Genomic DNA, 60948 nt, shown 5'->3' on the forward strand with positions numbered 1-60948 from the left:
TTGATAATTTTCTATTGTGAATCACAATTTCTCTTACTTTTTACTTTGTTTTCACTGGTAAACCAATTAAATTTTTACCATTAAGTAAAGAAAGGCTTTTTTCTGTAAACTTAATCGTTTTCTCTTTTTGATTTATAATTTTGTTTATTTCACTACCTTTTGAATGTTAATTTTCGCACTCATATTTAAGCTATAGCGGGACAAAAACGAAAAGTTAATTATAAAGATTCAGCTTTTTTTGTGGCTAGAAAAAAATATAATGGTGACATTAATTTTTGAAGAAATGAAAATTACACGAGTTTAAGGGAAGACATATTAATTTATTGTGAATAGCAATAAGCAAACAGAATTTAAATTGAAAGTTCCAAATGGAACAGTTTAATAAATGCGTACAATTTTGTCAGTAAAACTAAAATATTTGATACTATCGGATTTGGAGGGGGGGGGGAATAAGTTATTCACCATAGACGGCTAGTTCAGGATTATAAGCTATTGCAGATTTTGCGAACTACGTCCCATTGGAAATTCGTTACCATAAGATCCATCAAAAGAGCAGTAATCTTCAAGATTGTTGAATGCATTTCTATAATTCTAATACTGATCTAACTGACTTTACTTTTAAGATTACATAACTCTGCCAATCTATTATTTAGTAAGAATCCGCTTCCGCGAAAGAGGTTACATGAATTTCATTTAATCCAATGTTGCACTGAACGATTTTAGTGCTGAATACTATACTTATATTAACGTCCCGTTAATATAAGTAAAGCAACATTAGAGCTATTTTAGGATCGACCTCGTAATTTTGAACCCCGGTCAGATGACGAGGACAACATCTGAGTTTTAGTGTTGAAAGTTCCAATGAAAGAAAGCAATAAATTATGCGGTGTATCATTTTCTTCGCAAATAATTTCGAAAATTATCCAATTAAGTTATGAATCAAATGACAATCGTTGCATTCACTTATTTCAATAATTTTTTTTCACTGAGAGATATCACTAGTTTTAATTTATTTTGATCATTTCACTCATTCTCCGTCTATTAGAAATATGTGCATAAAATAATATGCGTTACACAATGTAGTTACTGTTCTTAAAATATACGTTTTATCATTTTGAGAACTTCTTATTTGTACTTCTCATTAAGTTGTCTCCCCCATTCTCCAAGTAGACACCCCCCAAACTTTCTCACATACTCTTTAATAAAGGTAAATTTGTGTATTAAATGCATTTTTTCCAAGCTGATTGAAATCAACATTCGACAAAAAAAATTACATTTGCAGTCACAAAATCACATACCAAATCTCATATATTTCAATCAAGGCGTTTTTGAGTTACCGAATTTATATGTTTGAAGTGAGATGGACGGCCACTAATGAAGTCAAGAGTTTTCCTTTGACAGAAATCTGGCAGAACTGAACAATTGGGTAGAAATGGGCAACCAATTCTTTGAATTTCGTATTATTTTATTTATATTGATTTCGATGTGCAATTTAAAGAAAGTTTTCTTAACTTTCAAACGAGATAATAGCCGTTGCAATGCATAATTAATTTTTAAACAGCCCTAAAAGATGCAATTTAATTTATTCTGTTTGTAATAAATGTTATTAAATGTTCATTAAATTTGTAATAAAATCAATTTTGTTGTTACTTAAATTGATTTTGAAATTAACGCTCCTGCTTTGTATTAGGTAAGAGTATTCATTAGCATTCTAAATAACATTATATACAATAACAAAAAAAAAATTATTCTCTAAATGGGCTGCAGATTCATACACACTAATTAGGCCATTTAGAATAATGCAAACGTTAGTTAATAGCTTCTACAAATCAGTGCATCAAAATCTATGCAGATTTTCAATAATTGTGAATCATCAACTTAAGATTTAAGTTTTTGACTATCATATCAAAATTAATGAATCCTAAGAGAATGTAAATGGTTGCCTGCCTAATAAATTTATTTCTACAATGTAATTATGCAATCTACTTCAGTATGAAGGTGTCATATTCCCTCTGAAGCTAACTTGTTATTAAACATCAAATTAAAATGTGCTTACTGTTACTAGTTAATCCCGACATAATTGGTTTGCAAGCTCCAACTAATTCTAATGACAGAGATTGAATCGCAATGGATATGTAGTTGATATAAATCTATGAATGGGCAATTGAATGGCAGGAAAGCTCTGATTATATTAAAGCTCATTTCATTAATGCGGATATTCCACGCGAATTTCGCATTAAGGGTTGAACAGTATCTTTATTGGACATGAGTAACTGCTCTAAATTCGTATGGCGGATATTTTGTAGCTGAAAGCATTCGAAGATATTTCATTTTATCGTTAATCTGATAAAGAATAGCAAGACAGATGTTTTAATGCCTTCTATTTCTCTTCCCTCTTTTAAGGCAATAGCAAATAACTGCATTCCATTCATTTACTATTATTACTACTTTAATAATTATGTTCGATTGTCTTCCAAATTAGATAATAATAAAGAATGTTAATCACCAATGTTGTTCCTCTTGTAATAGCTATTTTTTCATGATTTCAGCACAAATGTGTCCACATACGAAGTCGAATTTTGTCTTGGGTGCCAAATTTGAACCAAGTATTCATTAATATTTAGCGTAGACTATTTATACTGAGTTATTTAATTTATAAATAAAATTAAAAGGTAAATGAAACTGGCAAACTAAGGAAATATAGAAATTAAAATCAATTGTATAAGATAGTATTTATATACACCATGGAAATATTGAGCATATTCATTATTTCAAAAACTAATTGGTAAGATTAGCCTCATTTTTGAAATCATTAGCTTCAAAGTATAATAAAACCGATAAAACTTCCTTGGAGATGGAAAAACTCATTTAGTGCTGATATCTAAGCAAATCCGTCTTCATTTTGAAGTAATGTCAGAAGACGGAGTGATTATTTAAAGTTACAAATCAATGTTATTGTGGGAAGGAAGCAAATCATGCTGTCATAAATAATACATGCTGATTTTGTCATACTGATTTAAAATTGGAATTCATAATGCCTATTTCAGCAGAAAGAAAGGTATCCTACATTACGACAATGCGTGATTCGGTATGTGATAACATATTCTGCTACATTTATCATGCAATTGCGACATCGCGTGAAAGGATTTCATTTCATGACAGCTTGATGCTTGTGATTTTAAAAAAGAAGGCAGTACGATCAATTCAGTTTGTCATTCACTCACACTTTATGATTGTTTTATTGTGGTTGAGATTATTATTTTCCTATCTACATATATTACAACTATTAATATGTACATATACTATATCTATCTACATATACAAAAAAAAAAAATATTTTTGACAGAATAAGTAATGTTTTGTGACAAATTTTTCATTGACATGAGCTTATTGGTTTTATCTACACATATCAATTAACTTTAACTGACAAATCCTTGTTTAACGTCTTAAAATATTGCATTCTGAAAATTTGAAGCATTATCAGTCCAGACTACAGTTATCTGGTAGAATAGGAAGCCTGTATCAATGCCAAATTGCCAAATTATATACTATATCAAAATTTAGTAGCATAGTTTTAATTTCTAAACACAGCTTTTCGTAATTTGAAAACTAATCCTCAAATAAACGGTTGAAATCTTTCTTAAAAATAACCTTAATTCTGAACTTATATTATTTAAAATTTTACATTTTCAATTTTAAACTTTTACAAAATAAAAATTTATAAAAACTATATATAAAAAATATTTTTAAGACCTTTGGCAGTAGCATCAATAAATTTAATTAATAGAATTAAATGTCACTAAAATCAAACATAAGAAACTTTTTCGTTGACCACTGTCTTGTAATTACGTTTTAAGTTGCAGTTATGCTTGCTAGATGGCGCCACGAAGCATACATTAAGTTTAACATGTGTAGTATTCCACGGATAACACAATTAGAATTGAGGGTTAGTGGATTTGCGAAACGACTGAGGGATAACAAAACTTATGAGAATTTATAAGCACACCATCATAAAAATGAGAATTTGTGTTATTACTTCTTTTTCTCTCAATTCAAACTTGTTCAAAGGTAAATGTCATGGTATTGTGATATGTGTCTTCAGAGCTGGTATCCCGTATACTAGACATCAGATTTGAACAGCTGCTGTTCAATGAATAACTGACGAAATTAATGCTATTTTTAGATGATTCTCTACTTTAAAGAAATTTCTCGTTGACTTGTCTTTAAAAGAATTTTTCTTTGCGAGACTGGTCTGACTTCATTTATTTACGCTTTTCGAAACATGGATACTGCTCATAAAGATGTGTTGTATTTTTTTGTGTTATTATTCTTATTTAATCTTTAATTTGATATTTTAAATGCTAATAAAATACTTTATTACCTTCTGATGAATATTTTGTAATAAAGTTTGTGTGCTGTTCCATCTATTTTTAGTCGAAAATATTTGTTTCAAAACCGTTTTATCGAACTTTATATTCTTTACATTCTTTATACTTATATACTTTATATCGAACATTCCAACTCGGTGCAGGTTTTTAGCTGCGTAAAACAGATACTGTTATTTTTCTCTGTTATAAATTAGATCTTTTTTTATCTGTAAAAATATAGTTCTTTTCATAACAAAAATACCACATATATATACACACAGGATGTCTTGAAATAAACTGACGATTTTCAAAAATGCATAACAGGAAAATGGTTGAGATTAAAAAATAATTCTTGCCGCAAATTTCACCTGCACATCTATCATTGATAATTTCTTCAAGTTCCTCATGTGTTCAGAGATTTGCCTGGTACACCACATCCTTCAAGTGGTCCCAAAGGCAGAAATCGCAAGAATTTAAGTCTGATGAATAAGGTGGCAAATGTATTCTCTTTCCTTTGAAGCATGGGAAATTTAAAGCAATTACACGGTTATCAAAATACTCCTCTCGTTCATTTTGTTTGAATTTCTCATACAATTGCTTTATTGCATTCGGCTGCAGATGCGGACCCTTAGCGGCATGAAAGTGGCATTGATAGCTTCTTGTTTCAGTAATACTCTTCCCCCCTCCCCCTATCAGTGGAATTCCAATACAAGAAAAATCATTTCCTCCAATGAATGAGTTTCATACAAAATATGCTTTTCAGTTTTCGATTGCTGGCCGAGCCACAGAACACTCCTTTCAAAATCAAAAAAAGGAAAATCCTTCTGTGGCTGCGTATTTTCATGATTTGCTTGCAGAAAGATTCGTAAAAGGAACTTGCACCGCCATCTATCAACGATTTTTTGAATTAAAGCCAAAAAAGGGGGGAGTAAAAATTTATTCCCTGTAACATAAATTGGCAGCAAGAATTGTTTTTTATTCTTAACTGTTTCTCTGTTAAACATTTTTGAAAATCATTAGCCTATTTCAGGACTCTCTGGCTGTATATATATATATATATATATATATATATATATATATATATATATATATATATATATATATATATATATATATATATATATATATATATATATATATATATATATATATATATATATATATATATATATATATATATATATATATATATAATATGTTACCGTTAAAGAATATAATGCAGTTATTTCATAGAATACCTAGTTATTCCATGAAATAACTGATTGTGTCCGTTAAAGTGTGTAATATGTTATTAATTTGACACTTTAACTAGTTATTCTATGAAATAACTAGGTATTCTATAAATTAACTAATGAGAGACAGTTAAAGTGTAAAATAAACAATTTATCTAAAATGAAATTAAACTAATGATAGACAATTAAAATGAAAAAGAAGCAATTTATCTAATTTATGCAGCGTATAAATGGTATTTATGGAAACGTACCATAAAATCATTTGTTACAACAAGGATTACTAAAATGACACTTGGAATTACAAAGAACATGATTTCAAACACAAACATAAATGCAGTAGGGGTGGAAGGTAAATGTATTTGTCGTGAGAGATATATGATATAGATTATTTTACACTTTAACGGGCTGCAGATCGTTATTCTATGAAATAACTAGTTAAACCATGAAATACAAGAGAGTTTTACACTTTAACGGACACGATCAGTTATTTCATGGAATAACTAGGTATTCTATAAAATAACGGATTTCATACTTTAACGGTAACATATATATATATATATATATATATATATATATATATATATATATATATATATATATTCAAGTAGAACTACTGAGCATTCGAAATATTTATTCAAATATTAGCATTGAAATTCAAATAAAATACGCCGAAGTTTTAAGCATTATAATTTAAGCAATATTAAACTTCTTAATTAAAAGAGAAGATTAGAAATAGTAACTTTACTTGAAAGTAAAATCATCGCAAAATACTTAATTACTACTATTTATTGTTGCTATACTATAGTTTTTATACAATTACTGTACTATTGATATTATACTATAGTTAACTCACCGAAAGTAAATTACTTTGTTGAAGAATCTTTACCATGAGACCAGAGATCTATGGCTTCGAGATTCGATTCCACAAGAATTCTATCCTGTATATTCCATCAGTTAAGAAGCAAAGCCACTTATCTCAATATTACAGGCCAACAAACAAATTGAATTTTTTTGTAACAATAATGTACATTTCTGATTTTTTTTTTTCAACTTTTAATTTTTCTCTTACAAAGTTTACAAAAATGAAATAGGTGATGTTTCAAAAATGAAATGATAACATCTGCGCTTAATCTCTTCTAAAATAAACCTTTCCAGAATTGCTTGCGGTTGTTGAAACTAAATTCTTTTGTGTGTGTAGTATATTTTTCCCTTCCCTTTATTTGATCATCCGCAAAGTTTCATTCATTTCTAATAATAATTCTAAATTTTCTGTAATCAGATCTGAAAAGGTTAACTTTATCCACGAATATCCTTATATGCCAGATTTTTTTATTTATTTGCATTGTGGAGTAATTGTGTTCATGTGCATACGAACAGACAACCATACAGTCAACTTAACCTTTGACGAATTTAGTCCAATTAAAAATCTGCATGAATATCCAATTGCATAAAGCTCTACAATCTTGATGTAAAAATAATATAGTCATTTAAGAATTTTTTTTTTTTTTTTTTGAGATTTGCCTTCATCTACGCTGGAACAGAAGGAAGGATACGCAGCCAATCCGTTGACGTATTTGATCGGAAATTCAATGCAAATATACAATTCTAACCTTCTATCGAAACTTCTAGTTCATTATGTTTTTGAGATAGAGTACAGACATATACAAACGCAAACCTATGGGCAGAACAGACGACTGATTTTTTTGTAACGGATTTCGTCTGAAATAAAATAGAAATCTGCAGTCTAAAAGTAAAAACTGTACACCAAATTCCCACTTTTTTTTTTTTTCTTTATTTTCTAATATGCGAAGAAAATAAAGATAAAGTATTGTAACAGCCTAAAAATTCAAATTCAAGATTTTAACCAATCTCCACATTTTAGAATTTCTTGAGTTCTGACAAGACAGTTTTGGAATTATTTTTGTCCGTGAACACGATAATGCAAAAACGCTTTGAGTTAGATGAATAAAATTCGGTATATGAACTTAGGGTATATTGTTTCAAATTTGTAGATTTCTCATAAATGTTGAACGAATTCCATTCAGAAGTTTGTCTGTAAAGCTGTCCGAGTACAATAACTACAAAACATACACAACTAAGTAGGTGAAATTTGATACATAATTTTAGTATCTAAAATGAGATCAGTATCAAATTTGGAACCAAATACATCAAGGAATTGATCATCTGTCGGTTTGTACTTCTGCATGCATGTAAACCTGATAAATCAAAAATGCAATAACTTGGATAAATAAAATTTGATTGATTGATTTGATAAATAAAATCTGCATTTTAGCATCTAAAATGCAGCATCTAGTCAAACTTTGAACCCAATATGTCTAACTGTCGACAGCCTGTTGGTCCGTACATGCAAACACAATGATTCAAAAATGCAATGATTCAAATAAATTAAATTCTATATTGTGATCTTATGATTGTAGTTTTATGTCAAATTTGAGTTCCAATCGGTAGGAAAAAAGGTCTCCAAAAACATATCCGATTTTTAGTACTTGTGTAGAAAATGCATTCTGCACATTCTGCATATTTGTGCATAAGTAATTGATCACCAGAAATAGGTCGCCAATGTTCGCACTTTCAATCAAGACAAAGATAGATATTTCATAAGTATTTTTCGCAAATACCATTCACTTAATACTCAACCGCCTAATACACAAAATCATGTGCAAGAGTCTGAAAAAAAATGTCTGAGAAGACATGGTTTCGAAGACTTACCGAAAGTCAATTATCTTATACTCAGGTGAAGGAGGGAAACACTTTTATTAGATCAGTCCCACAAGTTTCTTATTGTGTTTAAGAATTATCGTTATCACTTAGAATTTGGCGTAACACCAATCTTTTTTTTTTCGGAATCAGGATAGTTATAAATATGGAGATTCATTCAAAATCTGATAGTCAAAGTCATTAGATTCAACTGAATTATTTTTTAAGTTATTTCTTTATTTTGATATTAGTGTTCTAAAATCAAGACTACAGAAATCTCAGTAATGGTCTAGTGATTTTTATCTCAATAATGGTCAAGTAATTGAAAAGATTGTAAATGTATTGATTAAAACAATCTTAAATATGTTATCCTGGAAAATCTTACTATTTTCTGTGCATCATTTTTTTGTTCCGAAAAATCGAAATTATAAAAAATATATATACTATAATTATTGAATTGCCCGGCAACTGACATAAAAAAATTTTTGTACAGAAATGAGATTAGCTACATTTTTCCCCGAATGTTTACAAATAAACAATTTTGGGCACTTGTATACTGAGAGCAACTCTGTAATTTGAGAGAACACAGCCACACAAATTAAATCTACTCATAACCGACATTCATTGCTTCAGAAGGTTATTTTTAAATTAGAGACGAAGGCTATTCCGGCAGTTTTAAATGCGGCAGTGCTAAATTTTGCTTGGTTATAAAATGTAATTCTAACGCAAAATCATTTTAAAATTTTACTTATCATAGACATTTCAATCAAATTTTCCATGAGAAATAAAATTTTTAAAAATGTACAATCTTAACCATCTCAAAGTTTTAAATTTAAACCTGGGAGTTTCCTGTTTTCTACATCCTCGTAAATTTCCAAAATGTATTACATTTTGAGCTAAACTCCATTCGCATTCTACGAAGAATCCATTTTACATCTATGATATATTTTTTTAATCAATGAATTTCAAAATTTGAAAATATATATAATTTTGAAAGAAAGACTTCAAATAAAATTTCAATTATAATATATTATTATGTATGAAATTTCCATTATGGTTTTATTTTGACTGCATATGTAGGAAGAGATCGCTGGATCTCCTTTTCATTCAAAATTTATGCAGGTGTAATGTTTTGTAGGTATAGTTCAGTGATAAACCCTATTTCAAATTATCTTTATCTAATTCTTTGCTCTTTTAAATTATCGTTTCGCCAATTTTCAATGCAGTGACTGCTTACCGAATTACCTCTACGCACATCGTTTTCTATTTTTGAGTTGTCCTATTTTCAAATTAATATAATTTCAATTTCAATTTTCTATTTTATTTAAGGATGTCTAATTGTATCAAAATTACGAGATTTCATTTGTTGCGAATAGCAAAATTTTACTTATTTAGAACACAAAATTTTGAAAAAAAATATTCAGATAAAAAAATAAGGGGCCAAAAATAGTGTGTGTGCTGAAATTGTTTGGCAATAATTAAAAGGATTTTACTAAATAATGTAATCAAAATCACATGATTCTATAATAACTCAAAATTCCTTTATGCAAGAGACTGGAATTTAGAAATTATAAGAAAATATTTCTATCTTGCTGTTTATGAAAAAGGCATAGTTCTTCGTTGTAATGCAAATCTTCATTTAGTGAAAGAATTTCTTATACAAGGAAAATAGTCTTTCGTTGTTTAATAATTAAATAAATGAAATGAAGAGAAAATATGCAATAATTAAAAATTATAAACAGAAATGGATTTCGATCAACAACATTTATTTCATATTGTTTTTTAACTAAACAGGTTGCCTTCTCTTCTTCCAAAAAATGGGAGAATAAAACGTATTTCCTTGAATACTATATGAAGATAAATAGGCAAACCTTACTGCACTATTGCCAAAGCCGTATAGAATTAAATGATCGGATATTACAAAGTTACCGATTTATCCTTATGAAGCATATCGACATTTGCCGATACCGAAGATCAGAAGTGATCAACTACCTTTTATCCTATAAATGCCGAAACTGCCTTTTGGAATTATTAATCCCTTTATAAATTAAACTCCTATTCGATACGAATTTATTCATGTAATTGAGGACATCAAATTGCGATGCTATACTGTGTCATTCGAAGGCCCAGTTTTACTAAGTTTTTAATTCAGGAAATACATGTCTGTAAGTGTACATGAAACAAGTCATGGGATATTAATGAAACTATTATTAATGAGCCCAAGCGCTTCGACGTCATTTTTGTATTATTGTAATTCCTACTGTCATGAAAGAAGAAAAATAAATTAAATTTAAACATGCCTTGTTAAACCAGCTCTTGAAGATGGCTTACTCCCTAGGTGGCCAAATACAGCCTTCATTGTCTTATATCTTACACTTTAATGAAACATGCTTCACTGTTTTATTTGTTTCTCCATAACAGTATTATTATTCAACAGATTTCTTAAATAATTTGGCTTGATGGGCGCCGAATATACATGATAAATTAAATCTTGGTAATAGTAAAAATCATCCTATATTCTCATAAATTTTGCTTCATTGAAAAATAATTTTCTCCATTCTCTTGCATTGGAGAGAGACCATCTTTCCTGACATTTAGGGGTGTAACTTTTATTTTTCCTTTATTTCTAATATGAAATTTAGATAAACTTAAAATAGGATTTATTTCCTTATCATTAATTGCTTATTTGATGAACGTCAGCCCTTTCATTTCCTCTTATACCTTTGGGATCCCTCATCTATAGTAACCGAGCTTTAATTCTTCCTTTAATACATTAGTCTATGGCTTTACTAATAGCCGTTATCTCTGTCGTAAAGGCAATGTTACCGTTATCTTGTTGAATAAAACAAATATTTATTTTGATTGCTAAATGCTGTTCCAACTTGATTATTAATTCTCGATCCAGTTATGAAAATTTCATGATCTGATTCAAATTCGTCAAAAAAAATTGCCAATCACTTTGTCAAACAGCCCAAATCCAAGATGATTCTTCAAAGTTTCGGTATTCGTTTTCCAAATAGGTAGTCTTAGATTTTTTTTAAAAAATATTTGTAACTGTTCCGTTTTTCAACCGTCTATTTTTAAATCGATAAAAGACACAAACAGTTAAAATCCAGAGCATCTTACTTGAAACTATCGTATAACATTAGGTAAAGCAATTAAAAAATAAACGTTGTATGTGTAATTTTTTTTTAATTTTACAAAATTTCAAAATCTTGCATTATTGCCATATATAAAAAGAAATTCTCTATAATTGTTAAATATTTCTAGTTAACAGCTTCAAATGTATGGCTTTAGGTCACTATTGTGATTTTTATCGCTTCTCATTCATTCTGCAGATCTTTCTTTGTAACGCGTTCCAATGAGGAATGAAACTAAAATTTAACTACTTTTATTTGCAGATGCATTATATTCTTCGCATATTATTAATATATTTTTAGCATATTTTAATTTCAGGACATACGTAATGACTTAATGATATTGAAATATAATATATTTTCACATTTCTTTAATGAAAATCAATCTTTGCTTATTCACCCATGCTCAAGTTTTTGAGTATCGGTATGCTCATGCTGGTAAAATGGTTGAAGGCGGAACTCATCAACAAGATGATACATCTTCCACATAGATTTGAATCGAAGCGGGATTATCAATATCATCATAATATTTCATTCACCACAATGCAGGCACGACACTAGATCCAGCAATTATTGCTCCATCCCTGATTCCCTCCAATCTTCCAAAAACCTGTTTATTTATCTGACATTCCTGAGAGGTACCCGAATTCGACGCAACAAAATCTTGATAAGACAGCTTCTAATTGAGTTAAAAGCGTTCTGAATGTCTAAGAAATTTTTTAAAAATAAACTTCTTTCTTTGTTCTAATTTGTTCAGTAAATTTTTAAATCTTCTTAAGAACAGTTTCTGCGTTTTTACCTTTTCTAAAGTGAAATTGAAGCCCAGTCTTCTAACCATTCTTTGTTGTCCAAATAATTGAAAAGTCTGTTAACAATTAGCTTGTCTAATACCTCGCCCCAAGTAACCGGTCTCTAATTATGTCATATCGGGCAGTAGGACTTTTAATTAAAAAGATCTTTACCATCTTTTGAAATTAAAATGGCTCTAACAAATTTTCCACCTCTAAATTCTTGCTTATCTTCCCTAAAGATTCTCCAAAATGAAATCAATGACCATTCATAAGTTTTTACTTCATCAATAGTAAAAGTCTTATACATTCTCCATTTTCTTTAATAAATAAGAATATTTTTGTATCTAATCTCTTGTCTTTAAGTATGTTTTAACAAGACCATCAAAATAATTTTTTATTGACTTTCTTTAAAAGTTATATCATATATTCTTCTTAGCTTTCCTTATCTGTAATTTATATTCTGCCAATTCTTTTTATAAATAATCAGCATACTTTGTCTTTTATTTGGGTCATAAATTGCTTGAAGACGTCTCCAGAGATTTCTCATTCTACAACACTGTTCATTTCTGGTTTTGGGGGGGCCATTAAGGGCATTTTAATATTAAATTTTATTGGTTCAAGGACGACCAACTAATTCGCAATGATTAATGATAGCTAAACTTTTCAAGTTAACAATTTATTCTAATTTTTTTTTCTTAAAGACTTCTTCCATAAAGTGTTATTAAACTTCACATTTTAAAAAATATGTAACATGCACTACTTCAAATTATTGCACCATTTTGTTCATTGCACAATGCATCTCAGTAATTTTCTGTTATCTCACCTAAAATTTGAAATTTAATTTGCAAGCTGAAAGTGATTAAGCTTCAAAGAATTCTTCTGAAATTAAACTTTTTTTTATTTGAAAACCTATAGAAAGTAGAAATGCTCAGTGTTCAAGTTGTATCCGTACTAAAAATAGTTTGTATAATTTGTGTATTATCTCATAAGATTATTCCATAAAAATTTTCTGATTAAATAAAAAATTCCATTTACTAAAGTATAAAAGTCAAGTCAATTTTCAAACTATAAGGATAATAACATATTTTTATGCATCCATTTATTTTACATTAAATAGTAGGAGTATTCAAAAATTGACGCACCTTAAAAAGCTTACATCATTGTTTCCTTCTGAACATAAATCTTAATAATAAAAGACTATAATTTCAAAAAAATATATTAAAAACATACTTTAAGTAAAAATCAACTTATTACGGAAAAAAATAAGCCCTAATTTCCTATCTTCATCTTCAACAATGAAAGAAAAATGGATGAAATATTTATAGTAACAATGAAAACGATTTTGGCTCCTTTAAAACAGTGTTATAAATTGTTGTAAAGATGCTTAAAATATTTTTAATAATTAATTAAAATTATGTGAAAAATTCTGCTACAATTTATTTATCCATTGAAATTGAATTTTCAAATGATATAAAAATTATTTAGGGGCTATAATATTTCTGGTGAAGAAGAGCTGATTTTTCATTTATTTTTTTAAAAGTAAATGCTTCAAAAAACGCACCGTTTGTATATTCTTATTTCCCAAAGCATATTTGTGGCTTTTGTTTTTGACTTTTAACACGCACACACTTTCATTTTTATATTATTAGAGATAAGTACAAATTTTCAAAGAAAAAACTACTCTAAATAGCGAAAATAATAAAACTTTCTTTTATTTCATCCTGTAAATGAGCTTCTAAAAAATAATGAAGTCTAAATTTTATACAGATCCTCGGTCCTATGAATCAAATTCAACAAACTATTCTTGACACTAACTTTAAAAATGAAGAGAACGTTCCACTCGTTCTTCTGTGACTAAATCTAACCGGATTATAAAGTTTTGAAAGTCACTACTTTAGAATAATCAACAATTTAATCATTTTAAACATCAACTTTGGGAAGACCCCGGGTACTTATTGGCGCATATTCTTCGAGACGGTCAATGGAGTGATCTATAATCACACATTTTCAAAAAATAGTGATATTCAGATTTTCATAACTCAATCAGTTTTAGTCAGAAAAGAACGGAACTTTCCTTCATTCAAAATATTAATGTCTATATTAGCCAAAATGTCTCTATAAGTTCAAAATATTAGTGTCTTTTAAATTCATAATGTATCGGTACATTTACTGTCACAAACTACATAAAACATAATTTCTGCTTCATTGAGACCTTTCATTCTATGATATATATATATATATATATATATATATATATATATATATATATATATATATATATATATATATATATATATATATATATATATATATATATATATATATATATATATATATATATATATATATATATATATATATATATATATATATATATATATATAAAATCTAAACAATTTATAAACTAGCTAGTGGAACCCAATTAAAGTGGATATTCCTCAACTAAAAAAATGTTGTTGTTAATGTTATAAAAGTACAATGAAGCAAAATTTAAAAGTTCAATAAACCCTAATTTCTGTTTTTAATAGCGCTATATGTCATTAGACTGGCCTATGTTCGAGAGATCCACGTACAGAATAAATAGAACACATGAAAAGCAATTAAAATGGCAACTTTTTAACATCTGACAGTTTGTGGGAATCACAAATGTGATATTCTGACGAATTAAATGAAATTAAATTTATTCAATATCTTCAGCGAGCATGATGGTTGACAGAGACGACTCGTATATTGATACTGCTAATAGTTATCAAATATTTTGTATCAAAATTTTCAAATATTTGTGCATGTTGTAGGGAAAATGATGGACTGTAGTCAGTACATTCTAAAATAACACTGGACATTAGTTTCCATGAAGTAACAGTTTTTTGTTGTTGTTGTGCTGTTATTCTTGTTCATCTATTATACTACATAATAATGTCTTTTCTTAAAAGTTTATAGTTTTCTATGTTCATAGTTCATATGTTTTTCTATATTCACTCTATGTTCATAGTTTTGTTTCGTATTCTTAAAGAGTGAACCACCAATAAAATATATTCGATTTCCATAGGTAAATAGTAATTTCATAAATGCTTTATTTCCATTAACCTTTCATATGTTAATTCTATTTTAATTAATGTTTTTTTTTTTTTGTTTTTGCTCCTCATAACTTCGCATAAATGAAAAATAAAATTTCCATTAAACTAAATTAATTAATGTTTCATAAAAATGGAAGAATGACAAGAATTTTTATTCAGATACAATTTTATTAGACATCTACAGCACTTCTTATTACAAATTGTGAAAATAGATTCGTAGAAAACTCGTTGATGGTCCTCTTATGATCATGAAAATTAAAACTCGTTTACATATGTATGAAAATGATATGTATTTGAGAAAAATCAACAAAGCGTCCTATTATAAATGAGTAATACTTCTCCTCCTTACATGCATGAATAATATTTATCTGCAAAAAAATAATAATAAATCTTCTATAAAGTCGATATTTTAATCTCTGGTACCTGATTAAGAATGCAAGATCCTTTCCTGCACTTCTTTACATTTATAAAGTTTAATTAATCTAAAATGTATTTTAATTAACTAGGCTGTGCATATGTTTGAGCTATCATCTCAAATGCATATGCCTTCTCATTAAATTAATGTTCCAAATGAGAAGATGTGCAAAGTTTATAATAAAAATTACCAAGACAAACAAATACATTTATAGTTCGTTTGTGTTCTAACATGATTCAATTCCATTACATTAGTCACTATGGATGATGTTGAAAAATGTGTTTGCTCAAGCACAAAGATCTACTTCTGTGGTTGTAGTGAAAATGCAATGTTATAAATATCTTTCATCGATTATGAAATTCTTTTTCATAAAATGACTATTTATAGAACAAAAAATACTGTTCTTCTTTAGACTTCAGCAGAAGTTGCTTCCTTATTACGAAGTTCTGGTCGAACAGCAACTTCCGAATGCTTTGATAATGCATTTATCAAATGAATGGGAAAATTATCAAAACCTTGGAATCCTTGAATTGGGCCATCAATAATAATTTCTGTAGTTCCGTAATTATCAAAATTTTCATTTGCGTAAGGAGCTCTGTGTTCTTGATAACCACCTTGATAATTCTGCTGTCTTTCGCCAGGGAATATACCACCCCTTATAACCTCGAAATTACCACTTCCAAGAATTCCGTACGAATATCGTCTGGCCTCTGAAGGATGATAATAACCAGGCCCCGGATAGAAACGACCTTCAGCGCTAACTGGTACAGAATAAGATGGAACAGAATGCGTCGGTGGACTATGGGGATAACTAGCTGGACTTATAGGAGTTTGGCCATAGTAGGGGATGAGTTGAATAGTACCACCATTGTAAGTTCCAGTAATGGGAATAAAACCCGAACTTGAGTCTTGTTGGTCTCCTACTCTAGAGTACCTATAGCGATCATGAGCTACTTCAGAAGCAGAGGTTGCAATGTCTGCAACAGCAGGTTTTGAATTATCTACTGATCTACGACGTCTCTGAGTTTTGTGATTTTGTTGTGGGTTTGCTGCGGCTGCTGCTGCTGCTGCCGCAGCGGCGGCTGGAGAGTACATTGAAGTAGAAGGAAACGCTTGCTGTGGAATCTGTGGATAAATAGCCTGTTGAGTTGCTGCTCCTGTATTTGCATTCTGCGGAATTCGATGATTCTGCATAAAAGAGTCTTGCTGCATGACTTGGGGCATCACCATTTGATTCATATTTGATTGTCCACTGAAGGCGTTGGGATAGGTAAAAGAAAACGGATCATAGGAAGGAACTTGAGGATTCGAGTTAACTTGAGTGGGAGCGTAATTAAACTGAGGAGTGTTAAACATTCCATTTTGGTAAGGATTCTGGAAAGCATTCTGATAATTAGTCATGAAATCGACAGACAGAGGAGTACCATTTTCAGCTCCTTGAGTTCCATATTCTATCGGTTTTTCTTGATTCGTCAAGGTCACAGGGGTTTCGCTTTGGTAAGATGCTCCATCATCATCATACTTCACTGGGCTTGGTGTCCTTTCTCTAGATACATTGAAAACTTTCCGAAAGTCATCAAGAGCTTGACTGCCACTTTGTCTTGATTTAGGAGATCTTCCGCCATTATTTCTTCTTCGATCTGAATCCGTTTTTGTCTTCTTTTCCGTATCAAAGTCTTCGTCATCGTAACGAAGAAATCCAGCTCCATCGAAAGACATTTCAACCGGTACATCATTCATAATCGAAACTGAAGGTTTGTGATATGAAGAATATAATTCGCTTCCCATTGGCACATTATCCTTATTGTGAGTAAATTTTCCAGCTCTCAAAGGATTTCTTATATTCTTTTTAAAGTCACCGATTCTTCTTCTGCCGTTGGTATTACGTTTTTGACGCTGATGTATCTGAAGATTAGAATGTGAATCCGATGATGACACATTCTGGACGTCACTTTCGGCATTAAGAGGAGAATCAGTCGTGTAAAAACCGCTCAAATCACCTGGATATACAAGCTGGGTAGGAAGTGGTTTCTTGGTGACTGGCCTTACAGGTTCACTGTCATCGTCTTCATCAATGTCGTGATGATGCTCATCCGCATGATATGTCACTTGTCTTTTATCTATAAAAAAACCAGAAATAGATATACATCAGGTTAAATCATTTTGAAATAAAATGCAATTCCAAACGAAAAAAATATTCACGTCAATAATTAGTCATTTACACATCATTTTAGCTTTTTGTATTCAATATTTTAATTCAAAAAAGGGCTGAAAATCATATGTAAGGCGACATATCTATTACATATGCTTATGTTATTTTTTTATTTAACGTTATTTAACATGTCTCTTACTATAAAGTATTCTGCAAATTCATATTGTTACGAATATATAAATTACTTGACAGCGTATCTATTATTGTAGTCAGAAAGTGAGTTTTAGGAATTGGTGTATTAAATGTTGAACTGTTTCTGAGAAAATCACCTCCTCTCCACTCTAACGATAAAACTGATCTCCAATTATTCGAAATTGTGGCGAGATCTCTGCTAGGAATCGAATTCTGACTTTTCTTCTGGAATATTCGGTTCGCTGTCAGAAGATTATGTAAACTGAGGCGTGCCGAAGAGAGTAATTAGTCGAATCGCTACAAGTAGGCTTTGGGCGAGTTTATTTTTGGAATGTTAATGGCTAGTGACTTCATTACGAGCAGTTTATGCCATTGCAGTCACTTAATAGCAATTTACTGCTTATGCTATGTTGATTTCTGCAAATTTTGCACGCTTCAGTCACGTTTTATTATTTATGTTTCGTATTTTCGTGTAGAATAAAGCGTCTTAACCCTTACTGAGCCTGTTGAACTTTTTCACTTTACACTATCCAGAATGATTTTTCAGTAACAATACATTACAATAAAAGTTGTTCTTTTATTAATTGATATTTATTTGGTGCTTGTCTTCCAGGGTTGTAAAATGGAATAAAGTCGTATTATTTATAACTCCCAAATTGTATAGTGGCATTAAATCTTAATATCTAATAATCTAAATATTTATTGCGCAACAAAATTTACAACTGTCGTTAAGTTTATTTTTTTTATTTCATGTGTTATATTTTTAGACATAAACGATAGTAAATAATTTATTTTATATTAATACTAAATCTTAAAGTCCTATGAATCTAAAAAAGGGATTTTTGAAATCATACTAGAGCATTTTTCGGTTTGTTTGTTTTTTATAATCTCAGCAACGATGTGGTAGTATCATGTCAGTCGATTTACATGTGAATGGTATTAAAAGAGCAAGAATATTAATTAAACGAATTTTTCATAACCGTTTTGCACCAAAAGTGCAAATCCGTGCTGAAACTTTTACCAAATATAAGAATGAGAGGATATGATTTGCTCAAAAATATGCTCGATTGTCTCCACAGGGCATTGAAGTTATATAAAAATCAAAAATATATACTAAGAGTTATTCAAACATGTATGTTGCCATTCAAATTGAGCAAAAAAATATATTATTTATTATTACACTTCTTTACTTTCGTATTTTCATTTGTATTCTACAAAATTTAAGCAATATTGAAATTATATGAAAACGTATCAGCAATCCGCTTTATATGACTTTTGAATGCATCTATTTGTATATAAGTTACATTTTTTATTGTTTTAAATTTATTATTATAATTGTGCAAACCCTTTTTTTTAAGCAGGCCTTTTTTTTTTTAAGCACTCGATACGCGTAATGATAGAAAAGATCCAAGAAGAGTTTCTGTAAGAAGAATTCGGAATCAGCAGAACAATTCTAGTTAAAACGAGAAGCCCGTTTTTAAATATAATATATTTTACGTTCAGTGTACCATTTTCTACACAAATAGATTTTTTGCAATTATCAGGCAAAAACTTTCTATCAGACCCAAAATCTGGCCGCTCCAAGAAGAGATTCTTAAGGAGAAAAGAATTTCGACGGAGAGACAACAATAGTGACACAATCTAGTAGTAATGGGAAGCACATTTTGACATATAATGTATTTAATTTTTAATACAAAATTTATAAATAAAAGAAAAATATTATCAGCGTTAATCTTTACCTCAGGTGGCGCAATGAACGTTAAGGGTATTTTAGGCCATAAATGATACGCGTATCAATCTTCCAAACAACTAATCGGATTACTATGTCATTTCTGACAGCTATAAAAGCAATGATTCTCCTCTCCCACCATTTCAAGTCATTGTTAGTCTATTGTAAAATAATGTTGTATAAAAAAGCATATTTCTAGCATTTAATTTTTCGAAACGAAGGTTCTTCCATTGTTTCACTTTTTCATAACGTTCCTCCTAAAAAATTCAATTTGAATGTTTGAGAGTTACTGAACTATAAAAAACATGTTCATTAAAAAAAGATTAAATAAATTTCCTTTTTAACTTTCATACTTATCTTCTTAAATATATATTTCCTCATAATTAAATACAAGATTTCGCGCATTTATGTGGGATATTTAGTTAAATACCGTCCATTTTATCATTTTAACTGTGCGGAATCATCATATCTTCAGTAGAATAATAATTAAGTGATGACACCACATGGGCAGAATTTCGCTTGAAAATTGCTTGAGGTAATTGAAGCTTTCAAGAAGGCTCTCAAAATAACATTTCCTCCATCACTCTTAATGAGGTATGGTTTCATAACAGAGTAATCAAGCTACTGGCAAGTATGATGAGAAGTGTAATTATGTTCCATAACATCTGCTGTTCTGAAACAAACATTGAAAATTTTCTGTGATAATCTTAAAATTGACAACCATATTTTAAATACTCAATGTGTGCTAAAAATATAATAGCAATGCGATATAATATCTTTTATCAAACTATTATGCCTGAAAATTTTTTTTAGATTTTTTAAGAATACAAAAATAAGGTTTCTTGAAAACATTCATTGTCACTAGTTCTACAAAACACCTTTCTAGAGACATAAGTGTAGTGTGGTATAAAGTTTTAGCAAAAATTTTCAATATAATATTGTATAAGAAATAGGATGGATTTTTGAATTTTTCCTATCACGTCTCTATTATTTTGCAGATTTCTAACAAAGCATGAAATTTTCTGTGATAGCCTTAAGACACAAATATTATTATCACAACTGTGATACACCACAGAATGAATTAACTTTGTTCTGTGATTGGATTCTGCACAGGCACTCGAGGCGATCACCTCGTATCTTAAAAGAGGTGCTTTAAAAATTAGTTACAGAAAAAGTTCCCTATTTACTTTTTCTTTCAAAAAAGAAAGAAAAATGAATAAATGAATGGTAAAGGCCAAATGAAAAAAGAGGAGAAATAGGCATTCATGTAAACATAGAGTAAAAATGAAATCAATAATTATTTAATAAAGCAAAGATATTCGGAAAATTTCCAAGACATAAAAATGACTAAAAAAATTTTTAAGTAGTATTACTAAGGCAACAATATATCTTATTCTAAAAGTATAAAAAGAATTGCAATCAGTCTCTTGTTTATCCGATAACGAAATAAAATTTAAGATGAATCAACTATATAAATTGTCGATTTCATTTGCCCGAAATATTTTTTTTTGTTGTTATTGTTGTAGTTTCTAGAATTAGGATTTCTGGTACTAAGGAGATTTTGTGTTGTTGTTTTTTTCAAATGTGTCTCATTAATTAACTTAATTTTCAATTATGTAAGATCATTTATATGAATAATATCACAGTATGTCTCAAAATCAGTGAAAAATATTTAAAATAGAAATGTTACAAATAGAAATTAAATATTTAAACGAAATTCTTTAACTATTTCTTGTTTAATAACCTCTAAACGGAACTCAATCGGAAATCCACACCAGTTTGTAATTGAAGTGGACGTATATCGCTTCTTGATTTAAATGCATTAAGAACTATAGTGCGCTAGTATGAACCATATTTAAACGCTCCTATTTATTAAAAGCGATATAGTGCATAAATCTGATTGCGAAAAATTATTTTCTTATTGTTAGCACTTAATATTTTCTCCTTGTTATTTCTCGCAATTAAAAGAAAGAAACGTGATTTTTAGTATTATGTTACATTTCAGTATCCGTTTCTGTGTTTATATTTTACTTTCATTTTTTTTCTTCCATTTATTTAATTTCCATTTCAAAAATACGATTTTAATGTAATAATATGTACTTTCGTGTTTCTTTAAATTTTAACTTATTTTTTTAATTGTCTTGCATTATGATCTCTATCATTACTGTGCAAAAATGGTTTTGTTCAGTTTTACTTTCTTTATCAGAAAGTATGTAAGAAGATTGAATTCAAGATACCAATACATTTTACGATATCTTTCTGTTAAAAATATATTATATTTGAACTCACAGCAATTTTTCCTGTGTTATTGTATCATTTTACAATATTAATAAGAAAAAGAAGGAAAAGTCATTTTAAATTCGATTGATAGAAACAACGAAATTTTTAAATGATGTATTAGAGTGTCCCATAACTATATTACTAGTAACCTATAATTGGCCATGTTGTTTTTTCTCTATAGCCGTGTATGGCATTGGTTTCAGTCGTTCATTCCTCTGAGCTCTTTTAAAGTACTTTCCATTGATGACACAATCTTTCTCAAAAATCAAAAACGGCAAATGCGTGAGAATGCTCTAAATTGAAGGTATAACCATGTTAAAAAAATCTTAATATATAAAGAAAAAAAATTATGAACTTTTACTTTCTTCAGGTATGGTTTTATATCTTTCATCACGGCTTCCTCCTGTTTTCAGCTTCCTCATGTGCTCCGCTTGAATTTTATGTGATTTTTATTTCGACATTCCGATTTTTGATTTAAAAAATAAAATTTTTGATATGATATTAAAATCGTTTATATTGTCAGCTTTCACCATCTATTATCTTCTAATTTTCAGATTTTAACATAAATATCATCAAAATAATTTTGATATTTTTATGTATAATCAAAATATAATCAGAATGATTTTTTGATTATATTTTGATATAAATATAATCAAAAAATTTGATAAATATAATCAAAAACGATTTTTTTTAGTCATCTGACGGTTCCTTATAATTGGGCGTATAAATTGCCTAATTCTTACTCAAAGGTCGATTCAGCCCTACCAAACATAGCGAAGTGTCAATTATTTATCTTTATGCTTACAATCACGTTCTTATCAATTGATAAGAAATATATATTATTTTATTTTTGCTTTTAAAAATAAATGTTATAATTTTTATATTATCTATATATTAAATATGCCAGTTTGTATTAGAATTATTCCTATTCCTACAAAATTTATTTTTCTCCCCATGTAATATTTATAATTTCTTACTTTAAAGAATTTTTATTAAAAATATGTATGCAAAAATATATCAAAAACAGAATTATATTCTACGATATTAATACTGTAAATAGATTAGGGTCTTGGTCACCTTTATAATATATTTTAGTTTTCAGTGGGTGACCAAGAATTTCTTTTTTTATGATCAAAATAGTATTTTAATTGAGTTATAATGTTGTTTAATTCTCCATTAAAAAAACAAAAAAAACTATGTCTTCCTACTTTTTACTACATTAATAATTGCTAAAAAATCCTTTTATTTTTTTTTATTTTTCTTAAAAACATTTATTTATGCAAGACCACAATTGTTACACATCCTTAAAATTAAGTTTTCTCAAACATCTGCATAAAGTCTGTTAATAAATGATAAGACAAATAAATGATGAATGAATGCTAGTGTAATAATTTAGAGCTGTAAAATGTTAAAAAAAGTTGTTTGAAATAAATAGGTGTGCCAAGTTTCAGAATTCTAGAATATCAAGAAGTAATTGAAAAAATCTACTACAAAATTCCATCTTTACACATGAAAGAAATCTACTACAAGGAATTGAAAAAAAAAACTATTGAAAATTCCATTTATAGGCAAGGAAAAAAATCATGTTAGGGAATTTTAAAATAGCTGAATTTTTATTAAAGAAAAGTATTTCTTCATAAAAATACGGTTCTATAATTTCACCTGAGGTATTTCATTCTTCCCGTTTATTTCGCTTCATTAGTTGTCACAAATGCGCACGGGTTGCAACAGGCAGCCCTCCGTTTGACGATTTCGGTCAGAAACTCGACGCATATTTACGAAAGAATTGCCGAGGAAACCAAGTAAGCCTATTTTGCTATAAACGGTTAAGAATTACAGTGTTTACATACGAAAAGATGGTCAGACAGATATAATTATAAATTTAGTTTTATTGAACTCAGAGAACTCTTAAGTGAATTCTAAATTTTGATAAAAAAAATTTTTAAAAAAAGTATTATTATTTCTTAAAATATTTCACTCCGTTTTCACTTTCTTAGTAAGAGAGAAGGCTTCGATAATTATCAATTGCTACATTTATACATTTAGATTCAACGGTTTGAAACTGCTCTTTCTGTTACAATTCGAAGCTAAATGAGTAATAATTTTAAGTTCTTTCATACATTCTTGTCTAAAATAGAAATAAATGTAGAGACCAGAATACCAATATATGCGGTATGGAATCTCGTAAAAGCAAATTAAAATCTGATTCCATCATGTCATATCTATTTACATATTAATGATGATGATTAAATCTGTCATCAGGGATCAACTTTTCACGTATTGGTGTGTAACAGAATGGTGAAGAATGGATTTTAATCTCAGAACTTCATCATCTGACTAATTTTCAAAGTCACTAGATATGTGATTCTAGAATGACAACTTTCAAAATATACTGATTAGGCGGCCACTTTACTTCCAATATTCAAAAATTCAATTCAATTTTCATCAAATTTCATAATTTCTTCAAAATCGTGTCCTGATTTAGTCTTTGCGAAAGCATCGAGCCCAAACTGAATGGGGTGCTATTTGCTCTCCATATCAGAAAATACATCGAATATATTTATTTGCTCTTGCAATTGTAGTGTATGATACGAGAGAGGTAAATCGTAAAAGTTGTAAATGGTATGAGTAAAAATCAAAGAACGCACAAAGCCTTTCAAAGTTTCTTGCAGATTCAGAATCAATAATCTGTTAGTTATTTCCACTCAATTTTAAGATGAAAGACGTTTACTGATTCCCTTCAAAGTAAAATATTCCATTTCAATTAGAAAAAAAAAATATTTAATTTCTAAAGTAAGGTAAGAGTAAATTCTCAATCAAACATTGGTGAAAAGAAATTCAATTAAATATAGTTATTTTGAAACTTTTCAGTGCGTTTTAAAGGTAATTTTCAACAAGCTGAATTTTTTAACTATCTTTGCTTTCAAAAACCGAAGTTTCCATTTAAAAAAAATCGCACATCCACATTTTGATTGCGATCCATCCTCCAAGCATTGCACTTTAATCTAATGAATCAATCAGTCGCTATAAATGGAGTTGCTTACGAAAACACTTTCAATATTTCTTTTTTAAGAAAAGTTCGTTTTAGTTTCCAAAAACAGACTTCCCCTTTTATAGTCTCACGCAACAATTAAAGGGCTTTAAAAAAATCCCTTTTCTTTTTATTAAAAACTCGATTTTCCTCTTACTCGTTATCCCCACGCGTCTCGTTTCATTCTGATCTGACTATTTTTGTAATTCAAATTAAAACTAAACAGAATTTCGTGACTGAAAGGGAAAGGACTTCCCGCCATTACTGCATGTAAACAAAAATCCCGATGAGGAAGTAGAACATCCATCCATTCATTTTTCAATGAATTGGTTTTTATTTTATTTCATGATTATTTTTTATTCATTTATTTATCAGTTTTTTTTTCCGTACTCCCACAAAGAAGGAAAAATAATAAATATTATTTGTCATAAAATAGAAAGTAAAAGTCACTTTCCGTTAAAAATGGAATGCAAACTTTTCTTTCTTTTTTCTAAATGCGTTTTTTTCGACCTAATTTCTATTCGTTCTAGTCCCAGACCATTTTGCCCCGCCTGGGTGACTTAGAGTCCTTTGAATGACATAAGTCTGCGTTTCTTCTAAACAAATGCCAGAGCTTTCTGTCAATGACTTTCAACTCATCCATGACCTACGAGGAAACTGTCTTGCATAATTGAGCAAGATCAAGGCATGGACAAAGGAATGCCTTTCGCTAAAATTCTCAGTACCTTCTCAGCATGAGAGTAACAGAAATGAAATTAGTCTACTTTTCGCTAAAGATAGTGATAATTTTAAAGAAAATAGTTGTCGGATTTTAAAATCAATTATCTTACCAATAGAACAACTATTCTTAATTTTTTTACTGCATGTCCATTTGGAAATGGGAAAAGAAATTTTCATCTTAACTGAATCGATGCATCTGACATTGCAGTTCACAAAATACGCATTCAAATAGATGAAACACGCATGTGCCATCTAACTAAACAATGTGCTCTAATGTTATATCCTTTCTCATTTTGCAAGATCTTTCGATTTAATGTAGAGTTATGAAATTTAGGAAAAGAATTTTGGCTGGCTTTTAGGAAAAGAAATTCAGCTGCATTTCTTTTGTATTGAATAACTTTTAAGTAGGTAATCAAAAAATAATTTGTAATCTCAAATTTTGTTCTTAGTAAAAGGGTTTTATTCTATTGTTAAAAACGATCAACAAATGAAAAAAATAAATAATTTTTACTAGGATAGATGTATATTTATATAAACATTGATGAACACTCAACTAACATTTGACTGAATATTAATGATTGATATTGCTAATAAAGAAGTATTTATTATATCAAAGTTTTTTTCAGAAGTATTCTAAATTTTTCTTTGCAGATTGCACATTAATGTTGAGAGCATGCTTTCATAAAACATGACTCGTAATTTCTTTGAATAATAAGCTATCAAGATTCATTAGGCATTGAAAGCCATTTTTATAAATGAATGTAAAATTTTATCAAATTATAAATGAATGTAACTAATCCTTAAAACCAAAATTCGTATCTCTGCAAAAGTACAGAGATTTTCTAAAATGAATAAATATTGATTGTAAGCAAAATTCATTAATTATGAACACTTTTTTTATATAAATATAATTTCATTTTATCGTTTTGTGTAACAATTTTCAAGCTGAATAAAGTTAATCCTTCTAATAGGATAAGCAAAACATAGTATTATTTCTTTTGTATTAAAAATCAATGTAACCAAAGAGAAAAACTCTGAAACAAAAAGGATTAATCAAAGACTTTCAATGAATTGTGACTGATTTCTGATGTTACCTCTGTTTATCGAATTATATTTTGAAAGATCTGTTTATTATATTACCAGATAGCTGAATTATTTTTTTTTAATTTGAGATTATCAAATTTTATAAAATTAAGAAACTGTTGTCATTTGTAAATTCAATTATATGAAAAATAATTACATTTTAGCCTTTGAAATAATTACATATATATATATATATATATATATAAGAGTCAAAGTAAAGAGAAAAATAGCTTTACGAATGAATTTAATTAAATATTATGCTGAATTAATGCAATTAAAAACACTTGCGGTTACTTTTACTAATCAGATAAACTTAAATCATTCCTTCTTAATTTATAAAGAGCTTTCTGAAGTATTAGCATTATAAATTTGAGTTTAAATAGGATTAAATGAATACCATCGTGAATTTTTAATTGATTATATCTGAATAAACTGTAGATTATTTAAAAGATGCAAGAAATTTATTCAAGGATATTTCTCTTTAAAATATCATAATCTGCAGTATCTGGTGTCATTAAGATCAGCAATCTAATTTAATTGTTAAAATAGCTTAGAAGTCAAAAAATAACCAGCATCTGATTAAATTTAATCTTCAAAAAATTTTGTTGTGAAAAAATGGGTTCATGACCAAATTTATGAATTCATATCATTATAATTCACAGAAACGAAGATGCAGATTTTATATGTTTCACTCTTAATTATTTATGTAATATTTCTGATTTTATAGATAAAAATACTTTGACTATCATAAAAATGGTAACAGAAATGAAATAAATGCTTTGCAAATTTTTTAATCACTCATTTCAATGAAACAATCTTTTTGTGATTGATAAATATTTTTTTCTTATTATTCAATAATTTTTTAAACTACTTTGTGCCATATATGACATTTTTGTGTCCTTTCTTTCTTATATTTTATGACTAAAATTCGTTATCATTTATTCACTAAAATCCATATTTTATATGGAATAAGGAGTTTATTTCTAATTCCGTCCTTCTCATTATTTTGATTCAATTTTGTTTGAAATTCCGTTTCATTTCAACGTAAGTACTATACATTCTTTTCTTACAAGTGCGAATATACGACATCTTTACTTCATAAATATAGTAAAAGTTATGCTTTATCGGACAGAGTATAAATACTACATACACTTTTACATGAATCTGATATTATGAATTTAAATGGAGCAAACAATATAGTTTTAAAAAATTAATTTCATTTATTTTTAAAAGATGCACATGTTTGCAATGTTGTCATTACAGTTACTCCTTCCTTTAAGTGATTGCTTTGTATATAAAATCTAATTAAACTTAGGGTGTGTTTCAGTAGCTATTACTGTTTATGAACAAGATTTTAAATTTAGACTATGTACCAAGATTATAAAGTCTAGAAATTCCTGAATGAAAAGAACGACTTAAAAAAATATGGTTCTCTGTTATAAAAATGTTGATTCTCTCGAAATGTTAACACGAACTAGAAATGGATTGTAATTTTGTGCACTGCAGAAAATTTATTATTCTACTTGGAATTTCATAAGTATCTTAAAATATTTTTCATGTCTTGAAAATTTTTTATGAATTTTTCGTGTACCATTTTTCATGTCCTTGCTCATTATCAGTATTTTTTTCAAGTGCTGCCAATGATGACTGTAATTTAACAGAGTACCTGGATTTACAATTCCTAAACTTCCGGGACCTTATTCATAATTTAATAATTAATTTAATTATAAATATTTGATTTAAACCAGAATTTTAAAATTTGCCTTAATTTACTGTCCATTCTAAAAAAGAATATTATATTAGGCGTATAATGTAATCTTTTTTTCAATATTATGTCACAAGTGAGATATTTTTTTCTTTTTTCTTTATTATTTTCTTTTCTTTTTTCTTTTTTTCTTTTTATTTTATCTTGCATTGATATCTTCAACTTTAAATTGTTTGCAATTTGTTATTGAATTACCTTCCATTCCATTTTGCATTCCTGTACTATAAATGATCGTGTATGTGCATGCGTGTATGATATGTTTTCTGCGCTCATTGAACTGTCATGACATATGATTCTCAGTATATCAAGAGAATTTATATTCTCTGATGAAATTTTCCATTAAAAACCTTTAAAAAATGCATATAATGCTTTCTTATTTTGTTTCCCCAAACATTAATGATAGATCAATAAGATTCTAATCTATACTTCTCTATGTCCCCATATTCATGGAAATGGATGCTGCAGAATTATGCCAGCATATGTATCCTCTATATTACACATGTAATGGTAAAGGGAGAGATCTTCTATCTCAGTACGTTGTTTTTGGTCTCAAAGATATAAAAAAAATCCACCTCATAGATTATTCCTACAGAAAAAATTAGATTTTCTCTTTCTCTTATAAAATTTAAGTCTCTTGGATAGGTGGCGCTGATTACTGACCGATGATATTTGAATCGTTCATAACACAAATCATACAGAATTTCTGCGATTTAAATTTGTAATCATATCATAATATCATTTAAATTAAAAGATGGAAAAACACTCGGGGATGTATGAGTATCTTAAATGCCTTTTATGTTAGAATATAGTTTGAAAGAAAACTATAAATATCCCCAAATACACATTCCACTAAAGAAGATAGTTGGGAATAATAATTATTTTGAAACCATCTACCTGGAAAACTGATTGTTAAATGAGGAGACTATTTAGAAGAACTGTTGATGTAGAAAAGACAAATATAAATATCCTGTGATAATGAAAAGAAACACTATTCAATATTAATATCGTTTCTTTGAATGTGGCATTATAGATGCCAATTAATAACTAGACTTGCAAAACATGTTCTTCTAAAAAAACAAGATATCAGTTTAATCTTCACAATTTTATACTAGCGATATAGTTTTTATAAAATAAAACACCAATTTTTTTCAAAGAAGTTGGTATCTTTTAATTACTTTTCATCAAGATTTTAGATTTTGCAAATGTTTGCCAACTTTGTAACACAACTCCATTCATGTGTTGCATAAAATATTTATATAGTCATGCTAAAGAGCTGAAAGAGCAACAAACTTTAAAGAACTTTAAAAAAATTAAAAGAAACAAATTTATTTACAGTCATTAAATACGGTATAGATCGTTATTATTTATGCCTGAACTATTAAATAAATGAGTTTAAAACATTTAACATCTAGCTATGCACCACATCTCGTAAATTACCCAAATATTTAGTTTAAGTACTAAGCAATTCCATCTAAACTATCCATTATTTTTCTATAAATGCACAAGTATGGCATGATTTATCTTGTCCTCAAATTACCCAGCAATTACGCTTCAAATAATTTGTGATATTTCCTGAAACTAATTTCCTAAACGCATCTTTTCTTTACGTCTTGCAAATGGACTAACTTCAAAAAAGATGACAGTAGGTAATTTCCCTTTTGACCTTTTATTAATTTCCTATAAAATATGTTTTCCAGCAATTTCCTCTTTTATTCATGAAGTATGTAAAAGAAAGAAATAGAACATCCTTATTTGTGTTAGAAAGGAAGCGACACACACGATAGAAAGATTAGACCGTTACACACGGAAAACAAAAAAAAATATATAGAAATAAAGGATAAATTTGAATTTGCTTGGACGATAACTTCATAAATAAATTCACACCGAAACTCTTTGCCTTTATTTTCAATTCTGATTTTATTTTTAGACTAAAATTGCTTCCTTCAGTTTGTATTCTATAAAATTATCTATAATTGAGTTGTCAAAAGAGAAATTTACTTTTCAAATGACTTGTTTAAATCAAGTTTTAGCAGTTGCAAGTACTATTGATTCCTATACAAGAAATACAAGAATTCAAAATAGTACAAAAGATATTCGATTCTCTAACAAATATTGAGAATTTAATTAAAATCTAAATTAATATTCTTGCAATGTGTAGTAAGTTAAATAGATAATGTAATAATCAGTAATTCATACATACTATCCATGAAATGATATAAATTATGAAAGCATTAACTCATGTAACTTGAAATAGAATATTAACTGGTCTGAATTCAGTGTGTGAATATTATATCGGATTATAATTGCAGACAATCTTGAGAAAAAAAAACTTAATAAATATTATAAAAATAGAAACTCTATGACAGCTTAAGGATCCTACATAAATGAAATATTTTAGTTAGTTTATTAGTTATTGAGCAGAATTTTTTATTCTTTCAATATACTCTGACGTAGTCATAAAAACAAAACGTTTTTTCTCTATTGTTGTATACATATTATTATATAATGTTTCTAAGTCAAGTAATAATTTTTCAAATTCTCAAGTTATATTGAGGTCAAATATTAGAAGAAACTCTTTCTCTCTTTTTAGTAGAATGCTGAATTTTTTATAGATAATTCAAATCAATTCAAAGAAAACCAATTGTAGATCATAGACTCAATGAATGGCGTACTATATATTACAAAATGTATGTATAGAGTTTGTGGATTTTATGAAGATTCCTTAGTGTTTTCTCTTCTTCTGTCTTTTATTACAGTTTAAGCTTGGGAATAAATTCAGAATACGAATAACAAAGTTTAAGAAGTATATATAATTTGCTATTCAAGCGAATTTAATAAATAATTTTTTGCTGAAGAGTTCTGATATTTTATGGACAAAAATGGCTGAAAATGGGTATTTAAAGATCAAACTAAATAAAACTGCTGTTAGGAAACATTTTGCATCATGTACAGTATCATGTAAGGTTAAACCTTTATCATGTACAGTAAATTTTATGCTGGCAAAAGTAGATTTGCAAAGAAACTAACAAAAATATCTTTGACGGGAATCTTTCAGATAAATTAGTAATTCGTATTTATTTCTACCTTTGATTTGAATTAAAATAAATATGTAGGAAGTAACTAAGAAAAAATTTCTTTTCTATATTTGTAACAAAGATTTGAATGAAAACAACCAAATCTGAAAGTAATATTGATGCATGTAATCATGAATTTGCTATTTTCAGTTTATGAGAAAATAAGCATAATTGCTGCTCAATTATGTTTTTTTTAAGAAAATAGTCCAGTTAAGATTATTTTTACAAAAAATTCAATGATCTAGTGTTTACGGATGCACAATATTTGATCACATCGATTAAATTTACATATTAATGCCTTCTGATTTTAAACCTCAGTAAGTATTTCATCTTTTTCCAACTGAAGTTCATATTTCGACGATAACACTTATGGTATTATGTAAGAGCTAAGAAAATGGCTTGAATTTGATATTTGTTCTTACCATGTTTTAATTAAATTACCCAAACTTTTATACATCTTATTTAACATAACTAGCTTCAGATTTCTACAAATGAAATTTTATAATCAATTTTGTACATTCTTCCAGATAGATTTGTAATTGAATGCTGTCATTGATTATATAAAGTCTTAATATTTTCGGAACTTAATAATCAGTCAATTATTAATTAAACTAAACTTCCATTCTGTCCTAATGTCATCCTGTCAATGCGAGTTTAAGAAAAAATATTGAATTCAAGTTTTGAAAAAGGTAACAATAAAATTTTAAAAATCTACTGTTCAATACATTTATAGAAATACGTTTTCATAAACTACTCTTCGTTAAATCTTTACTGCAAAAAGAGTTTCGACATGAACATGCATTTACGGTTGTATGTTATTCATATTAAATTCTACCGCATTCCTTGATAGTGCCTCAGTCACCTGAAATCCTGATTTTCTCTTTATATGTAAATATTGCCCTTAATTTGGATCTGCTGTTTCTCTGTAATTGCGTTTCCGTGAGTGATTACGTATTGAAGAGGAATGCACTTTAATCAGAATATGTTGATTCTATTTCGCAAACTGTTTATAAAAGTTAAGGTTTAAAGAAGTGTAACAGGTGGTGGTAATCGACTTCCGTTTTTTCCAAATTAATAAATTCGGTTCTTAAGATAGAATTTTTAACTGATTACATCATTAAAGCCGAAAATGTGATCTAAACTTCCGCCATAAGAAAACACAGATCTTGCTAATTACAAATAAATCTGAAAGGAAAATTGCTGTATGAAGTCTACTTCAAACCCAAGCACACTATCTCGTATTAATTTAGATGCATCTATCCATCTTTATAACAAACCCCCCTAAGAATTCCAGACTGATCCATTGAATGTTTTTATAGCTGAATTTCATTGAATGCAACGCTTAGTTAATTATTGGAGCCGCAATTAGTATTAGAAATAAATGCTTGAGATAGTGTTTAGCGAAAATTCTATTCAGTCACAGAAAAGGGGATGTAAGATGATGATAGAAATTGCGCGAATATATAAGTCGAGCCGTCACCCAGAAAGCAAACGAAAAAACTTGGCTATGGAAAGTGCGTTTCATGTTCTGCGCAGCTGTTATTTCATAAAAATTGTTTTCGCATTATCTTAAAACAAAAAAAGAAAAGAAAATTATCTTTTCAATTATATTAATTTTAATTCAGTGAAACTTTTTCTTCACTTTTATAATTTGTTACATTTAATTTAGTATACAATCTGTAACATTGTTTTTAGTGTTATAATGAAATTCTTACACATCCATCAAAGTATTCAATCAAGTGCTTGACCAATCACTACATCCAATTTTATTTCGTAGAATATATACTTTTTTAATATGCACGTGTAATAATTTGACTTATTCAATTAAATTCGCGTTTTTTAATTCCATTAAGTAACAAAATGATTTTTTAAATGCGTTTTAAATATTTCTTTAACAGTCTAAAAAGAATCTTTAATCTGAGCACGCAAAGTGGCCGCCAAAACGGTTAGTTTCAGATTAATCGATTTTTTTTCCATGTAAAATCTTGTCACTCAGTTGAATTGAATGGTGTCAGTATAATTGCAGAAATCCATCAAAGCATTGAGCTTTTTACATATTCAAATATTACTTTTGTGCTTTAAATCCAATAATATTTCTCATCGTAATAAAATTGCAAGGCAATATCATTAGAGATTTCAGAATTTCCTTTATTGATTATTTTTAATATTTTATTTTATATTTTTAATCAATTCATTTTATTATTTATTTTTAATATTTGATTTTATATTTTTAATCAATTTATTTTATTATTTATTTTTAATACTTGATTTTATATTTTTAATCAATTTATTTATTATTTATTTTTAATATTTGATTTTATATTTTGAATCAATTTATTTATTATTTTTTTTAATATTTGATTTTATATTTTTAATTAATTTATTAATGGTATCATAGCAACACAATAAATACATCAAAGTTTATTTAATAAATAATTTAATAATTTTAAATATTTATTAAGCATATAAATATTTAAATAAATATTTTAATATTTAAATTATTAAATAAAATAAATATTTAAATAATTTTAATAATTTAATAAAATATTTAAATAATAAATAAGTTTAGTAGCTTAATAAAAAATTTTAAAGTAAAACTTTTAATTAAAATTTAATAATTTTTTTATTTAATATTTTAATAATTTTTAAATAAGTTAAGGATATTATCCATGATTTTAAAAACTCTTTAAGACACTAATTAAAACTATTTAAACAAATATAATTTGATATCAAATGAATCTCACAAATAAACAGAATAAAGCTAGTGCAAAAATATAAAGTATCTCAAAATATTGATACGTTTTTAAAATGTAACTGTTTCGTAAATTTAGTAACATCCATATTAACTTACAACTCCAAAGAAAATGGAGGAAAATTTATGAATACAAATTTTCATGTAAAGCATACCAAATGGATATAGAATTAAACATATCTTTCTTACAAGAGCAAACATATCTGTCTTTCATTGTAGTAATACAAATCTGAAAATTATAAGTGGAAAAACAATGTTAATCCTATCAGATTCGCATTACAAAATTAAGCCACTGAAGTACAAAATATAGAACGTCTCTTAAAATTCATTTTTAATTCTTTAAACATCATAATTTTCAGCCTAATCTTCTTTAAATATAGCTAATTTTGTCATGTATATTTTCATCTTGATCGATGATATTAATCAAAGAACAAATAGAATAATTTATTTTGAAAAGAAAATTGCCGGCGCTTGTTTAAAACAAATGTGGTCAAGCCTCATTATTTCTCAACCGACAGTCTCTCTTAAAAGGAAACTGGTGCTGTCTATTCTATTAATAGAAAATTCAGTAATGCGTTTAATTTAGGCAAAGCGGAAATGTCAAATATTTCAGAATTTCTTTTTTATTAATATCATTCTTGTTCTTCGGTTCAACTGTTATGCTGATCGACATCTGTCAAATGCAAGCAGATTTGGAACTGAGATGCTAAATATATTTTTTTTTTCCTTTCATTGACATTTAATGAGCCAAATTTGAATACTTTCGTTTTCCTTTTATTTATTTCGAGGAACAATGAAGCTTTAAATTAGATTCTTTTCAGGATTTTATTTTTATAAATTGAATATGAATGAACGATTCTTTGTTAAGATAGTTTACTTTTTTCTCCTTCATTTTAGGAAATGTATAATTAGTTCCCAAATTTCTGAAAATTAACTTGTTTAATAAAAAACGTACAAAAAAATCTCAAGAATTTATATATTCTACCTAATAACAAAGTAAGTAGAAACATAAGCTCAAAAGAAAAAAAAAACTTTTTAAAAAACCGCTGAAATATTACGTAGTCAGCGTGATCAAATGAGTGTTGTAATATTGCCAAAAGCACAAGTGTGAGTATATATATATATATATATAATTTGTTCCTTTGAATAGAGTTTAATTTAATCATTAGGTAATTTATTTAAAAATAATTAAAGTTTAGTTCTGCCCTTTTTTTTCTGTTTTCTGATTACGTGTCAGAAGTCTTCAGATAAAAAAAATTTGAGATTTTATTTACATCCAAAATACATTATCTTTTTTTTTTCCTGAATTCCATTTTCGTTTGCTTATAACTAAAAATGCAATTCGGTAAAATATGATTTTGTGCATAAATAACCGACACAAAATTTTCTATAATTTAGAACCTTATAATTTAACTCAGAAATTTCCATTAATTAATTTAGATATTTTTATAAGTAATATCACTAAAATTCCAGAAGAAATGATAATCATTCAAAACTATATAAATCACTTTTGTAATGACAAGTGATTACTTATTATTACTTTCTAAAATTTAAGTGACTGCTTGTTATAATTTAATTTCTAATAAAAGTAAAATAGCCTATGATCAAGACAAGAATCAGAGAATCCAAATAAGTTGAACAATATTATCATAGCTTCATTATGTTTGTTGGTTTAATATCTTTCGGCAGTTTATCAGTGTTTTCCTACACATTCAAAAATTGTGATACCTCACATCTTCATGATCAATTGGCACCGTCACATTATTGCAGATATACAAATAATGAAGGCACAGAATTGAACAAAATATATTAGTTTTCCAACAATTGCAATTTCCTGAGCAGTCCTTTTTGCATTTGTAAAATATCTTGTCCCGAACAAAATACGGTGTAGTTAGACTTTCAAGTCGTGATGAGTTTCAACCAATTGTTTGTTCTCTTCCAATCCAGGCCAGTTTTGGAATTGATTGTAATCTCTTGGACAGTTATTTCTGTTGGAGGAAATGGAGTAATACCACAAGTCTTGATTTATAAAGATTTGGTATTCACTTTTAGCGAGCATTATCTTATGATGGTGTATCTTTGGTGACACTGGATAGACATATAATGTCATTAGAATCTTGACACAGATATCTTGAACTTATATATATATATATATTCCCTTTCATTATAATTTTTCTATTATTTTTATGACCATTCACTATAAATAAAGAATTGATTATATTATAAAATTTAAGACGTTATATGTCACAAACAAATTCATTACTGTATTTGCAACACCAATTTCAACAATTTTGGAGCTGATGAATCATCGAGTTCAATAACTTCATATACCACGCGAATAGATTCAGGTGGATCACGTTGGCGTGTTCTACCTGAAATTATTCAGGGATCAAATAATAACCCGCTAATTCAAAAATAGGAAATAGAATTTTGCATTATTTTCCTCGCTATTGCCTTCCTCCACGCTTCGATCGGAAATCGTTACCACGCTATGCCACCTATGCATATCAAATCACTTTATTTTTTGAATCGGTCATTCCGACCTTGAGGTCAAGAAGATGTCCACCAGACGAGATTAACGCACGGGAAAACACAATTAGTAACGGCCGTCTCATTTCTACGATTAATGCTGAAGTGGAGCGGAACTAGTGAAGAAACTGGCATCATGTCTACGACGGCTTCAAATTAACTGTTATTTTGGGCTTGGGTGGCCTATTTTTTGTTTTGATATTCGATGAGTAATAATAAAATTTATGCATTTCCTTGAATATTCATCGACATAAGAAAAAGGGATTATTTCGCATTTAGCAATGCATATCTACACGACAACTTGGTCTTTAAATATGTTTCAGAAAATGTTCCTCTTTGCTGTTAGGCAATTTGATTTTTAAAACAAAAAAAATTACAATCAGATAAAATTTTCAAAAAAAAAAAAAAAAAAAAATGCTCGTTTCTTAGAAATTTTTCCATGCTCAAACAATAGATTCCATCCACATAAAAATGTATTGAAGTTAAAAAAAATTGCATATTTTATTGACAACTAACTGGTATCTGGCGCGTTGCCACCCCAGAATAAATGATTTTGTAAATATCCTTTCAAATTTCAAATAACTATCTTGTTTAATTAGAAATGATAGAAAGAAGGCTATTTATGTTCTTGTCGACAATGAATGCATTCAATGAAATTGAATGATATATGAAAGAGAAATAAAAATAATATTAATTCTATTTTTTTTTACTTTATTATTCAAGTATATTTTAGGGCAGACAATTTTCTCCCCGTCTTCAGGAAAAACAAATAAATTTCGCGACTGCCCGATTTGTGAGCATCCAACATAAATCAGGCCATGTGATAAACATGGATTTTTTCGAGTTCAAAGGATTAAGTTGGCAAAGTTTTATCGCCATCGGATGAACAGTACGCATAAAATACGAACTAACAAAAATTCATTTTTATGTATTAGATAATAATTTAATTAGATTATTATTAATAATAATTAGATTATTACAATTATTAAATAATAATTTTAATTTAATAATTGTGCTTTGCCTACAACCTTCGAGCAAGTGCAAGCAGTCATTTGGCTGAGTTTTATCGAAATCAGATGAATGATACGGCAGTGCATAAAATACGAACTAACAAAAATGCATTTTTATTTATTAGAACAGTTATAAATGAAATCAAACTTAGTGAATTAGATGATTCAGGTAAGTAGAATTTATTATTTTATTTCTGATCATTAAATATTACCAATTTCTTCTGTTTTGTTAAATCAGATACCATATTCTTATAATGTTTTCAGAAAGATATTTTTTTAAAAAAATTTGAGATCTTGAGATTATGCCTCACAAAATAATGTTGTCAGAACTAATACATTAAGAACTGTTACCTCGACCTATTTATTTATTTATTTTGCAGTTTTATTAACCAAATTCAAGAACTTTTCAATGACCTAGGTCTAAATAACCTTTTTAAAGACTTTCGAAGCAGTTAAGCTGTCGGAATGAATGAAATGAAGTGATGAGTATTAGTACTGAGAAAAGTAAAACGAAATTTTTTGTTTGACAGGCTTACTCTTGCAATGATTGATTTTTAATGCATTTTTCACAGCAAAATATGCATTATGGGCGCAAAAAATACTATTTTATAATTCATATAGCACACATACCGGCTTGCAATGACATTTAAGTGCAAAAGAAACTTTTTATGCTTTTAGATTCATCTTGTTTAAGAAATATTATTCTGTCATTTTGCACGACAAATTTGCAAAAAATGATGCTTACTGATAATGTAAAACTGTTATTGCAAATAATAATGATTAATGTTTTATTAACGTTTAATGTTTTGCATATTTTAGATAGTTTTCAAAATTGCCAAAAATAGTCATGAATTGTCTGCTAATAAACTATTTTACCAGAAATGTTAAAAAATGCCTAAATAAGAATAAAAAAGTTTTAAGTTGAAAATAATTGATTATATCATTTTTTCCTTCTTGTAACTTAAGATTACTTTGCTTCAAGATGAAAACAAGATAAAAGATGGAAAACTATGATAAGAACCTACAACCACTTCGAATATTTATGAAAATAAGAGATGCTAGTTTCTAATTACGTTTAAAAAGAAAATGTTTTCATAAAGTAAATCTTCAGATCTTTCAGTTCAGGGAAACAACTGCAAATATGAGCTTACGAAGTGATCTTATCTAATCCCGAGCTATAAATAATAAAACCGATCTACATAAAAGAAAAAGCCGAAACAGATCTTCCTGTTATGCACGACATTTATGATCTTCTCAAATGATTCAAAGTTTCTTACTTAGAGTAGAAACCACAATAGAAACACGGGCGATTACTGTATCAATTTCGTGAAAGTGAAGAATGAAAATCAAAAATAAATAAATAATTGCGAGAAAAAAAGTACTGTAGCTTGTCGCGTCCTTCAGGCGTTATTTTAGCAACTGCAGTCAAGTCAACTATCCATGAACTTGACGGAAGCAGTCAAGGTTGAAAAGTTATGCTCACCTCGTTTCAAACAGATGAGTGCTCCAATTTATGCTCAAGCTTCTATAAGCAGCAGAAAATGAGCAGAAAGAACAATAGCCGTGTTTTTTTGTTGTTTTTTTTTTTACGTTGAAGAATGGGAATGACATGAAAAAAAGAAGGTTACCGAGTAATACTCCGTTGTATTCCTGGATATTATCTAAGTGATACAAAATGTTTGCTGGAAATGAAATCTAGATGATAACAAATGCTGAATCCTTCGAATATTTAGTCTCTTTTGCTTTTTGTGATACAAATAACTACGTTACAGATGAGTTGCTTTTTGAAAATCAAGTATATTATTTCTTATCCCTGACTTGAACATAACTTTGAAACAACTGCAGTGGCTGCTGATATTCCAAATTTATAGCAGTTTACCTTTTTAAAAGAATTTGACATTTTAAGTATGGCATATATAAATTTATAATACAAGAATCAAACGAGGTGAAATGTTGAGCAGATACATAGAAGCATCAGGAAAATGTTATCTTAAAAGATACAAAATATTTCCTTGTTTTAAATTTCAGTTAACGAAATAATATTGATTTAAATCCTTTTTGCCATATTTTTTATCTCTTTCAGATCATATAAACGATTATATCAATAAGAGAAATGATTATTTATTGATCCAGAAAATATTCTTAGTAGATGTTATAGACTTTTTCCTCAAATAATTTTTAGTTTTGTTGGAAGCCAAACACTCTTATAAGAAAGGTTTTGGTATGTCTAAAAATTTTCATAAAATTCTTTAAAAAAAATTTTTTTTTTAATCTTCATATATTGCTTAGGTTTCAAAATACAGTAATCAATTAAACAGTTCTTTGAAAATGACCAGAAATTTATAAAAGATAATTTGAATACTTTTATATATTTTAAATACAAAATTAAATTTTAAAGACATCCAAATATTATTACTGAAAATAACCTTAATTATTTTCAACAGTGAAATAAAGGTGTATCATAAAAAAGTTCTTAGAAAAAGACCAATGTCCATTTATTTATTTTTTGCAAATTAAAAAATGAAGCAAAAAATGACAGAAATATTACTTGAATTTTATTATAATTATTATTTTAATATCTTATAGACTATTTTCATACATTAGAACAAACAAAAATTTTGAATCCACCCTACCATTATTAATTTCATAGAATTGTAGGCAATGTGTTCTTGTTAGTCTTTTATGTACTGATTACTGAATATTTTTCGTACTGTATTTATAAAACTGATATTATTCAATTCAAACTATCCCATCTTTAAGTAATTTCGCTTCTTCAGAAAATATTAAATTCTGTCTTATTAAATATTCTAATGATGAAGACGTTGAGTAGTATCTTCTCCCCCTTAATCTTTTTTTTTCCAATTTTTTTAAAAATAAAATACAATCATTAAACTGTCATTAAGTTTCTCAAATTGTAAAACTAACCTAAATTTTAACGGAGGAGCAATTTGTAAATCAATAAGTTGCTATTAGTACTATCACCCAAGAGAACAGGCATTAAAAGATTAGGGTGAAACGTTGTATCTGGTAACATGTGTCCCAGAGAATGCCAACGGTCAAGGAATGACCTACTAACTTCTGCAAAATGACCCACATGTCTTAAGGTAGGTCAATTAATTACTCAATTAGCATAAAACTTTTACAAAATTGACGAGGCATCGAGTTCTTTCATCAGTATGGAAAATGTATTCCATACTTAAACGATTTTATTACCAAATGCAATTATTTCATCTCATAAAGAGCTACTTGTGCCATGGATGAGTTTAATAATTTCATAATGAGATCAAATTTACATAATGAGCTAATAGCTGAAATAAATATTTGCAAATTATAGAAATGAAATATGGGAATATGATTTTAAAAGCGAATTATGTATTCAAAGATAGCTCATCATAACTAAAAGAGAAATTATTCACTTATTTATTCAATAAATAAATATGTCATTTCTCTCGATAAAGTATTACAACACTAATAATATAACATGCAGCAACCATTGTGAAGGAAATAACAGCCACCATTTTTCAAATCTCTGGAAAACCATTGTGGGAAAATATCTTACAAGTTGTTTAAATATTAACTTGATACATATGTAAATTTTCAGATCATTTCATTAGCGAAACAAAACTTGCTGTGTTTTTAAAATTTAAAATAAATTTGCTTAACTTTATGCCAGCATTTTACAAAACTATTAATTTCTTATGGCTTCTCAGCAATTTTTAGATGATGATTAAATTTATCTTTTTGGGGAAACAGTGAGGGATTTAAATGTTGGCAGCAACTTTATCGCTCTTTTTTTTGTTATCAACTGAGATTTCATTTCGATCAGCAGTATATTTTGGAACAGGAGTCAAAATTGCACTGACCTCTTTTAGAATCTGAAGGATACATATTAATAGATGATGGAGCAGATAAGTCATTAACGGAACACGAATGGAGTTTTTCTAATAAAATCTTGAAAAAGTTTCAATTCCCAAAACACTTCACTTTTTTTTTTGTAGTTCACATGAATTTTTATTTACTGAGAATGAACAAAATTTCACAACCTACACATCTTTTAATCTATCATAATTCAAGAAATTTTTACATACTGAACGAACCCTTTTCTTCTTGCTAGCATCTGTTTTTGTCTAACACCTGTTAATACTATACGACTTCTAGTATTCGATGAGTCACCTAAACTAGGTTCTAATCCAATATTTGTAGAATAATGAACAAACCCCTTATTTGCATCAAATTATTTTATTCACTTGCGATGAGCAACCAAAATGTCAGTTGTTAAAAAATTGTGAGGAAATTTCTCACCCCAATTTAGTTTGCCTATTCCTAAAAGAAATAAGTTGAGAAGTTTTAATTTTAAAATATTAAAAAAATAAAACTATAATTATGCATGGAGTTTAGTTTAGGTATATTAACCTCCCGTTTTAAAGCAACACTAAGGCTATTTTGGGACGGACCTCATAATTTTGAACAGCGTTCAGATAACAAGGACGACACCTGAGCTTGCATCCCCTTCTCCAAATTTCCACAACACACCAGTGGGTGGAGGTTTAACGTGCACCAGACTCGCTTACACGGTGGTTCTTGGGTAGAATCGGGTCTCGAACCTGAAGCCTTCCGGCTCCTTACCACCAGACCCCTCTATTTATGAAAAGATACACGGAAACATAAATTATTATTACTATTATTTTACATTTTTGACTTATTTACATCTTTCAAATGAAACTGCTCAGAAGCATTTTCGTACGTATATTTATATAAATATAATGTTATACTCTGAATAATTCAAGATTTTTTCTTTTTTTATTCCATATTTTTAGAGTGTTGAAAGTATTCACTTTGTCTCCTGTTTATACAATATCAGTCTTATAAAAGTTCATTCGAACGAAAATTGATATTAATTTCTGATTTCAAATATTCATAAAATTATTCTTTAAAAGTCAATGATGATATAAATATGTTTCTATTATATGTTAAATAGTAAAAGCAACATCTAAACAGGTTACAAAGAGTGTTTTAAAAGCTCTTCAAAGAATAGAATATTCTAAAAAAGAAAAGATTTTGGTCAACAAAGCTGATAATAGAAAGTGAATTGAAATTATGCGGTTTCTCTGGTTTTCCTGTTTGCAAATCTCAGTTCGTTAACCTTTATTCCCATCACCACTTTCTTCTTCCAAATCGATTTTTATTTTTACACGGACGTTACGTGACCTTAGGTCAGCTCTTCTCTAAACTTTCGAATGCACAACCTCCTTTTTTTCTTTCGCAACAAAAACTAAGAGATGACATGCGTTGCAGCGGGATGCTTCCGTCAAAAAATTGGGAACAAAAGTTTTACTTCATGCTTCATCGCTTATAAAAGTAATACTGATCTCAATCTTCTTCATAATGTGTTTTTTATATTCCTCTTATCTGAGAAAACCTAGATAAAATCTCTGAATATGTAATTCCTCTTTAAATTAATACTTCATTTGTTATCAGATGATTTGTATTATAATTTATGATGATATTATATAAATTGAATTTGAAACTATTTTTGATTGATAATTGCAAAGCGAAACTTTGATATTGTGTCCTTTTGCTTTATTTTGGATTAATTTCCAATTTATTCAATGCCAAAAAATTAGCAATTCTTGATGAGAAGGGAGCCTCTTCTATCGCTTCCTAACCCTGATATTTAAACCCTGAAAGAATTCTGGTGTTTAAAACTGGACAGTCCAATGCAGCTTTAAAAAAGTTAAGATTAGCCATTGATATTATGAATTATAAGCCATAATGGTTGAAAAACGGAACCAACGGAATATCTATTAAAATCTAAATGCCTTTAAATATTAAATCTTCACCTTATGATGCTAGAAAATGATAAGGACAGCGACGTTTTTTCAGAATTGGTTGACTTAAGCAGTTACGTGAAGAAACAAAAAAATGAAAAAGTCTGTTATTACGAATCAATTCACCGCACAACCTCAAGAGATCAAATTCTTAGAAGATTGGAAATTATTTCTTCTCTTAAAATAGTATAGCGCTTTACAACTTTAGCTTGAGTGCAACATTAAGTGATTTGTTCAATTGATACCGCACAATTTTGAAGAGAAATGACACAGAGGAAAATAATATTCTAAAAGCGATAAAAATGATATCCATATTTTGGAATAAGCTGGAATCAGAATCAAAAAAGAATTATTTCTGAAAAACTGAATTTTAGAGGAATTTTTCTTAGTGTAATGACGACAAAGAACTCTGAACAATCATGTCTTTTGCAAAAGACCTGTTAGAGAGCAGGTACCATATGAATAACACAGCAGAATGATAGCATGAATTTTAACATTCAATTTCATAATTCTGAAATGTCAGTTGCTGAATATTTTACTGTGGATATTTTGCCTGACGAAGAAAAAGACAGTTTGACTGATGAACAAGATCAAGTAAACATTCAGTTTTCAGGATTAAAAACTTTAAAAATTAAAACTTTGATCATTGCATCGCTCTTTATTATGCTGTTGAAGGAGAAGAAACTTTTAAAAACCGAGTTCACTCTACAAACATTTGCTTAGAAACGAAAATAACAATACAGCAACTAAAATTAAATATTTCTATTCGCATCAAAATTATATTTCCCTTTTATAATCTTTATAATTATAACAATTCTTCATAATTATAACAAAATAAATAATTAATTATAATTTAATTTAAACCGCAAATATGTGGCAAATATATTTTGCTCACACAAGTGAACAGTTCTTAAAATATTCCAATCAAATCAAAGTTGAAAACAAATGCTCTCAAAACGTTAGCAATCTTTAGCATGGAACTAAGAGTATGATTATGAGAATAGCAGTACTTAAAACATCGTATAATATGAGAACTATTCAATCAATAATTTTCAAGAAATTTGTGGATGAGTGCTTTTAAAATCTTATTCTTTAACTTCATTTCTTGCTCAGAAGTTTACAAATTCAGATGTTGCAAAGAGAAAATTGCTGAATTTTTAATTCTTGTTTATTTAATTTTTTTATTGCTTGAAGAGTGTAAAGGAAAGTGTGTGTGCATTATTGTCAGCGTGACTTCGTCCCATAATTTCATAAAATGGCAGAAATATTTTTTACTAATATCAATAAAAAACTATTTTTATTCGTCAAACTTAGAACAACTATAATTAAACCTATATTTTTAGAATTAATGACATAAAGCATTTGAATTAAAAAAAAGAGTGCATATACAAAGGGAAATGACCTTTTTCATCTTTCCAATCATTAAATCATGTATATTACCATTATGGCCAATCGCTTATCAATGTAATTGAACCTACAATAAGAGGAAATTCGACTTACGATGCAAATAATACCGCACTTTATGAAGACTTGTATCGTGTAAAATTATGATAATTATCATACAAAGAAGATTGTACCGAGATCTTCATATTTCCAATCATATCCAGAGAGTAATTATGATTTCCTTTAACTACTTATCTTTACACTTTCTTGGTTAGTATATTGCTGAGGTGCGATGACCTTAACGCTGTCGTTTAAAGGCAAACTGTTAATATTCCATTCACGTCTTACATGACTATTTTCGACTAATCTCGACCTTAATAAGTGTGTTATTTCTGCTAAAATTTCTTGTATTTGACAATATTCAGAAAATGTGTAAAACGGATGAAAATTTCAAAAGCAACTCTTTTTATATTGAAACAGAACAGAATCTAAATATTTACTCGAATATATTATTAATTTTTTTTTAAAGTTTTATTTTATATTTGTTTAAAATATACATGTACGCTGAAATGGAATTTTAAACTATGTTGTTATTTACTATTCTTACATGAAATGCATTCATAGAAAAAAAAAATAAAGAATGGTTTTAATTGTGCCAAAATATAAAGCAGAATTTTTTGAGCATCTAAAAATTATAACATAAAAGAATAAAGATATAAATCCTATTTCCGTAAAAATTTAAAAATCCCAAAATAATTTTTAATTAAAATTCTCTTTTATACTATGTTTATAGAGAGTCAACAAAATTAAAGAATATTTTAACCCTTTTAAATTATGACAAAAAATAAGTGTCATTTTTATTTAATAAAAGTGTGTAGATATATATTTATGTGAAAAACTCCAATTTCCAGCAAAATTAGCTATATATCCATTAAAATTTAATCAATTATTTTCAAAGTGCACATTGAACATATATTATGTTTTAAAAATTCTTACAGTTGAATGAAATTCATTTTTTAAATAGCATTAAACCTTTTTTAAATGTGCACTTTGGATTTGATTTTGGGAAGCTGAACGTCTTAAAACAAATTCTTGATATTTCGATCAGGAAAATGAACGATTAATTATATTTTCTTACAAAATATTTCAAATTCTTCATTATTTTAAATAATGAAATAATATTCATATTTATATATTTTAGAATAAGTCCGTCAACCATTTACATGATCTTTATAATTGCAATGACTTTAATCGGAGTCTTATCTTTAGTGTCGTAACTCTTTACAACCGCAGTAGGTCCGAATTTCTTAAATCTCCATTAATTAAAGTAAATGACAACGTAACAAAATTTCAAGAATTTAATTAAAAATACAAACATTGATTGTTATCGAGATGGTTTACTACAATATAGTAATCATTTATGCGCTATCCTATTTTTTCATCAGATGAATCATTTAGTTATTTCTTCTATAATTTTTTATACAAAAAATATTTCTACATCGGTACAGCTACAATCTTGCTGATTTTGTGGATAATCTCATAGAAACTGATTATTATAGTATCATTACTGGCAAAATGTAATGATCCGTGAAATGTTTTGCATTACCCAATCAATTTGCATCCATCATTGGCACACATGTACATTCTATCTGTCAGCATCCATTCCTATCACTCATGTTCATTATCAAACGGCATACTTAAGAAGAATTTATTAACAAAATAGGGCACACTTAAATTTCCTTTTATTAATTCTATGCAATTCTTAGTGCATGTAACTAAGAATGTTCTCTTTCAGCCTTAACATATTTTCACGTGTTTTTTCGGTATCGTGTTTTCCTTGATTAAGCTGTTTTGCTTAATTTGTCTCATTTAATTGTAAATAAGTGCTTCCTTGACTTGATCTTAGGATGGCTGCTAAAGAGATGAATAAAATTGGTAATAAACTGAGGTAATCCTTGATACAGCCGAGCATTTGATCTTTATAAATTCGAAAAAAAAATTGTTGATATGTGCTCTTCAGTAATGCCCCGAATTAAAGTTTTACTCTTTTTTCTCCATACGATTCATAAAGAAAGGGTTTAAATAGGATATTCCTATTACCTCTTGGACCACTACTCGGAAAGCCACTGAAATTCATTCTACTAAAAAATAATCATGTATATCTTCTTGTTATACGTTATATCTGAAATTAAAGGGAAAACATCCTTCATCTGGAATAACATCAAATATCGTAATTGTCATCTGATTGTGGTCTGAAATTGCGAAATTATCCATAAAACACTCTTTTTCTGCTTCAAAAGGGAACATTAGTTAATATTAAACAAAAATGTCTAACTTACCATCTAATGTGTATTCCATTTAGAATTTACTATTGTTAAAATAATTTATTTTGTCAAATATCAGTTATCTTTAAGAAGCTATTGTTCGTCTTTATAGCATAATTAAAGTTCATTTTTGAGATACTATAAAAAATAAATAAACAAGCCTCATTTTATCAGAATTAGTAATGGATTTATAACAAAAACAAATCACAATAAGCTCAAAAAAGGGGAGAGGGGAAATAGAGTACGTGAAATGCTGCTTTGAAACGAATAAGATAATAAATTATATTAAATTTAAATGTATAATAACCATTCTGCTGTTTTAGTCGCGTGAGAGCTGTTGAAATATACGCATTTATTATTCAGATTCTTTCTATTTTACTGCTCATAAAAATATTGTTTGATAAATATATGATAAGGAAAATCGTTTCATAATTCGTCCTAGTCAGACTTCGTTGTTCTCCCATCTTTATTTTTAATATTATTTATTAAATTTTTACATGTAGGCATTATTTTTAACTTTTGTAATTACGAACTTATTGAACAATAAAAAGGAAACTAAATCGTTTCGTTCTTTCTTTTATGATAAGATTTTTTATAAGAGAATTCTATGAAACCCAGATTTCATTTTTCCTTGTTAATTCGAGTATGAGTTTAAGATAGATCTTAATTGTATTTCATTCCCTCATAGTAAAATTATCCTCCTTTTATATAAAATTTCAATATAAATATTTTAGTAAGTAAAATGAGATTTTTTGATAAACTCCGAAAAAAATTAGCAAATATTCTACTCGTATGCACTTCCTTATTTAAACATTGATTTAAATAGGGAAGTACTTTCTTGTTTGAAGTAATTTTTTAACATCAGGCTCAAAATGTCGATCCAGATTTACAACAAAAGTCTTTCCTTTCCTTTTTTTTCTTTTCAAAATCATTGCTTTGCAAGTTAAAATTTATGCATGTTCAAAAATATGGAACCCAGGTTATAAAAATTAATAGAAATAGCAAATTTTAAGTCGTTTTAATCATCAAATAAAATAATGCAATATTTATTTTAAAATAAAAATTTACAACTAAATAATTTAAAATTTTGAACGTTAATTACAAGATTTTGTTGTAATATGATTTTTTTTCATAAGATAGAGTTTTTTTAGATTAGACTTTTCTTTTGGCCTTCTGTTTCATTTTTCCTAATTTAAAACAAAATCAGAGAGGAACATATTGAGTGTACTTTACAGAAAATTTTATAAAAAAATACAACTTGATTAAAATTTTAAGTGAATTCTGAATGGCAAAATGAACAAAGGGAAAATTTGAATATTTAGTCTCATTTTAAAGCTGTTGATTTTTTTGTGTTACATTTTTGACAATGGAATTTTCAAGTATTTCCATCTGAAATAAAAAATATTATTAATTAATTTTTGAATCTTTTTAAAGGCATTTTTATAAGTTTAACATTGTTGCTCAAAATAGTTATATTTAAGTTTAAAAATAATAAATATTTTAAAAGATTAAATAGTAAAACACTTTTTCATATTTAACTCACATATGTGCATTTATTTATCAAAAATGTAACCGAAATTTGCCAATTTCAAATTCAAGAATATTTTAAAATGCTGTCTCCAAAAACTATTTTAAAAAATCTTTTTCAATCCAGGAAAAATAATTTAAATATTTTAGTAATCCGCCTTGTTAAATGAACTTTTTTCTGTAATAAAAACAAACAAAAGTAAAAATTCTCCCTTCTTGCTTTGACCCGTAAAGTATTTAAATTATTAATAAGGTATATTTCAAGGCAGTGGCCTTCCACAACAAAGTATTCCCACAAACAACCCATTTTTAAATATCATTAACGCACCATTTGTCAAAAGTATTCCCGTCTTTTGACTTCTATTTTCCACTTGGGCGTTGATTGCCAAACTTTGCTGACAAGGTCTTGAAAGGTATTTTTTTGAATAAAGACCAGAAATCCCAAGTGTCATATGCTCTGAAGGTCACAGACAGGAGAGCCTGGGCAACAATTTAAGGAGATTTGGAAAGAGTGGAAGAAGCTGCCAATGAAAACAATGCTGCGGAGATTACCACTTCCTTCTTCCTGAGAGTAATTCTGGGTCAGCCCATCAAAACAGAAAGAGCTTCTTTGACACAGCCAGATATAAATCTTTAAATAGGTGAACTCTGCCCGTTTGACCTTCCTGACACCTTCATCGTTATTTACTTTCGCTTGCGGAACTTTCGTTTTCCTCAGGAGTAATCTTCTTTCTGAGACATGAATTAAAGCCCGCAATCATGATTTTGACAGCGCTAGTTATTTTTTTTTTCATTTGAATTCCTTCAATATAAATTTCTATACGCCCGTACTAAATGGAGATGCTACTGTCATAAAGAAGTGTCCTTAGATATTGTTAGTATTTATCTTAATTGCGTAGATATTTGTACAATAATTATAACTGCCACTAAGGAGGGTTATAAGCTTCTCTTTTTCTACCAAAACAAATTAATACATTGTACAGCTTATTGTTTCCAACCCTCAGGATACTTGTTTTCGTTTCTGGAAGGGTTTTTTTTTTTCATTTATTTTATACGAAAATAATAAGATAAAATTGTCTTTCTCCATCATAAAACAAGCTCTAAATCGTTGTTTGGGTACGTATAGAATATATTTTTTAAAATGCAGAGAATGAAGTTCTTATATTTCCATATTGTTGGGAGACATAGTCGTCACAAACAAAAAAAATTTAAGAAGTTAAAATGTATCTTAACATTTGTATAAATATTTCAAATGATTTCTTATAAATGAAAATATATAATTATTTTAAATTAATTTACAATAATATTAACAAGAAATTGTACACAATATAAATTGAACACAAAATTTATATTACACGAGAGGTTGCCACAAGTTGACGAGCTGGCCAATTATTTAATTTACATTTGTTTTAAACAAATTTCTCAATGTTACGGGTATTTTTAATGTCCCATGAAATTAGACAGTAAAAATTCGCATAATGAAGTCGTCCTGTACTTTATTAGCCTTGTTGTAATTGTCAAGATCTTAAACACAATTTTTCGTAGATTTATAAGAAAGATACTTGGTTATTCTTTGTTATACAAGATTATCTTAGACAAAAACGCTTTTCCCAATCACTCTTTATTTATATCTTTTTAATTATTTAACAAAACCCTTTTCAAATTACGGACAAGATAACCAGAGGAAGCTGACGACATTTTCATCTTGCCTCAAATGCTTTTTACTGTTTTCTGGTTGCCATTCAGGTGCTTCAAATGTTTTCGTGGTGCCCTATTTATTATCTTCTGAATTAACATACCTTGCAAAGATGAGATTGTTAAAATATTATCTGCACGTTTATGCGCCTTCAAATTGGTAAGGAACAGTTTTCAGATTTTGTGGTTGAAGAAAATAATAAATAAGGCACCATGAGGAAATTTAAAGCAGAAATCATATAAAATGTATCCTACTGGGCCACAATAAAATATAAGCAAATAAATTTACTAAAAATATATGCAAAGAAAAACAATTTGTTTTAAAATCTGAATTCAGTAAAAAAGATCAACTATTAACTTCAGCAACTTATCAAGGTTTTCCCTATGTACATAAATGCAAACTAATTGCCTAAATTTTCAAACAAAAATTGGACTTGCTATTTATGAGGGTTTTCCAACATACATAATCTCTATTTTCATTCAAAAATTGATACAAAACAGTATTCATTTATTTTTACAATTACATTCATTGAATACATTTTAATTTTTCAGAAATAATTAATTTTTTGTCATAAATTATTGCCTTATGTCACAGGAAGGTTAATACGTTTGCTTAACTTTTATTAAAATAACATATGCAACTTATTTTGCTTAATTTTATTATTTCTTAGAATAATGAAGCGTGTAGAAATTTATTTAAATCACTCAATTCTTTTTTTATAATAAATGCATGTACCATTCATTGGGTTTATTTAAAATTCTGTATTTCTTTTAAAGTACAGAAACTTTTAATAATGTAATGACTATTGGTTTTAGAGTTAACTATCTCTACTTACGGAACAATTTTTTTACTCATAAATATAAATCTTACACTTGATTTTGACCGAAGCGGTTTATTTAAATTATTAATGCTAGAAATTTTCTTACACCTTTTCTATTTATATCTTAATCAGATTTATTCTTGAAAAATGGGGAAGTTTCCTTTTATGTCACAAATCATGGATAAATATTTGTAAATGCATTTTATGTAATTTCTTAGCTTCTATTTTTATTCTAAAGCCCATTGTACTTATTTGAACTATTTTGGATTTTTGAAAGTCATTTTTTTGCAATAAAATTTTCTTTCTCAGTGAAAATTTTATATTCCATTTCAAAGTGTCATTTAATTTTGTATAAATATTTATTTACTCTTTTATAAAAGTAATATTTATATATTTATTTTGTTTAATCATTAACACAAATAATTATCCTTTAAAATTGCAGTTTTATTACTTTGATTTTCATATAGTAACTGAGAATTACAGGAAAGGGTTATAAATCATCCATTTCGGTCTAAAATAAAATAGTATTAAATAGCGTTCATTGTTAACAGAGTTTATTTAATTTATATTCATCGAGTAACATTATTTTTTTTTCTCTCACCTACAAATGAACGCTCCAAATCCCAGTTTAGGAATCATGGGTGTAGAAAACTATATTTTCACATTTATTTTTTCAAAAGTTGCCACTATTTACAAACTGATAAAGTGCAGCTTAAATTCCAGGTAACATAATAATTAAAAAACACTGTCAGAATTTGTAATCTTCCATTTTTAATGTAAATGGAAGATACGTATATATTGTTCACAACATTCATTTTAATCATTTTGCCATTGTTCTTTCTTAGATATAAATTATCGACCTTTATACCATATCAAATAAATACTAGTTTTGGCAATAACAATTTTCATCTATGAAAAACTTATTTATACAATTATTCTTTATAATTTTCATAATACTAAATAATATCCCTAAAACAAAAAAAATAACTAACTTGTTCTTCATCTATTGGCAGAATGATAATTAAGACAAAATAAAACTTTAATCGAAGATATTTTATCTAATATCAATTGATATATTATCGTTTTAAGTGCTTATTTTGCTTATTTTCTTGTCAAAATTTTAATTCCTTTTCATAACATCAATTTATCCCATTTTTTTATTGAGTTTGCTAAAATTTTAAGATATTTATTCATTTTCTATGTATAAAAATTTTTCTATGTAATACCAAAAGCTATTCTCTTCGAAAATTGAAACATTGTATTTGAATAATTTTCTTCATAATACCTTTAGAATTTTGTTTTTAAATCAATTTTCTGTGAAGTTACCCTGATTCTTGTATTGGCATTTGGATGCTATTATAAAAAGGCTATTATAAGACTTCTTAATGCTATTTTTGCCTCTTTAGATGTCATTTCCACAAATTCTAATCTTTGATAGAATTTTCCTACGAAAAACCTCATAAATTAAAATCTAATGCATATTTTTTATTCAAATTTGGTATAATGATTCTTCAATATATTCTGTAGTTTCTGAACTAGATAATAAGTAATCTATTCATTTAGAAATATTTTATAGTTGTTTCCTTGCTTCACAATGTGAAAAAAATAGAAAATTTCGAGTGATTTATCATTTGAACAACAACTTATTTTTTTAGTTCAGGAACTAGATTATATATTTCTTAATCTATCTGCAAAAGTTTAAGCAAATCATTTAATAAACTTCTAAACAGCAAGATTTTAACTTTTTACCTCGTTTTAGCCAAAAAAAGTCCCTTCTCCAATTTCTTTCTTTTAATTGCCACTTAAATGTATATTTTGGTTTCATAAATGTTTTTTTTTTATCTTTTTTATGCAAATATTCAAAAATATAACTATTTTCGAACGTTTTTGAAAAATTTCGTTCCCAACATAGTCACTGAATCAACTTAGTTTAAATTTGCATAGATAATTATATTCAGTAGGACATTTCAGTATCATATATGGCACGAATTTAGTTTAGTTATGACATGAGCATAAAGAAAAACATTTTCTTCCATTTAAACTCTGTTCGATAGTAATCTCTTTTTCCCTTTTAAAGAATCTAAAAGAAGAATCACCAATGAAATCTAAGCAGGAAACTTACTGCATATTTCGAATTTTAATTTTTGCTTGTCTTTTTGTGAAAGAAAGACAAAAAAAATTATTTGCGAGCAATAAGAGTATTCTGTGAAGAATAGAGGCAATGAGATTGATTCTAATCATGAGCATTATATATTGTGCCAGAATTTGCGAACATTAGAAAAACTGCATAACGTATACACTGCTATCTCCAAACTAGCCCATTTCTAGATGCTCTTTCTCTTAGTTAAAATAAAATCCTAGAAACAAAAGATAATTCAAATGTCGCTAGTTACAATATTAACGTTTTGATTTATTTACTTCTAATTAGATGACATACCTTTTAGGGTGCATTTTTTTAATCCTTGTAAGAAAATAAAGAAATAAATAAATTGACTTCTCTTTGAGAGCAATATATTTTGCGTGAAAATGACTAAAATGTATATGGTATAATGCATATATTATCATCTACAAGCTAGTCAGTTTCTACCCATCTCATCAAGTAGTTAAAATAAAATCCACGGAAAATAGAGGATAATTCAAAATTTCTTATTTGCAAAATTAATACTTTTTTTTGTGATTTTATTTAAATTCCTTATTAGATAATGTATCTATTTTGTAGGCCTTTATTTTTTTAATCCGTATCAGAAAGTAAATGGTATCTGAGATCTTTACATGTTTCCACGTAGTTTTCATATATTAATTCAATTGCTACTTTGGTTTATTACGGATAGAAATATTAGAAATTATACTATTGAATCTACGAACCAGACTTGTTATTGTAAGTAAAAAGGAAAAGGCATAAACGTTTCTAAAAATTAATATAGCAAATCAAAATTCCACCTTGTTTCGTATACCAAGAAAACTAAACAAGTTTGCAATTTATTTCTTCTAATACATCCATCTTTAGTATCAGTATTCATTTACTTCCCATTAATTTATACTACATGCTACATAAAAAGATGCCAATCTGATTGAAATGTACTGAAAAATAAGAAGAGAACCAACATAAATGTAAAATTAATTGTATAGTGAATCAAAAAAAAAAAAAAAGAGCCGATGTATTAACGATTAAAAGCATTTCCCCTCCCCCCTTTTTTTTTAAAGTCGATCAGTCTTGAATTTTCAGAGTATATAATTATGCCATAATTTTCTTCGACGGTTCTTGCTTGCAAATGAAATTATAGTCAAGGTTTGAAAAATCTATGAATTACTTAGGGACTTATATTTATTATATGTTCCTTCAAAGTTTAACAGATTTCAAAGCAATCACTTAATTATATAAAAACACGTTTTAATGCCGAATCAGTAAGAAAAATATGGGCACCAAGTAAATTAAGTTTTTCATTTGATAAAACCCTCCAGAATCATACTGTTAAAAATTAAATTACAATAATTTGATTTGGTGGAAAAAATGATATGTACAACTTTTATTTTAAAGGAATTTAAGGCTTCATTTTCGCTTAATCTAAAATGTACGTCTATTGTGAATTCATAAAGTTCTAGTTTCTTACAGAATTTTAACCTCACTTCAAACCGTAATTCGAAATCGTAACAGAAATATTTATCCCCAATTAACTTTTTGTGGAAAGTCCATTTCTAAAGTTCTTTATTTATGTCATACCACTTTAACTTTGTATTACATGTGCTTACTTAAATTTACAAAGCAAAAAACGTAACATTAAAAGCCATTCTTAATTTCCGAAAAAAAATGATGACTTGCAATTGTGGTGTTGTTGCCTGTTGCCAATTTCTAAAGTACTAAGTAGTGCATGATACAACACCCCGTTATTTCTTTCCTGTGTACGCGGAACCATTACGGATTAAACCAACCGTGCAAAATCAGAAGCGTTGCATCCTGTATGCTATTTCCACCATGTCCGTCTTTCACAAAGTTACATTTATACATCAAACTTTTATTGCTTCTATTCGTTTGGCACAAAACTTGGCACAGTTGTTAACTAACTGCTACATTTTTCTACTCGTATTTTTATAACCCTTTTACACTGCTGATGAACCTATAAAATCTGTCTAGTTTGTGGAATGATATGTTTTGTAACAGGTTAATTGCTATAGCTATTAAATTTGTTATATCCTATTAAACTAAAAATATATTTATGCAAGACTTAGGAATCGACCAGAAATGAGGAAATGTTAATGATAAATAATAATTGTTATTTTGAAATTAATTTTTCTTTGAATGCTATAAAGCTGAAATTAATCCTTAATACTCTGCATTTTTAAACCATTTTGATGTGCCTGCATGTTCTAAAGAATATTAAAAGATCGTAAAAATTATAAACGTTGTGCGAATAAATTTCATGAATATTGTCTAAAAAACAAAAAAGAAAACAATTCTATATATTTAGTTTAATTTCCGAGATATACATTAATACAAAGTGAGCTGAAATGAACAAAAGACTGGGGGAAATGGAATTTTTTGTGTTAGATTAATATTTTGCATTGATTAACTGCGCGGATTTTAATAAATAAAAAAAAATTTTCAAACTACTCTTTTGTGGAGAAAATTTAGAATAGAAAATGATCTTTCCACGTTTTAATAGCTTTGAAGATGAAATCTATTATTCCTTCAAACATTTGTGTTGTTACCCGTTTAGTTATGACATGAGCAAGGTAGCTCTTTTGCAGTTATTCAACATATTTATATTTTTGCTTAAGAACTAGGCGCAATGATAAAATATAAACATATATAAAATTTAATTCAAAAGCTCTCATTTTTCAACAGATTCTGTTTATTCCTTAAATGTCGAGAAAAGCAGGCTTTCATCATGTTATGAGTAGTTATTCTGTAGAGAGAGAAAAATGAAACTGCTAATGTAAAAATTTCTAAGGTCCTATCATGTAATAGCAGATCTTGAGGCAAGCGAAAATGCAAATAAAATGTTTATAATGCGGAATGATTTAAATGCGGATTCATGGAAAGTCATAAATATTCTATTTTTCGCAGTTTAGCATCTGAATTAAAGCAAACTTTTTAAAGCTTTTTCCATTTTTATTCAGATTTTTTTTTTAACCTTTTTCTTTATTATGTTAATTTTTTACACCTTTACGTGCAAACATGTTATCAACCGCCGTTAGCAGATTCTAAGATTTCTAAGATTATTCTAACATTTAAATGTTTACGGAGAACTTCAGCTTTTAAAATGTTTTTCTCCAGATAAAGAGAGACAGATGGTAATAAAATACCGATTGCGGTGTTCTAACGGCGGGTACGTGTAGTCTCTTGAAACATGGCGTCAGAATTTAAAGATCCAATGATAACAGGGTTTATTTATATTTTGATGTAAGTTGTTTGTAAATCTGTTAACATTAACATGCGAGTAATTTGGCGATTTTATTGAAATAATAATCTTTTTATGCTTCTCTTTTTTCATCTAGGTGATGTACGGTAAATTTTATGAATTTGAGGAGATTCCTTTTAAATGTAATATTTTAATATCTGGATTGTATCAGAAATGAAATATAGTTTTATTCAGAAAAAAAATTATATGTCGTTTGATGATTTTAAGTTAAAATAATTATCACGCAGTTTGATGTAATTTATGAGAGTTTATTGATTTTTGCATTTTCAAAGAGAGAAATATTTAGTAAAATCTTATCCAGAAAAAAGTACATAAATCGAAAAATTGTCTATATATTTTTTTCTGTTTTTGAATATCTTATAATGTTTTAATCATAAATGTCATTCAAATTTTAAGCCACTCAAAAAAGTAATTTCATTAATCAGTACTTGAATAAAAATAAAATGTTTATCTTGTATAAATATCTATAATAAAAATCCTTGAATCTTATGAATTTCAATTAGTAGATTTGAATCGAGAGATTCTAATCCCTCTCCTGTCCATTTTTCACGAATAAATTTAATGAAATCAGTTCCACAAAAAAAAATTAGTATATTTTCACAAATACATGCTCTCAAAACTATCGGAAATTTTAAATCCATTTCTGATTAAGATGCGAAGTTTCATCATTTTTACATAGGTGCGCAGTCTTTGACTAAAGTCCCTAAAATGCCTCACATTCCTACCTTTATTCCCTCGCGTTTCGTCATAGATGCTGGCGCCTTTACTTGTTGCTTGAGGTCAACTTTTACTTTCGTTTCACGCAAAGTCTACCGAAAAAAAGCGGAAATTTTTCATTATCTTTTTTTACCATTTACAATTCGCGTGTACTCATGATACGTTATAGAGAAAGTCCGAATGATTCATAACCTTTGCTTGTAGGACATCCGTGTTTTAATCGACATTAATAATTTTATTCACATGTTATCAACAATAATGAAATGTAATAATTGATTTTATAACTGTTTGGGATTTTATTTCTTTAAATGCACTCAAAAAACATTTCTGAGCCACCTCGTCGACAACCAAAGTGCAGGTGAGAAAATTAATTACATTTCAAAATAGGATTTGAAAATAAAGCCAAAACCATTTAAATGTTTCCTGTGTTTCATCAGAAATATCTATCAATATTAAAAATTATTTTGTTTTATATTTTTTTTGAAAAATATTATTAAAATATTTCCTAAAACTAATTGTAAAAATAGAACTTAAAACTAACGTTATTTAAGGAACATATAATAAATATACCTTGACAAATAGTTGAGGTGATTGTCTGCTTATAATAAAAACTGATTTGTCAAAATCAAAGTTTGATTTATATATTCATGCATTTTAACTATGAAAGGGAATTTAATGTATTACAAATAGATTGTAATACATATAACTATTATTACTATTTATATTATTATTTAATAGTAAGATATTATATAGATATAATAATATAATATATCACTATTACCAATAGCATTAAAATATATATCTTTAACTTTTACAAATCTGAGAAAAACGTTTTTCTTAAAAAATTTAAATCCTTTAGAATAATCAGTAAATGGTCATAAATTACTAAATATATCAGATAAAATATCAACAGTAATTAACACGAAATAATATTATTAGATTAATTTTCAAAAATAAAAGAAACTGATAAAACCTGTAATAAAATGAAAATAGGAGATAAGAATTAACGTTTTCATATTTCTCCTCCAGAAAAATACTGGTATTTGTAAGCTGTTTTTATTACAGATCACCATTTGCTGAATTTTAATCTTCCCATTTAATGTTACGTGACTAAAGTTCATATTGCAAATAAATCAGCTCTTGTTTATTTTATTTATATTTTTCTGGCATTCTCATTCTTATCTTAGAAAAATAACATTGAAAAAAATTGTCTCAATGAATTTTCTGAAATTTATAGCTCATCTTTAAAAAAGATAATAGTTAAAGAAAGACTAAAATTATGCATTTTTAAGATTTGATCCATTCAAATCATTAATCATTTCTTTTAACTTGAAACAATTACAAAATTGACAGTTCAAAAACCCCTATTCATTAAAAATTAATTCATTCATGAAATATGAAATAAAACTGTTTTCTCAATAATAGTAATAAAAATGACTAATTTTATTTTCTTTATAATGTTTATATGAATTCTTATATTTATATTTTTATAAACGATTATTTTCTACATACTGTAACACATAACAACGAATGATAATATTTAAAACATCTACCACGGGGAAAAAATAGATATGGTTTTCCATTTTTTTAGATCGTAATTTAATAATCAAATATGATACAAAATATATTATTACATTCGAATATTTGTACAAAATAATGAATACTAGATTTTTAATTTTAGTAAAAATAAATTGTATTTTTACTCCAAAATATGGGAAGTATCATCTAATTTTTTTTTATTATTATAATCAAATCCTTTAATTCAAGATACACTGCGAATAAAATAGTATAATGTTAACATGAAATCACAAAAATTGCTTTGAATGCAATTGTAGAAAAACTATCTCTTTCTATTTCATAAAAATAAGCTAATTTATTTTTAAATGAATGCAAAATTTTGGGATTTCAAATTTCAAACCTATCAATAATTAACTAAAGTTGTGTCATTTTCAAAGATAAGAAAGAGGCAAAACTTTTTTTTTTTCTGAAAAATATTTTAAAAATATAAATACCAAATTTTACAGGTTATCACTTCAAGTCTAATACTATTGTTTAATTCTGTATCATTTCACTTTTAATTAAGAAAACTGTCTTAAACATGTCCATGTATTGATTAATCATTCGACGTATGATGAGGAAGAGAAGAAAAATCACGAGTCAACCTTTCACTCACCTCTGAGAACCTGTGCGAAGTCGGCCGACACCGCCGCAGCCAGCAAAAAAACCGCCACCCACCGAACCATCTTGATCATCAAATCAACAAACACAAACTGACAGCGGACTTCACCATGCCATCCAACTTTCGAAAGCGAAAACCCCGCGGTTCCGAACCGAAAAAGTTACCGAACGGTGTCTGAAGCTAGGGGGAGGACACTGAACCGGATCGGAGCAACGTACGAGGAAGACTCGGGGAAAACTCTCCAATGGTGTCTGTTTGGCCTATTTATGTTGGTCTTGCTAAGGTCAGGTAAGAAACGGGACTAGGTTTGCAGGCTCGTCTCTGATGAGATCACTTGCATAAACATATCGCACGACAAAAACAGTTGTCTGTTGGTGTGTTGGATGTGCACCTTACCTATCTTTCGTTCAACCCACGGAACAAAATGCAATTTTTGGAAATCCGCCAAAAGAATTTTTTTAATTGAATTTATTGTTCCTAATACTTAGATTTGTAATTCTTTCTTCCTTTTTTTATATAAATTCTTAAAAAATTTCAAATTTTAGTAAATAAAAAAATACAGTCAATTGCAAATGTGACTTCCCTTGACAAAATTATTGCGATGTCCTTAAGAAGATATTTTCTTTTTTATGTTGTTTAGCAATATACGAATTCGAAATAAATCTTCTTATAGGGAAATAAAAAATTAAATTAAATTTACATAATCGTCTCTGATGATAATTATGCATCAAACAGCAACAACAACAAAGTTTCGGATAGTTTGGTGCAAGTAATTCTACTGTCTGCCTTCTATTTGAATTAGGCCATGCTAAACGAAGAAGAATCATCTATAAAGTAGTACAAAATGAAAACAATATCGATTGTCGATATTTCATCCAACGAGACGAGTTGACTGAGTCACTATAACAGAGATGATAACTTATCGAAGTTTATTTTAGAGCATTTACGTTTCGTTAAAATCAAAAATAACTTCAGGAAACAAATGAGAATAAGTCTCTCA

The 60948-nt window shown here is 27.8% G+C and overlaps 1 protein-coding gene across 1 annotated transcript; it reads right to left on the minus strand.

The window, feature by feature from the left end:
- Positions 1 to 15509: 15509 nt before the first annotated feature.
- On the minus strand, positions 15510 to 60122 carry LOC129969216 (uncharacterized). Its single transcript, XM_056083669.1, has 2 exons — positions 59943 to 60122; positions 15510 to 17857 (listed from the first exon to the last, which is right to left on the minus strand). The coding sequence occupies exons 1-2, from the start codon at positions 60019 to 60021 to the stop codon at positions 16146 to 16148; spliced, it is 1791 nt and encodes a 596-aa protein (XP_055939644.1). The 5' UTR covers positions 60022 to 60122; the 3' UTR covers positions 15510 to 16145.
- Between the last annotated feature and the right edge of the window lie 826 nt (positions 60123 to 60948).

Source organism: Argiope bruennichi, chromosome 5 (genome assembly GCF_947563725.1).
Source record: "Argiope bruennichi chromosome 5, qqArgBrue1.1, whole genome shotgun sequence".
Lineage (NCBI taxonomy): Eukaryota > Metazoa > Arthropoda > Arachnida > Araneae > Araneidae > Argiope > Argiope bruennichi.

Coding starts and splice junctions, on each gene's coding strand:
- LOC129969216 (XM_056083669.1), bottom strand. CDS start 60,021: ATGATCAAGATGGTTCGGTGGGTGGCGGTTTTTTTGCTGGCTGCGGCG. Junction 17,858..59,942: donor CTTCGCACAGGTTCTCAGAG/GTGAGTGAAAGG, acceptor GTTTTTTTATAG/ATAAAAGACAAGTGACATAT.